This window comes from Hemitrygon akajei, unplaced genomic scaffold, assembly GCF_048418815.1.
Source record: "Hemitrygon akajei unplaced genomic scaffold, sHemAka1.3 Scf000059, whole genome shotgun sequence".
Classification (NCBI taxonomy): Eukaryota; Metazoa; Chordata; class Chondrichthyes; order Myliobatiformes; family Dasyatidae; genus Hemitrygon; species Hemitrygon akajei.
Window position 1 is genome coordinate 1,775,480 of NW_027331945.1, and position 72,089 is coordinate 1,847,568.

Sequence of the window (72,089 nt, forward strand, 5' to 3'; positions counted from 1 at the left end):
AAGAGAAACACATCAGATTCCACCTGCGTAGCTCCAACCTGAATATCGATTTCTCCGTCCAGTAAAAAAAAATCACTGCCCATCGCCTCTCCTACTCTCCACTCTGGCCATGCACCTTTAAAGTTATGTAAATGTGATGTCACCATTCAGTACGAGAGGACTATTCATAAGGATGTAGCGGTGTGCAACACGCAACGCTGAAATAACGACACGTAGTCGGTGAGCTGCAGTTGCAAAAGAGATTTATTCGAACTTCGCGGCCTCGCTTTAAAGCCTTCCTGATCCCGCCCTCCCCGGGCGGGAATGCTGTAGGGGGCGCGCATTCACAGTCCCGTCCCGCGCGCGGGCTTTTCCCCTTTCTGCTGAAGCAGGCTTGGCACCCTCTTTGGGACCAGACTCGAGAGGGGAAAGTACAACAAGATCCATCATTAGGGTTCATTACCAGAGGACTATTCATAAGGAAACAATGTTGAGACGTTATCAGGCATTGGGTAAACCACACAGACTATCATGAGCAGTGCAGGGGCTCATCTCAGGAAAAATGTGCTGGAATTGGACCGAGCCCACAAGACGCTCATCAAAATGATTCCGAGACTGACAGGGTTAACGCATGAGGAGCATTCGATGTCTCTGGGCCTGTATCCGATAGCGTTTAGAAAAAAAATGAGGGAGGCTCTCGAATACTGAAAGGCCGAGAAAGAGTGCATGTCGAGAGTATTTGGGGACCAGGGGAACACGCACACAGATTAGCGGGACCTCCATTTAGAACAGAGAACAGGAAAAATTCTCCTGCTGCGTTTTATGATCTCAGGATTATTCATCGCAACCGTGTATGATCAAAGCTCCTGTGACCATTCCCCTCGTTCCCCTTAATTAATTATCTATCTCCATCTCAAAAATACCCAGCCAACCGGCCTTCACACTCTCAAGGCAGTGAATTGTACGCTCAAATAGACAGATACCTCATTGATCACAAAGCGAAATTAAAGAGAAAATGTAAAATTCCAGGAATTTTCACACATCTCCATTTAAAATGATCCCTCTCTGTGCCTCTCTAACTGACGAGGAGCGATACTCTATCAGGATGCTCCACAAATACCCTATTGTTTGCGAAAGTGTTCTAAATTTAGGGTCAAATTAGCTCACCTCTGCTGACAAATCATCCCATGTATTACCCTGGTAAAACCGCTCTGACTGGCTCCATAGCTACTCTTAAGATTTATTTCTGCTTGGGGATTAAAACCGTGCATAGAATTCGAGGTGTAGCCTCATTAGTACCCTGTACGATGGTAGCTACACTGACCCAGTACATAATCTCTACTCTTTGTGCGGGGATTAGAGATTAAGGCATTTGAACTACTTGATGCAGAATCACAACGTCGTCATTACATTTTCTTCCTCTGTTTCTGTGTTCTCAGCAGATTGGACATCTCACATCCTGTCCCTCCTCCAGGCGATTAAGCAGTGAACAAATTTAGTGAGCATATAAACATGGACGATAGCATGTCTCTAGGGTTAGTACTTCGCTGTGGGTGTAAGATATGGGACACCCGGGAATCTTCCAGTCTCCCAGATGGCCATATCTGCGCCTGGTGCACCGAGGTGCAGCTTCTGAGAGAACGTGTTAGGGATCTGCAGCTGCGGCTTGATGACCTACAGCTTGTAATGGAACGTGAGCAGGAGATAGATAGGAGATACAAGGAGTTAGTCACCCCGAGGCTGCAGGAGTTATATAAGTGGGTGAATGTCATCGAAAGAATGAGAAGAGCTCAGATACCAGAGAGCCCCCCCCCCCACTGTGGTCATCCCCTCAACAGCATCCAACACGAGATAACGATTACTGAGGGGGATGGCCACAGGGGTGCTCCCTAGTATCTCAGCTGTTCCCATTCTTTCCATGACAATCGCCCACTCATCTAACTCCCGCAGGTCCTGCAGGTCTCTGGCACTCAGCCAGGTTCCGTGAAGCAGAAGATAGAGCGTAAGATGAGGAATACGGTAGTCATTGAGCATCGCATAGTGAGGGGAACAGACAGGAGGTTCTGTCAGCCTGATAGAGATAGCGTTGCATCCGGGGGTACGGGATGTCTCGGATCGGATGCAGAGAATTCTGAAGGGAGAGGGTGAACAGCCAGAAGTCTTGATACACGTCGGTACCAATGACAAATTTACTGAGTATCAACATGGACGATAGCATGTCTCTAGGGTTAGTACTTCGCTGTGGGTGTAAGATATGGGACACCCGGGAATCTTCCAGTCTCCCAGATGGCCATACCTGCGCCAGGTGCACCGAGGTGCAGCTTCTGAGAGAACGTGTTAGGGATCTGGAGCTGCGGCTTGATGACCTACAGATTGTAATGGAACGTGAGCAGGAGATCGATAGGAGATACAAGGAGTTAGTCTCCCCGAGGCTGCAAGAGTTATATAAGTGGGTGACTGTCATGGAAAGAATGGGAAGAGCTCAGATACTAGAGAGCCCCCCCTGTGGCCATCCCCTCAACAGCATCCAACACGAGATTACGATTAGAAAAAAGAAGGGAGGGCCTGAAGAGAGAATTCAGGAGTTACGTAGGAATCTGGAAAGCAGGACCTCCAGGGTAGTAATCTCAGGATTGCTGCCCGTGCCACATGCTAACGAGCGCAAGAATAGCATGATCAGACATTTCATTGCGTGATTGATAGACTAGTGTAGGGGACAGTGTTTTGGTTTCCTGGATCCTTGGGGCATCTTCGGGGAGGTGCGGCCTGTTCAGACACGACGGATTACAGCCGAACCCAAAGCGGTGCAAAATCCTAGCGGGGAGCTCTAATAGAGCTGTTAGGGAGAGTTTCAAATAATTTGAATTTAGTTTGGGATCTGAAGTGATAGGACTGAGGAAGTGGAAAACAGAAATAAATCAGAGATAGCGTGCAACAGAGATGATAGAAAGCAAAGGCAGGAGATGAGGCTTAATCACAGCCAGTGGGGTGAGTTACAGGGTAATAGAGGCGTGGTGCAGTAAAAACAGTAAATCCTGGACTGGAAGTGTTGCATTTGAATACAGCAGCATGAGAAATAAAATGGACGATCTTGAAATCAAGATACACATTGGCAAGTATGACGTTGTGGCCATCTGCGAAACATGGCTAAAGGATGGCTGACATTGGGAGCTGAATGTCCAAGGATATACGGTGTATCGGAAAGATAGGTTAGTAGACAGGGGAGGGTGTGCAACCCTGTGTATAAGAAATGATATTAAATCATTAGAAAGGGATGACATAGGATCGGAAGCTGTAGAGTCTCTAGGGTTTGAGTTAAGAAATGGCAAGGGTAAACGTACCCTAATGGCAGCTGAATACTGGCTTCCAAACGGCAGCCGGGATGTGGAAAAGGCGTGTCAGAAGGGCAATGTCATGATAATCATTACAAATGTTAACATGATGGTAGATTTTGAAAAACAAGCCACTACTGGACCTCAAAAGAGAGAATTTGTAGAATGTCTAAGGGACTAAATTCCAAAGTGTCGTTATTTATCTTATAAGAATTACTATAGTTATAATTAAAACTATTATCATAGCTGCATGCAGAAGCATACCCAAGTAGTCTCAAGAACTGTTAAAAGGCCATGGCCAGGTTCTCTTACTATCGGTGAACCCATGCATCTTTTCTCTAATTCCCTTAATTTTCTGGATTTCGTGAGTGATATGCTGATGTAGATCTGTGACATTAGATGCCTTATCTGGAATATTCCTTTCCTATGACAGCAAATGTCACCCCTTTCTCTGCTGGCAATAAATCCAATGCCATCCTATTCTGTAAAACTGCCATCCTCAGAGCTGCTATTTCAGTCGTTAAACCCTTAATCTGGGTCTGGATATCAGTTACAACATTCGCAGTGTTATTCGCCAATTGTTCTAGTGCAGCTGCCAACTTGTATACTTCTCACGAATTTCGGTCTAGCCCATAGAAAGGAAAAGATATCGTCCAAAATTTCTCACTTTCTGTAATTTCTCTCTTATTTCGTTCCAGCTGAGTACGATGAGAAATGTTGGCTAATGAATATATAGAGGGTGCTACATAAGCTAAGTAGCAACATCCCGTCCAATTTCTCACCGTGATAGTTCCCTTGTCATCATAAGGCCCTGAGAACCACGGATGTGCCTTCTTACCACATACACAATAAGTTCCATTAACAGCGTACGGAGGGGGATCAGTCCTCATTTCTGTACAAGAGCTATTTCCCAAAAACGTTTCCTCTATTCTTCCAGTACGACAATAACAGGTCCCATTTACCTTACTCAGAGTATGGGCAGGTTGTACAGAAGTTCTCTCAGGTCACTTCTGTAGATATTCGTAAATGGCATTCCTTAAAACAGAGATACCCTGAATTCTGGTTTGTTCTACATCCTGATATCCACCATCGATCCAATAATAAGTCTCAGGATTTACTCAAAGAATTCATAATTCTCACAGATAACATCTCACTACTATTCAAAGGTACTTCTTCCAAGGGCATTCCTGGTTCCGCATGCTGGGATAACCTGGCACATTCCCAAAAGTCCGACAGCCTTTTTGGTTCTGCATATGTGTGGCATAGAGAAAGGGAAGTATTTGTTTGGAGACTTGTGCACATAGTACAAAAATAAACATTAGTACAGCCATCATGATATTATTCCCCCTTTGTTTATTCTACTTCATTAAAGACGGGTTTACAGTCCGATCGATGAATCCACCTTGGGTGCCCCTCCACCCTCACGGCCGTGGGTGTGGTCAGTAGCACCTGATAGGGTCCTCTCCACCGAGTGTCCAATTTATTTCTGTCCCAATTCTTTATCAAGGCAAAGTCTGAAGGATTAACAGTGGGACAATCCCCTTTAGCTTAATGTTCGTATGCTTGGTGGGCCCGGCGAACCTGCAAGTGCAAACTTTGGAAAATATTTGGTTAGTTTACACAAATATTTTCCCATTTCCTCCCCTATAGTATGCATCTCTATTTTATCAGGGAGGGGACGAGTTAACCCCGGTGTCCATGGGGTACACATCGGCTTTCAATGGATGATTTCTGCTGGGGATAATCCAGTTTTAGTCTAGGGTTCAACTCTCATATGGAACAATTCCAAAGGTAAAACCTTAAGCCAGGTTAGTCCAGTTTCTTGCATAAGTTTCGTTAGCTTATTCTTTAAGATTCCATTTGCTCGTTCCACTACACCGGCTGCTCTTGGGTGGTGAGCACAGTAAAATTGCTGTTTTATTGCCAGTTCTTTACAGATGTTTTTCATTTATATTAGCAATAAAATGAGGCCCATTGTCTGAGCTTATTGATTCAGGTAATCCCAAACAGCGAATCACTTCACTTAGTAATATTTTTACAACGGTATTATTACTGGTGGGTATAGCGTCTATCTATCTGCTAAATACATCTACTATTACCAAGCAATGTTTACAATAATGTGCTCTAGGTAGTTCTATAAAATCACGTTGTAAAGAAGGAAAAGGTCCCCCCGTTCCGGAAACACAAGGCATTCCCTTTCCAGCATTCGCGTTTTTTTCAATATGCTGTGGCTCGCTTTTCAGCTGCTTCCTGGAAATCAGGGTGCCACCAAGATATTAACCATTCCCTCCTTGCCCAAGTGTGTAGAATTATTTACATAATCTATTAAGATAGATAAGAACACAGAAGGAACACAAACCTGTCCTACAGGTGTCACCCATAAATTTGTCTGAGATTGAAGGTGGTAACCCATTTGGGATGGTAGTTTGCGTTCTCCTTCAACGGCGTCCCCGTGGAACTTATATATTCCCCCGATGTTAGTTACGTTTTCCTCCATGTCCGCCATACCCGTCCTTAGATTTTGTCTAATAAGAGCTTGCTGGTCTCCCGAAGGGACTAAAAATGTGGGGTACGGGAGTCTATGTAAAAGTTCGCCGTTTAATCTGTTTGAGATTTCTTCTCCACAGGCTTTTTCATGTTAGCATTCGAAACGTTAATCAACGAGGAATTCAGTTTTGGCTTGAATTTTTAGCTCCTCCACTGAAGCCCTCACTCAGGCCCTGTTTATTTTGTTCCAAATAGTTGTGGACTCCCTCTTCTGTGCCTTCTTCATTTATGACTTTCCATTGTTTGTTTAAGGTCTTCTACAAAGAATTGGTTCTGTGGTGGATTCTCAAAGTCAGAACTGAGTACGCTGTCAGACTGCACTTTAGTCTGTTGCTAGGATACAGGCAGGAGTCAGAGCAAGTAGCTCAGCTTTCTGGGCGGAGACAGCTGCTGCAAAGGAGACTTGCTCAATTACTTCACTGTCGTCACTTATCGTTTTCCTGCTGGATCCACAAAATAGCTTACAGCCTCATGAAACGTTGCCTCGGGCTGGAAGTGGTATTGCTGCAGGGATGGGACAGTCTGTCCTTCTCTCACGGTGATCCGGACGAGGGTGGGGGGATGGGCTGTTGGTGCGGTCGACTCCATGGCCTGAAATTTCACAGAGATGTATTACAAAGTCTTGGGTGCGGTCAATATTAATAGAGTGTCTTGCCAGATGACCCGTCTTCACCTTTGACTCCTTCCTTCCAGTATCGGAGTTGGCCCCCGGCCAAGTCTGGCCAGTCTCCCTTGGTGCTGGAGGCTTGTTTCGTCCGGGTGTAGGCAAGGAACCGGAGCCTCTTTGGCTTTAACCCAGAGTAAAGCCTCCTGGTGGTATGGGAAACCAACAGTCCTGACTGTCACCAAAGGAAATTCGGAAATTCGGTGAGTAATGCACTGCCCTCTCTTCCTTTAACCTCGCCAGTCACCGGGACTGGGACCCTCTGTCCCTCGAGGGGTGCATAATATTGGCTTTCCGCAGCTGAGCACCCCGGAGGGTCATAGCACAGAGTCACATGAGGGTCCAGCATATCCTGTTTCTTGATATCCTTAATATCCATACGCTCAGGCTTTTCAGTCCGCTTTTTGTCATCCCTACAGTCGCCAAGATCCTTTTCTGTAGTCAGGTGGGTTTCATCAACAGTATATTTGTTAGAAATTTTTCATGAATACAGTTAGGTTTTTATTCAATAATTATGTGATTACGTGAAATAACATTGCCCAGTTGCACCAATAGAACAATGCTCCAGGCCTTTGGACACTGGTCGTATAATTTAACTCTTAAAACAATACGGCTGCAAATGACTTTCATTCCAAGATTCGTCCCATTTCAGAACTGAGTTGACGATAAATGTAATGTTGCTCCTCCGGCAGGTCAGTAAGTTCTCCTCAATAACTATTCAGAAACTCAAACTAAACATTCGCACACCGATGACTTGGTTAAAGAGTCTGGAACAAAAAGTAGGCCCATAAACATTTGTCAGAATGAAATCACAAAATAAATGTAGAAACCGCAGATCAGTGTTTCAGAGGAGAAGATGTATTAGAGATATGTGCAACAACAGGTGTTTCCTGTGAGTTTAACAGAAAAAGTTTTTAGAGACATTGCTGTAGAATGTGACAAGACAGTTTATATATACAGAGAATGAATGAATGAATGAATATTAGGCACTATATTCAATTATTACTGTGCAAATATTCTTTCTGGAGATTCCTAGGGGCAAGAAGTGCAAGACACATTTTGAAATGCTATTGTAAAGTAGGAGTGACTACATTACCTTAAAGTCGTGGCATGATGCCACAAAAACTAAAAGAAAAAACAGATGTCCTTAGTGTCAACAGTGTTACGGGGAGGGAGAGGAGAAATCGATTCCATTGGCAAATTTTGGAATCAATGCAATCTCTGCTAACAGCCAGAGCAGAAAATAACTCGAGTGCAGGATCTGATAATAAATAACTAGCTCAACCTGAATGGACAAATGCAGCAGAATTTTTTCAAATTGCTATTGTAAATTAACAGAACAAGCAATTTAACATTATTGATATGATTGAAGACATAAACAGCTGCTGCATTATTTTAATTTTTATTTAGCTTGTTGCCGTCTCAAAGCTATAGTCAGGAATGATTGCTGCGAGAAATACCAAGAGTTTGGTTAAGCATATAATACCAATAATGTTTTGAAATTGGGGAAAAAGCATTTACTGATCTGGGTTTGGAGTAGCAAAACAATATTCATTGGAATCAGTGGTGACCTGTTACAGATAGATAATACATGCGGAAATTTAGTTTTCGAAATGAGTCGAAGACGAGGCCATTGTCTTACGTTGTGTGACCTTATTTCTCAGGGTTATGTTATGATACAGTATCATCGTGTTTATCGGTCTGTCAATAGGCTTCATTGTATTAGCGCTGTTCTGTATATCGATGCACTGCATACAATCCAGAAGTAAATATGATCAAATCATTATCAAAGGAACTTTGGCTTTGGTAAAACACAGCTTGAGGCAGCGTCTAATCCAGCTAGACCTTCATCTTCTATTCTGCACAAAATAGTTCCAATTTCCCCGGACTTCCCTGCGGTCTTAGCTTCTAAAAATAGAATGCTAAACTTTGTAATAATAATTTTTAAAAATTCTGTTTTTCATCTCCACTCTTCACTGCCAGCTCTGCTGAATAGACAGTAAATACAGAAATCTTCATCGATTCCACAACATTCTTCCCACGTGCATCTCCATAAGGTAGGATACGTCCTATTAGGCCATGGGAATGTGTCCATCTTAATGTCCTTCAATACTCTTAATAACATCTACCTCTTTGTTTCTCAATTAAGTAGCTTGTTCTAATAGCACACTCCGATCTCACTTTCCCTGTATCCTTTCCCTTCGTGAATATAAATGCAAAAAATTGATTTAGTACTTTGCCGACACCCTCTGACTCCTAGCACAAATTACCTCCATGCTCCTTCAGCAGGAATACCCTCCCTATAGCCAGTCTCTTGTTCTCGAACTGCAACATATATAGTTAGTATTCTTCTTGAGCAAGATGCTAAGATCGTTCTGAAACCCTTGGTGGTTCTCTTACTTGATTAAGTTCTCTATATATCTCTGAATACCTTTCCCGAATTCATGAGCTACCTTTTTCTTTTTATCCCCCTTAGTGCCAAAAACCACAACTTATTTTGTCACCTAAGGCCTTTTACTTTACCATCTGTGTCATTCAATCTCACTGAACGTGCCTTACCTGACTGCCGGTCATATAGTCTTCAATGGTTTCCCATAAGTCAAATGTTGACTTTCCAGTGTCAACTGCTCGCAATTTACATTTCCGAAATCTTCAGTCAATGGGCTGCAATTTACCTAGAGCCCAGTCGGTTCTTCTGGTTAGTACCAAATTCGTCCTTATTTCTTACTGCATTGAAATATAATGTATTATTACCGCCGATTCTAATGTGTTCTTCCAGAGAAATATTAGTCACCCTTACACATTCATTTCCCAATTGGAAACTCCAGTAGTGTCACACGCTTTAAAAAAGAACACTCCTGGATGCAGCTGAAAAAGTCTGCCTCAAAAAAAGTTTGATTCTTGATTTGTTTGTTTGTTTGGTTTTGCAGCAATGCTGTACCCACCAATATTGGTAAGGTCAAATTAAACACGACAACGCATTTCACTCAGTTACATCAGTCATACTCTGTCTGCATACTTGCTCCTATGATTCTACAGGATATTGGGAATTAATAAAATAATCACACCAATGTGACTCATTTCAGATTTCCCCACTTTTCCTCAGGGGATGAATGTCTTCTCTGCATAGAGCAGTAACATTTTCTCTAATTACCCGCAAAACTTTTCTAATATTTTTACTTCCCATCCTATCACTTCTAACATATTGACATTATGGGACGTTGAGTTGGCAGACAAGACCCAGTATCAACCATGGCTCTATTATGGAAAGAACACTATATTTTAAAGCATTAATCTAGGTTCTGAATCATCAGCCGTACCTATGATACTCGTTGATTTGAGATAAACTTACTTCAATCTATAATACCCACTATATTCATTAAGCGCCCCTTGCCTGCCTTTTATTTCAGATTTACTTGTCAGGCTGACTGCACTTACGAATACAATCTGTGAAGCTTAGTACCTTTCCTGTTCAACTGCAGTCCATTTTCCCTGCACGATTCCCTGCTGCTTCATGAAACGCCTATTAGCAAAAATTTCTGAAGCCCCCGTTGCGCTCTCTGTTCCAATTATTTACATTGTTAGTACATGGTACAGAAAGTAATACTCTGAATACAACTCTTGATTTCCTGCTTTTTAACTCCAGGCTAACCCCCGCAATTAAGTTTGCAGATCTAGAGCTTCCTTCATGGCTATGACTTTGCTTTTCAAAATGAAAGACGAATAAACGCAGCGCACTATCTTCATCGGAATATTCTGTGCGTCCTCTGAGACATCGTATATTCTGGAACAAGTGAGGCAACTATCAGTCTGAATTTTGGTTTGCGATCACAGAAATCTCTTCCTGTACCACTGAATTTAGAATTCCCTCTCGCATTTGCTCGACTGGACCTTGTCTGCCTTGCAATTCAACAATGGCTGACCTGGTTCCTCTGTGTGACTGTTGCTGCTAGTTTTCCTGAGGTGACCTGTAACTCAACAACATATAAATGGTATATTTGTTTGATCTGCATATCCCCAGGGCACCCCATCAATGCATGCAAGACGCACACATCCCCCGGCAGACACAAATCTATAATGGCCTGATACATACCTGAACCGACTAACTACAATTGTCTCTGCTTCTAGCTGGTCAATGGCTCCAGCTTTCATTCTAAACACCGCATCATGCCTCCGAAGAGCTGCATCTGAAGATACATCTTCAGACATAATCTTCAGGGACGCTTAAATGCTCCGTCTTCTCCCAAACCTGACAGAAGGATCACATCACTATACAGAGTGCCATTATTGTTCATCCAACAAAATAAAATCCAACGAACCGAACAAATAAATAGAAAAAAAACAACTTATTTTGCTGTTTCGTTGTTGCACCTTGCCCATTACAATGAAGTCCAGTATCTGATAACAGATATCTGGTTTTCTGGTGTCCCTGAAGATGATGCCTGATGAAATATGTCCAGTTGCAGCTCTTCAGAGGCAGCACGATGTAGTTGGAGTGAAAACAGTTGAAACCTTGATGTCATTAGTGACGCCTGGTATTGATCAGCGCCAGCCGTTTAGCCTACTAGCCGCATATCTATCGGAACTTCATCAAAATAGCTGCCACTATACCGCGGACCTTCCCTTTTGTTTTGATTACCAGCAGGTTTTACTTACATTATAATTATATTATGTCAATTATACCTGTTGCATTCATCATTTTCAATCACATTGGTGCCTCTTTGTCTCCTCGCATTCTGATTTCTCTCACTGAAAAAAATGCCTGTCGTCAGCCTGTTTCCAAATTCTTCTGTGCATCAGCTTGCCGCTCACGGTAAACTATGGCGAAGGACTAAGTCAGTGAACTGGGGGATTTGAGAAACTTGATTCGGATGAGAGCCTGATTGAGAGAGAGAATCTCCATGGAATAAACTGCCGGGAAATAAAGCATCGAGCAAAAAAAAAAGAGGGAAACAGTGAACTCAGTGTCATAGACTCACAATCATTTTGAGACGTGAAAGGAACATACTAAGTTCTGGAATGCGTTCTAATATTCCTAGAGATTTATGAATTGCTGCGAAAGAATCTTCGTTTTGGAGACATCTGTTTCAGATAATTCCATGTATCATCAGAGAATGTTATACAATACTCCTTTATTATTTCTTTGGGATTTTGCATGGAGATAACATAAAATATTCCACCTGAAATCGAGAGACACAGATGGACAAGTTGACAACAGAATGAATTATTTTTATATTGCAACCTCCACCCCCATCTAGGCACCGGAAGCTGATCAGCAAGGAACATGAATTAAACAAGTATTCAAAAAGGTGTGATATTGTCATGCAAATAATAATAGTGTGAGTCGGGACAGGATCGCTGAGCAAATTGTCAATGTCCCCAACAGCATGTTGGGAAATGGGAGTTGAGTAATCTGGTCTCAGAGAAAGCTCACCAGATCTCAAACAAAGTTACAGGACAGGATATGGTTCAATGCACACATCTGATCGGTGATTCATGGCCTTTTCAGTTTCTCACAGCCAATGAAAGACGATGGCCCCATCATGTCCATTAAAGGGCAAGAGTTATCTCATTGGTGCGTTTCAGCAAATTACAGTTCACAACTCAGTATGTGAAATTTGACAGTACAGAGAGAAATACTGAGTACTCAGGGGAAACTAAAAGTTCTGATCAAGTGGAGCGTGAGAAGGTTTTGGAGAGATTCTTAGCTGTCTGCAATACCGGCTCCTTTAACATTCTGTAGAAACCTTTCTAAATGACCACCGCTATAAGGCTGCACACTGTAGTGGCACTGACGATGATGCATATCTGGACTAGTGAGTATATTAAGAATATGGAAATTATTGGGCAATGTAGAGATATATTATTATTAATAAACTGTCCACATGTGCACGTTTATAGCAATCCGACTGAATATTGAGTGGAATGGAGAGAAAAACACAGAATTAACGTTATGATTACTCAATGTTGATATATTGAAACATATACTTCCGCTACAAATTTCTCGTGTAAAGGAAAGCTTAAGTTGTTTGTATGATTAGAGTATAATGGCTGAATGGATCAGGACTCAGGCAGATTTCTTCCCAATTCATGACGATGAGGATAGAACACTGAGATTTGTTTACTTTACAGCTTCAATGAAAATGTTTTATTTTATTCCATTGTTTGAGCAAGTTTAAACCTCCGAATGAGGATATTGTGAAACGGTCACTCTGAAATTGCACCTACACTAAGGGAGCTGTCTCAACTCCGAAATTATCCCTCAGCAAACTAGCGGCTGTTTTCAAATGATATTCCAAATAGATTATAAATCGGAAATGATTAGAACTGGAGATAAATTGTTGTAAGGAATCTATGCATCGGCGTCCGGAATGAATAACTCAGTGACTGCGCATAGAAAACAAAGTTGCCGTTGTTCCTGGCTGAAGACTTGTGGAAAAACCCTGTTACTGTTATTTATTCGCTACAGCTATTTCTGCCACCATCAGTCATATTCAAGTGAAGGAATTTGAAAAATGTAGTTAGACTTAGATTTTGGAAAAGTTTTACATCCTTGAAATCATTCTGCAATACAGTGAACATGTACTAATAATTTTGGTTTTATTCTTCAATCATTCGAAAACTTGTAGTTTTAATCCACTATACAGTGTTGGAATGTGATTCGCTATCTATGATCTTATATTATAACATGTATCACATTTTATATTTATTTTTCCCTTTTATTGCGCGTCAGGAGAAATGCAACTAAACATTTCGTTTTGCAGTTCATATTCCTGTGTTCAGTGCATGGATGCGACGAAGCACAGTTAATGACATGTTGAAATTTATATTCTTAGTCCCTGACTTGGTTTAAATCATGATTTAGATTCTCGTGGAAAATGTGACGATTTTTTTCTTACCTCTTTTCAAGTACTTTGTATAAAATGTTTAATACTTGACCGCCGTATCAAATGGAAACACCCAGGTAAACAGGGGCACCAAATAATTGGGAAATCCACTTAGCATTAAGGCAGAATGCACAATATCTATGAAAAGAAAAGAAGAAATACAAATAACTCTTGTCCTCAGCTTAATCTGTCTTGTATTTTTGTCTTTATTTCTCTTCTGCTGAATACCCCGCCTAACATCCTACGACCACACAACCTAATCCCACTACTTCACAAACAAATCTAATTCTGTATTTCTCATTTCAGGCCGCTTCGGGGATTGTCAGCCAGATCCGTCAGGTAAATTTGCTAACTTTTCACTGAGGGGAGGGCTGGGTAATTACAACTATTGCTATTGAAACTACATCTGATAGGTGACTGCACCATTAGACTTAAGAGCAGAATTAGTTCATTCAACCCATCGAGTCTGCTCTGCTGTAGTAACCACCCTCTCCTCGTCCACCTTCGTCCATTCAACATTCGGTAAGAGTCAAAAAGATTCTGCCCCTCCGTATTCCTTTCAGTTCCAGTCAGTACAGACGGAAACCTACCAAACGCTCCTCATATGTTAACCCCATTTTTCGTGGGTAATCACCCTCGTGAACCTCATCTGAACTCCCCCTAATGACAACACATATTTTCTGAGATATGCGGCCCGAACAGTTGACAATACCCCAACTGCGACCTCAGTAGTATCTTGTAAAAACTCGGTATTATTTCATTGTTTTTTTTTTTTTAATTCTAATATCGTCGAAATAAAGGCCTATTTGCATTTTATACCGCAGACTGAATCTGTAAATTAACCTTCTGGGAATCTTGCACGAGTCTTGCAAAAAACACAAGGTTTTGAGTTATTTCACCATTTTAGACAATAATTCGCACCATTGTTCATTTTACCAAAATGCATTTTCATACAATTCCCGACATAATGTCTCATCAGCCACTTTTTTTGCCCGATTTTCCAGTTTGTCTGCGTTCCTCTGCAATCGCATTGCTTTCTCTGCAGTAACTGTTCCTCATACTATCTTCGTACCATCGTCAGACTTTGCCGTAAAGTCATAAGTTCTATTATCTAATTCATTGTCAAACAATGTGAAAAGTAGCGTCCCCAATACTGACCCACGAGGATCACCACTGGTCACTGGCAGCCAAAATAAAAACACCCTTTATTCCAAGACGCTGCCTCCTGCCTGTCAGTCATTCCTCTGCCCATGCCAGTGTCTTTCCGGTAAGGAAATAGGATTTTATTTTACTTGGAACGATAATCAGTCATCTCCAGACAGTGGAGATAACAGAGAAAGTACTTTCCCTGACCTTATTTTTCCCCAGGTTTAAACAAGCTTTCATTGTTAAATTCATCCTCTTACCTCTGATGCTGACGACACGCGAAGTCTCAGTTCGACTCTTTCCAACAAATTTTGGTTCCTATTACCCAATAAATGTTGACTGTGTGCAGTAGGACAGTGACAGATTAGCAGATCTGCCGCTCTCCGAAGGATGCATATGACCTTGTCTTTTGGGGAGTGACCCGATTCTTCTCCTGGGACGACAGACTGCCTCTAGCTCTCTGTCGTCAACTAGTTTCTTGTCTTTCTGTCACGTTAAGCAGCTCAAAGGGGTTTCCCTATCCTGACCTCCCGCTTGATCATACGTTTTGCATGCAGAATTTGTAACTTTCAGGCTTCGTTTAGTAGCGTACGCGACGCGCCGAGCGTCAGTTGCCCTCAGCTTAAACCGCTGTTTGCCGTGGATCGTTCTTTTCTGATATTTTCCAGAAAGCGTGACGCTGAGGCTGGCGAATGGCGGCAGTCGATGCGATGGGAGATTGGAGATTCACTACAAGGGAAACTGGGGGACAGTGAATGGTAATTCCTGGGATATGCCGGACGCGAATGTGGTGTGTCGGCAGCTTGGCTGCGGCACTGCACTGAAAGCTTATGATTATGGTGACTATGGGAAAGGATCCGGACCTATTTTCACGACGAACGTTCAGTGCGGTGGGAGCGAGGCCGCTCTTCAGGAGTGTAAATCAGATCCATGGGGTGACACTGGCTATTCACACAGTCAGGATGCTGGTGTTGTTTGTAAAGGTAAAAGGCAGGTTTTTATATCTGCGGTCCCGCGATTTTGATGTCCTGTGGCATATCACTAACTGGAGCAGAACGTCCTCGGCGTCACACTAAATCCAGTTCGTGTCAGGATTATTTTCGTCATGTTGCAATTACTATTCGTGTTATCGTATCCTGTACTGATGATAACCAGCGTAACAATACTTGTCAGTCTGCACAATTACACGATCATCTGACCAGGTCGAACAGCATCTGTGGTGGGAGAGAAATTCTCCGTAAGACCCTGAGACACAGGGGCAGAATTAGACTATTTTATCCAATGAGTCTGCTGTGCATTCAGTCACGGCTAATCATTTCCCCCCTCCTCAGCTCCACTCCCCGGTCTTCTCTCTGTAAATTCTCTTGCCGTGTCCATCGAGAGATTATTAAGTTCTGTGTTAAATATCCCCAACGACCTGGCTTTCAGTGCAGTCTTCCGTAATAAATTCAAAAATTTACCTCTCTCTTGCAAAATAAATATCTCAGCATCTCTGTTCTATCAGGACGTCCCTCTGACGTGAGGCTGTTCCCTCCTGTCCAAGAATCCTCCGACACGAGAAACGCCCTTTTCACATGTTTTCCGACTAGGCTTTCAATATCAGGAATTTTCACTGAGATCCCCTCCCCATCCTTCTAAATTAGAGAGTGTACAGATCCGTGAGATTAAACCTTCTTCTGTGAGAATCCTTTCATTCGTGGACTCATCGTCGCAGCTTCTTCTGAGCCTTTTTCAATACCAGCGTATCTTTTTCTCAGAACGGGAGCACAAAACTGTAAACAGTGCTCAAGGTGAATCCTCACCAGTGGCGTATAAAGGCTCAGCATCACATCCCTGCGCTTTTATTTTCTAGTCGTTTGGATTGAAGGCGCGAGAGCAAAATAATGCATTTGCCCTACTCGTCACCGACTCAGCCTGCACCAGGTCCCTTGACAGTTCAGATTTTGTTGTCAATTTCTCTCCGTTTAGATAATAGTCTGAACCTTTATTTCTGTTACCAAAGATTATGAAAATATATTTTCCATCATTGTATTTCATTTGCCACTTTCTTCCCTGTTCTCCTTCTGCAGCTTGCAAGTTTCCTTAACACTGCCTGTCCTTCCACCAATCTTCATGTCATCTGCAAACCTGACAACAAAACCATCTATTTCATCATCTAAATCATTGACATACAGCGTAAAAAGAAGCAATCCAGAAACCCAACCCTGCGAAACACCACTGGACAATGGCAGCCAACTGAAATGGCTTTTCCCACTCGCTGCCTCCTAGCAGTCAGCCAATGATTTCACCGCGAGATTATCGGCACCCTTCGGGTTCAGGCGCAGCCCAGCACTTTGGTACAAGTCATCTTTCCCCCAGCAGTGATCTCAATTACCCAGAATCTAAATAAAACATATCTGGAAATCAACAAACAATCAATGCTTCGGGCCTAGGCCATTCCTCAGCGTGAATAATCAATTTTCGTATTCTGTGTGCTTTGCTCCTCTCGGTGGATGCTGACTGATGTGGAAAGATACGTCAGCATTTTGTGTCTGTTGCTCAACATTTCTAGCCTATTCAAAAACTCTTGCATTAACGTTTATTTTTTTTAAATTCCAGAAAGTAGGAAGTTGAGACTGGAAAAAGGTGACAGTCCATGCACCGGGAGACTAGAAGTGAACCATGAGGGATACTGGAGACCTGTCGGTGCTGACGGCTGGGACCTGCTGGATGCAACTGTGGTGTGCAGAGAGTTGAGCTGCGGCGCCGCGCTGAAAGCCCCACACGAATATCACTTTGGAAAGTTTTTTGAATTCATTATAACCTATAATGTTACCTGCGACGGGACTGAGCCTGCTCTGCGGGAATGTAAATCAGCAGAATGGAATTACTACAACCATCCTCGACCCGACTATGCCGGCGTTATCTGCGCAGGTAAACTGAGACCCTTTTCTCTGGGTACACCCTGTTTTTATTGATCCGGGCTGTCCGAGAATCAAAATAACACAAGCTTACCGCTCGCAGCGATAGATCGGGTACTAAATCTATCTGTTTAGGGATTATTACTGTCATATTGAGATAGCATTCTGATTTCAAACACCTACATAAAAACGTAAATACATGACAGTCGGCACAGCCACCAGAACGATTGAACGGATCAAGCAACATCTGTGGCTAAGAAAATATAAAACGTTGTCGTCGGGACTAATATAGACCAAACTCGATATTTTGGCAATTTCTCTTGCACCACAGCTGTTGTTAGTCCCCGCTGGATTCCGTCTTATTTTGAAGCTGTCAGCAAACTTCAGCTAATTGCGAAGTATGAATAAAATGTGATCGGTCCTGCAGGAAGTAAGGGATTAGGAAACTGCCCTTACATCTCTCAAGGATCTATGGTGTAGAGGAAAGATTGGATAGTGGACAGAGCAGGTGGTGTTGTCCTGTGTTTGTGAAATAGTAAAAAATCATTAGAAAGGGATGATATAGCATCGGAAGGTGCATCGTCTCTCTGGGGTGAGTTAGAAAATGGTAAGGATAAAAGGAACCTGTCATGGTCCGTTCCGTGAAGTCCGCATTCCGGGCCACGGTCAGGTCCGTGGACTCCGGACTCCCGGTCTTCTAACTGTCCGTTGTTTCAGAGGTACTTAATCAGGCACCTGTTTCTCATATTATGGCTGGAATACAAGTGATCCTGTGATCCAGTGTGGTTGCTGGTTCGACTCGTCGTTATCCCGTCCTTGTCTTTGTGGGGTAAGGACGTTCTTGACGTTACCCTACGGTGGGATGTGACCCTTCCTGTCCTTGCCTCCGTGGGGTAAGTCAGGCCGTCTTTGCCGTTACACTGAGGCTGAACAGTTCCCTTCATTCTCTCTGAAACCTTCCCTGCAACCCACGCCTGAAGCCTTGCCGGCAACTCACGCCTGAAGCCTTGCCGGCAACTCACGCCTGAAGCCTTGCCGACAACCCACGCCTGAAAGTTTGCCGGCAAACCCGTCTGCATCCTCGCCTGCGTCGCCGTCGTTCAGTCGTCGGAGTGAGACTGGAGCCTTACTACACCAACAGAAGGAACTATCTCTCTTTGGGCTTGCAATTGTCTCTTTGTGTCCCTGTGTTTAGTGTCCGTGTATGAGTCCCGGCCGTAAGTCCTGTCCCCATGAAAGGGTCCTCGCTGAGTGTTCTGTATTCCTGTGCTCCAGTCCAAGGCTCAGTGTTCTTGTGCTCCAGTCCAAGGCTCGGTTTTACTGTGCTCCCTGTCCAAGGCTCCGTGGAGATTCCAGTCCGTATCCAAGGCTTAAATAGTTTCCCGTCCGTGTCTCAGACTCCGAGGAGGCTCCGGTCCGTGTCCAAGTCCAAGTCGTAGCCTAGGCCCTGAGTCCTGGTCTCGTCCAGGGCCAGTGTCCGTATCCAGCTACGCCGCTCCCAGCTTCTGCTTTGCTCTCCCTCCACCAAGACCTAGTCTGAGCTTCATGTCCTCGTCCAGCCCTGGAGTACCGCGTCCTGCCCCCTCGTCCAGTCCTGGAGTCCCGCGTCCTGCCCCCAAGTCCAGGCCTGGAGTCCCGCGTCCTGCCCCCACGTCCAGTCCTGCTGCCTTTTCACGTCCAGTCCTCGCCTGGATCCGGAGTCCCAGCCCGAGTCAAGACCCAGGTTCCAGGTCCTTGTCCGGTCTCTAGTTCGGAGTCTTTGTCCAGGTTTCTAGTTCCTCGTCCAGATTCCACTTTCCTAGTCTAGTTTTAGCCCAGGCCCTGTATCCTAGTCTCGTCCAGAGCCTGTGTCTTGTCCAGCGTCGTTTCTACCCCACTTCCCTTGTTTTCTTGATACACCTAGTCCTCCCCCTAGTACTTCAGTGTCTGTGTCTTGCATTTGTGTCCGTTCCAATGCCTCCCATATGAGGAAACCTCTTGGCAGTTTTACACAGGCTTCCAAACAACACCCGGAATGTGGACTACAAATTACAGCAGCAGATTTGTGATGGCAGTGGCAGAAGAGTAATGTCATGATATTGTTTGGGGACTTTAACATGAACGTGGATTGAGAAAACCAGGTCAGTACTGGATCTCAAGAGAGGGAATTTGTGGAATGTCTAAAGGATAGAACAGCTTGTTGATGAGCGCACAATGATCTGGCTCTGATAAGAGAGCTGATAAGAGAGCATAGGGAAAAGTGATCAGAATATGAAAGTTCACTTTGCAATATGCTAAGGAGACCTAAATCCCAATGTGTTGATATTTGAGTTGAGTAAATGAAATTACAATGGTGACAGGAAATGGGCACCAGCAGGAAGGACAGCAGAACAGCAATGGCTGGAGTTTCTGCGAAAAATGAGAGAAGGACAAGACAGATATATGGCAAACAAGAAAAAAAACGAATGGAGGAAGGACACTACCCTGGCTGACAAGTGAAGTTGGAGCCGAAGTAAAAACAAAGAAGAGGGCGTACAAAGAGGTCAAAGCTGCAGCGAAGATCAAGATTGCAGAAGGAAACAAGGAAGGTCATTAGGAACGGAAAGATGAAGTCTGGAAGGACGCTGGCGACAAATATCAAAAAAATATACTAAAAGTATTATTAAGTATTGAAAAGTGTAGAGAGTTGAGGGTAGATATTAAACCAATAGAAAATTATGCTGGAGATATTGTACTGAGAGACACACAGTTGGCAGAGGAACTAAATGCGTATTTTGCATTATTCTTCACAGTGGAAGACATGTGCAATATATCGAACATTCAAGAGTGTCATGGAAGTGAAGCATGTGCAGTGAAAATTACAACTGAGAAGGTGCTCAGGAAGCTTAATGGCCGAGGCTAAAACTTCTGGACCTGATATAATGCACCTTCGGGTTCTGAAGGATTTAGTTGGAGAGATTGTAAAGCATTTAACAATGATCTTTCAAGAGTTGAAAGATTCTGGCATTGTACAGCATGACTAGAAAATTGCAAATTTTACGTTACAATTTAAGAATGGTGGGTGTCAGCAGACAGAAAACCAGAGACCAGGTAGCTGATATCAATAGTTGGGAAGTTGTTGGAATCGATTGATAGGGATGAGATTACGGAATACCTGGAGGCACATGACAAGATAGGTTAAAGCCAGCATTGTTTCTTGAAAGAAAAAATCCTGCATGATTGAACTACTGCAATTATTTGAGGAGCTTAGAAGCAGGGTAACAAAGGAGATGTAGCAGAAATGGTGTACTTGAATTTTCAGAAGGCCTTTGACAAGGTGCCGCACATGCGGGTGCTTAGCATGTTAAGAGCCATAGAATCACAGGGGAGTTACTAGCATGGGTGGAGCATTGGCTGTTCGGCAGAAAACAGATCTTATTCTGGCCTGCTGCCGATTAGCAGTGCAGTTCCACAGCGGTCAGTGTTGGAATAGCTGCATTTTAGGATGCATGTCAATGATTTGGGCTTTGGAATTACTGAACTTGTGGCTAATTTTGCCGATGATACAAATATAGGTGGAAGAGCGTATAGTGCTTAGAGACTTGGGGCAAATGCGTGATAAATGAAATACAATGTTGGGAAGTGCATGGGGAAGAAATAAACGGGCAGACTATTATTTAGATGGGGAGAGTATTCAAAATGCATAAATGCAAAGGGCCTCGGGAGGCTTTGTGCTGGATACCATAAGGTTAACCTTCAGGCTGAGATGGTGCTGAGGACGGCAAATGCAATTTTGCAATTCGTTTCTAGAGGTACTGAAGTTAAGAGCTGGGATGTGATGTTGAGGATCTGTAAGTTAATTGCAGGCCACACAGTGTATTGCGCGCAGTTTTGGCCTCCGTATTTTAGAAACGATATACTAACATTGGAGAGGGTTCAGAGAAGATTCGCGAGAATGATTCCAGGAAGTGAAGGGCAGCCCTTGGGCTGTGCTCCCTGGAGTTCCAGAGAATGAGGGAGGTTCTTATAGAAACATTCGGAATGTTAAAAGTCCTGAACAGATTGAAGGGCGATTTCAAACGGAGATACGGATACACTACTTTCGTCAGAGGATGGTAAATCTGTGGAATTTGTTGCTCCGAGCGGCTGTGGACACCAAGTCATTGAGTGCATTTAAGGCAGAGGTAGGTAGGTTCTTGATTAATCAGGACATCAGAGGGTTTGGGGGAAAGGCAGGGGAGTGGGGATGACTGGAAACATTAGATCAGCCATGACTGATGGACCGAATGGCCTACTTCTGCTCCTATATCTCATGGTCTTATGATCACACTCACGGCATTGTAAATGCCAACGTCCTTCCGGATTAGATTCTACATTCATTCTGTGAGAAAATATGAACATGAATTCAGACCATCGCTATTGCTTGGTATCATTACAAAGAACCGTTTGCTTTTTTAGTTATAACGAAGTATCTCCGACCTCAGAACGTGCGTGTACTCCCCTTTGCGTTGATGATGCCGTCTGTGTGCTTCTGTATTCTTTTCTATTTGGTTCAGATTTGTATTAACTGCAGTGTCGCATTTTAAGTTTCAAATGAAGTAAGTTTTGCCGTTGTGTAACTGCCATTGTCTGGCAAAACCAGTAATTGAAACTAGAGTGTATGAAAACAATGTGAAAAAAATTAGGGTTAATGCAATTCCGAAATTACTTTTTCATAGTAGATTAATCCCAGATATTTTCAAACTTGAGAGGATCAAAAGCTATCGCGACTGCAGGAAACTTGAACCAAATTAAACCACTGGATGAACTGAATTAATCACCTGTCCTGAATAGAGAAAAAATATGAACAACACCGTTCCATCTCGGGACAATGCTGTAGATTGCCTGAACAGGAACAGGAAACAGAGAGCAAGAGATTCAGAGGGAGTTCTTGACCTCATAAAACTGGAGATACGTCTGAAAGGGGTTTCTATGAACAGTGGAAAAGAAAATGGCACCGTAGTACATGCTGCCGTTTCTAGAGAGATACTGCTTCGACTATCGGGTATCAGGAATCAGAATCAGAATTAATATTACCGGCATTTGTCATGAAATATGTTAACATTATAGCAGCAGTAGAATACAATACCTGAAAATATAGGAAAAAAATGTGAATTGCATTAGGTATATAATATCAGAGCAACATTCTGCCATTCGGCACATCAAGCTCACTCCGTCACTTCATCATGGCTGATCCAGTTGTTCCACCTCTGTCAGGCCATGTGTATGTATGTGTGAGGTCGTGATCATGGGTTGAGTGGCCATTCAGAAATCAGATAGCAGACGGAAAGCAGCTGCTCTTGAATCGCTGAGTGACGGCCTTCATGCTTCTGTACCCGCTTCTTGATGTTACCAATGGGAATTGTCATGTCCTTGGTGCAGGGAGTCTCTTTAATAACACCGCCTCATTGAAGCACCGCTCCTTGACGATGTCTTGCGCATTACAGAGACCAGTTCTCATGATGGGACTGACAAAATTTACAACATTTTGCAGCTTAAGAGATCCTTTCTGTAGGAGACGGTGAGACTTAATGGATTGAAAGTTATTCAAATCAATTCTTCATGACTGCGGTTAAGCAATTGTCCCTCCATCAAATCCCGTGAAGCAAACTCGGTTTACACAGTAGCCATTTGTACAACTGAGCCTGCTATGCTTTAAATACTCAGGTTCAGCTGTGATTTCTGCACCTTTGACAAGGGAATCTGTCCTCATAAAATCCGGACAGCATACCTAATATATATTAATATACCGCCTAACGATATTTTTTTAAAATATGATTCTTCGATATTAATAACCTCTATTTGGGTAATTTTAACAGTCCTTAATCATTAAGTAAATTTTACTAAAACTGGTAATTGCATTGGCTTGCTGCGCTTCCATCGTCTGGAACCGTTTCTGCTTTCTCTTAACGTCGTCAACTGACAGGAACTCCGCAGGATGATATTTGTATTCACTGGGGAAAACAGATTGTTGGAAAGACAGGGTCTGATTCAGCATATTCTGCATAACGCTGTGATGGGGTAACCCCGTGTTTCTAATATACCTGATTAATTGTTCAAGTAATTGGGAATATTCTTCATGGCACAGCAGTACACATTAAAGATAATTTGCACAGGGATTTTTATAACAGGACGTTCGTAAAGGTGAGGCACACGGGTTGCAAGGCAAGCTGAATCATTTTGATATTGCGCTGCGATGCAGGAGACAGAATCCAATGATAGAACAATGTTTTTCTTATTGTTAATATGTGACTAATGTTGCATTTAAAGGGTGGTGCTTGTACTTCCGTGTGTACGATGTGCATCAATAACTAGGAAATAAATGTCTGTCGTAAGTATATCAACTGTATAGAGGAAATGAAATTGATAGATATCTAATATATAATACAACAGGATATGGATAAAAAGAGAATATTGTCACTAATCAGAACTTTATACAGCTGTAGTTAATCCACATTTGGGATACAGAAATGTTGCTGGGATTTGAGTAACTTAATGAAGGAGCCAGATTGGATAACCTGGGAAAACGTTATATTCAGTAAATTAAGTATTTTTTTAGAAGAGTTTCTCTGTTGATCATCTGTACACTGAATCATAGAAACATCCAGTGAAATGCGTCTTATAAGTTGGAGATGAACATCGGCCATGATACAACACAGCATGTTCACCACTCAACAACCCTGAATAACTTGAACATATTTTGAATGTGAGTAAGCCGGAACATCCCGAAGAAGCCTTTGCGGACTTTGGCAGGACGGAGAATCAACTTACAGACCGTGGAGGGAATTGGATCTTGATCACTGGTGCTGTAGAATGTTACAGTAAATGCTACGCCAACGTGTGACCCAAGATGAAGCGTGGTTTGATTAATGCATATATATTATAAGAGGGCAAGATGGTTGGACTTAACAATGCTATAAAATACACATCGACAAATATTTAATCTTATGTGAATATGGGGACATGTTTGGCCTGACAGACTCTGAATGACGTCTTGAATGTACTGCCAAAAAAAAATATGCAAACCCGTGAAAGCTTCTCCCAGTTAACCTCTATTTTCTGCAAAAAAAAAACACAGAACAAAAACAAAAATCTACCTCTTCTGATCTGGTTACATCTTGCAAACCATTTTTTTTTGTTGTTGTCAATTTCGGAAAGCTATCCCTGAACGCATGGTGAACAAATGCAAAGATATCAAACCCTGGCAAAGATGAATGCATTTTCGTTAGTTACAGGAGATGCAGCTGAAGATGCGGGGAGTTTAATGTAAAGCCTTTATTTATGTTGGCTGCAATGACAATCGAGTATTGAGAACAGTAAACTGTATGAAAGGTGTGTAACACTGGCTTCGCCGAGCGGCTTGATCTCGGGGGTGCAAACCCCCGGTCCGGCCAAACTTAGGAAATCTCATTTGGGTGGATGCTGCGCGATGTGTCCCCTGTTACAAATCAGTAACCCGAAAAAACAAACAATGCACAATATGCGATTAAATGATTAAGTTTATAACTTTTACTTTGACTGTGTCGTTAGTAGAGTGACAATCTATAGAAGAAAAAGGGTGCCAATTTATTAAACAGTCTGTGCACAATCGTTGGAGCTCAGTCAGTAGTCTTTCTTCCACCATCCGATCTTTTCCGAGCGTCGCCCACCTACGGACGCCCGCTCGGAGTCCACTCCGTCTGGCGGCCAACCGAATCTTCCCAATCGCGTCTTCTCTCTTCATCCCTTTCTCGCCCTCTGGCAAAAGCCCGCGCAAACAATTGCTTCCAGAATCACAAGACACAGCAACAATCTCTTATTGGCTAGCCACTGAATTCCAACGTCCCGTTATCTCTAGTCATCTCTAGGTAATTGCTGCTACAGACAAGCCATTACCTTAACAGTAGAATATTACACTGAAGCCATTACATTAGCCTTAGTAGTGAAGCCGTACAGCGTGTTACACGTGCAATATTAGAAGTGGATTCTATGTGAGTGTTTGTATGAATTTCGTATTATGCGCTTTGACGTTTTTCCGCGAGGTCTCTGTCATGAAACTGAGGTTTTCGGAAAGCTAAACAAGAGAATCGACGAGTCACGGTGGTAAATGCTTCCTCCATGAAAATTATGGAAGTTTGATCCATAAAGTTGACACAGGTGGTATCGTTGCTCGGGCAGCTATTTCAATACCAAGCTTTATTGTTGATAGGACACAGAGAGACACACTGAGGTATTGTTTTTATCTTTCAGTTTTGCGACCGAGGAAAATCATTTTCCTTGCGTCTGTCGTACCGCTTAACGAATTGCGTTGCTATCCAGATATAATGATTGATAGCTCTGTTGCTGACATCCAATTACTGATACATTGGTTTGTTAAGAATATCGCCTGCATTTACAGCTGGCATTAGATCAAGTAGTAAAATGCGGAAATGATGCATATTGTTCTATTTTACGAAATTAGAAGAGATGCGATAATATAGAATTATTGAGGTCTTTTGCTGAACATAGAGAACTCGGGGTGAGTACTTTGCTTACCGGCAGTGATATGCCAATTAGAAATTGGTATAATTTATTTGCATCATTTTCCGATGATTCGAGCGTGATTCTGCTGAGGTAAGGCTGTACGCTATCTTCATGCCAATGCACTTTTAAATTTTTAAGATAATTATAATCGACGTGATATGTGAATGCTACTATTAATCTTGACAGGATGTAGAAAAGCATAGAATGATATTGCACGGACAGCCTGAGATTTTTTAACAATAGATAAAGCTATTTTTCACTAAAGCAGACTGAGATGTTACTTTATAGCACATATGTATAGATAAATAATACTCGTTGCATAGTCAGCAAGTTCGGCAGAGGGTTAATTGCCGTGGATTGTCTGTCCGGAAAGCAACACCTTTCTGCTGCCAACTCAGTGGCCGGAGTGCTCGGGAAAAGCGACAGAACAAACTTCTAAAATCGTCAGTCAACGATTTGTTTGTTATGCCGCCCTCTCACTGTGAAACGGGGACACCTCTTGTTCCCTAATTAGGGAGTGAGCGAGCCTGTGATATGACACATTATCGGGTGCACGTCGTTTTTGGGATACCGCAAGTCTGGGTCTTTATTGATAGTTTGCTGATCGCTTGAGAGTTCGATAGAGGTTGCTGATTTTTTTGTTGGTGGGTGGGGTTATCGCTGTGTTGCAGCTGCTTGTGCGGGGGAGGGGGAGTTGGATGTGTTCCGGGGTTCCAACGTTTTAACTGTTATTCATACTTTGAGACACTCCTCTGTTTTCGTCGATGTTTGCGAAGAACAATAATTTCAAGATGTATATTGTCGACATTTCTGTCGCATTAAATGTACCTACTAAGATACCGGAGATCTACAATAGCCAACAGAAACGCTGCTGGAACACAGCACATGGTCTCAGCATCCATGCAAATAAGTAAACGATTCGGCGAATACTTCTTAGAACAGTTTGGAAAGGGGCAATCGCCTGAATGAAAAGATGGGAGGTGGTGAGGAAATATAGCTAGAGGTTGGTAGGTGAAAGCAAGTGGGTGGGAAAACTATAGAGATGCGTAGAAGGAAATACGTAGATGTGCAGAAGTGTCACTTCAGAGAAATGGAAAGAGGAGGGATAGCAAGGGATGTGCTAGGTAGGTGAGACGTCATAAGAGGCTAGAGTGGGGAATTGAAGACGAGGGGAGGGGAAGTGACTGTTTTTTTAACTCCAAGGATAAAACCATATTTATGCCATCGGCATAAAATCTACAAGAACGGTAAATGAGGTTTTGTTACTTCAACCCGAGTGTGTCCACATCGTGGCACAAGTGGAGCTATGGACCGTCATGTTGCAAGAGGAGTCGAAATTAAATTGTTGGCCTATGGGGAAGTTCCGCTTGTGAAAGAAAAATGAGCTGCAGATTGATGAGGTTTCACTGATGTAGTGGAGGCGGCACAGAAACAATAGTTACATTAGACGAACTTAGCATTTCGTAGTGGAAATGTTACCTTACCTGGAAGGACTTGATGCAGCCTGTTATGGAGGAGAGGAAGGAGGTAAATGAACAAGTGTAGAATTTTGGTGGCTTGTAGGGATAAATGCTCAGAGAGCGAGAGAGAGAGAGAGAGAGAGAGAGAGAGAGAGAGAGAGAGAGAGAGAGAGAGAGAGAGAGAGAGAGAGAGAGAGAGAGAGAGAGAGAGAGAGAGAGAGAGAGAGAGAGAGAGAGAGAGAGAGAGAGAGGAGAGAGAGAGAGAGAGAGAGAGATTAGAGGGGAGGCGTAATTGGAGAAGGGAACTACGGAAGGAGTGATGCCTGTGGAAAGCGTCGTGTGCATACTTAGGACGGGAGGCATAAAAATGAATTTAGTGGTAGGGTCCATTTAAAGGTGGTAGAAGTTACGAAAATCATAAATTGGATGTGAAGCCTCTGCGCTACCTACTTTCATCTGTAGGGAACAATATCACTGCATTTTCTTTCCAAGGTAGGGGGCCACCGTAAATATGGAACCCATGTGTAAGATGACAGAGGGACTAGCAAAAATGTACAGATTGAAGAAGTTCGAGAATCTTTTGGAATGATGTTTTTGTAGAAAAGGTTGTGGAACATAGAATTAATGTAAACAAACTGACAAAATTCCCCAACCATTATTTCTTTGAATGAAAGTGCAGTCGGATAAACAGGGGATTCTTCTTCCCATCAAATCCAGAACACTATGCCGTCAGTCTTGACAATTTAATCTCCGTGTGTGCATTCCTCACCTTTATAGAATTCTGAATGAGAAATATTGAATGGGGACTGCTATTTGTAGCCATGGTTTCTTAGTCAAAAATCCTGACTAAATTTCATCAGATTTCATGTTTGAAAGTATTTGTCTCCTATATATAATGCTTACTTCATTTTTTTTTTATTATACACATGTTTTTCAGTGAATAATTGGCTCCAACACAGGGTGACGATGGGGAAGTTGCAGCTTTTTTTTAAAATTCAATTTCCGTGTATTCCCTTTGTGGAAAATGAATGATGCTTTTGGAATTCCGATACAAACGGATGAAGATGATGTTGCTGCTGCTGCTGCTGCTGTTGATGATGATGATGATGATGATGATGATGAATAAATAATAATAATAACAACAATAATAACGTTTTTACTTTTTTTCTTAATTATAATGATATTTTCACGCCTGTGTTATCATACCATAAGAGTGGTAATATAATTTTCTCTAGTAAAAAGAGGATATAAAAAAACAAATAATCGTGTTTAGAATCTGTTATCTGGCCTTAATTATCGACCAAAAAGAGAGAGAGTAATTTTGATACTCAGATCCGATATCCCATGATGAAACTTGGCCGTGGAAAACCTTGTCATCTGTTTGAGAACCAATTGAAACTTTATATGCAATGAACGCATATTGTTGAAATGTTCATTTTCCTGACTGTGCTTCATATTGTTCTCAGATCACCGAGCTCCAAGATTGGTGTCTGGAAATGATGAATGCTCGGGAAGACTGGAAGTGCAATTCGGAGACACCTGGAAAACGGTGTGTGATCTGCACTGGGATATGAAAGATGCCAACGTGGTGTGCAGTCAGCTTCAATGCGGAGTCGTTGTTGCTGTGCGGGGAGGAGCTTATTTTGGGGAAGGAACAGGACAAGTTTCGACTCATGCCTTTGAATGTCAGGGTAATGAGTCGAGGCTATGGGACTGTCCATTTTCCTCAGGAACTCATCGCTGCACCCATGAGAATGATGTCGGTGTGATCTGCTCTGGTGAGTACCTAGGATCCAGATATCTGTTATCGACAATTCTCCCATTAGCGAATTGCAAATTGCATCAGCAGATTTTCATCTGACATTAACGGGCAGATTACCAGGGTGAAAGTGCCGGAAAAATAAAATAATGATTGGCTTCAATTTGGTTTCGGCGAAAGAAATTAGGATATTTGTTATCTGTTAATAAGTTGAAAACAAAAATCACCAACAATAGCGCAGCAATTTCGCTGATAAAACCACAAAGCCGAGAGCAAAGGAAGTTTGTAGATTCGCCCATTTACTTCTGCATCAAGACACTGAGTGTCCTTAATACCGTGGAATTTGTTTCAGCGGGGAACTTAATGGCAGGCGTTATGCACGATGATACTACTCTCAGAAAAACGTGCAGGTTAAGATTCGTTAAGTTCACAAAGATAAGCATGCAGAGAAATACGCATTTATATGTTTTGTAGGAAAATAGTTGGTCATGCAGCGTTATTATAAATTAAACAATACATTATCGCAGTGCAAAATATATTAAAAATGTGAACTGGTGTTTTCCTTTAGAAATTGAGTGTGAAGTACATGGCCGCAGGTTTTTTCGGCACACCTTTCAAATTATACCGTACACCTGAACATAAAAATTAATAATTCGAATAAATTTAATGATACTGGATTTCGTCACGTCTGAATACAGACACAAAACTGATTAAACGTTAAAATGCGCAGTTGGTTTTGCAGCTCTATAACGGCTATATCTAATAACACAAGTCAATTAAATATAATCTATTTCAGTACTGATACATTGACGGGTAATTGAATATTGCCCGAAACAATTCTCCTTTCTTCTGAACGGAACCACACAGATGAATTGGTGTGGAACTGCAGGTTAATACAAACCATTGATTTTGCCGCAGAACTTCGAAGCGTGCATCTGCACCAGTAGAGAAAATACATAATTATAGCGAGATAACTTGTTCCAACAGCCTCGGATTTTACTGCTAGAAATTTAGACATATCGACTGTAAAATGATAAAAAAGCAGAAGAATAAATACAATATGAACTATATAACTGTTAGTTGAACGAAAGATAGTTTGTGAATTCACATAGTTTATAATCATCAGCGGATACTTGTTGGGACCAAACGTGATTAACAGTTCGAAAGTTGCTTATGAACCTAAGAAATGAGTCATCAGTGAAATAAAGAAACATGGAAATAGATAATGGAAAAGTGCAAAGAAAATATACATCACAAGTAAAGACAAACATCAATTTAATTGCCAATAACGAAAAAGAAATTCGAAAATGTCCCATGTGAGTGCACAATATTTGAATGCATGAAGCATCCTCAAATATTACATATAAATTAGAAAACAAATAAATATAATACATATGCATAACGACCATTGAGTGGGAAAGAACTACATGGGTCAAATATGGTGCTGAATAATGGTATTTTCAACTTGGACAGAATATAACATTTGGAGTGATGGGCATGAAACTGAACGATCAACAGAATCAGGAGTACTGTATAGAAATCAGACAAGGAAGCCCTTCTTCACCTGCATAGCCCAATGTTTGAAACTATGTTATTCATTCTGTTAAATATCCTTCAATAACGCGAGATTCCTGTCGTGGTATATGCAGATTATTCACAACACTTTGAAAATACTTTGGAAAAATGATTGCAGGTCAATCAGATTAAATAAAAACATGTCTGCATTGTGCTATACGGTGTTATTTTCGCGACGCTCTGCCGAGCGTCCTATCCTGTGCAAGTTCTTTCAATTAGTTTATGTTGCGGTTAATTAACTGACTTCTTTTATGAATAAAACAGGGAATCATGAAGCACAACTCGTTGATGGGAACAACAGATGTTCCGGCCGGGTGGAAGTTCGGCACGGGGACCAGTGGGGAACACTTTGTGATGAGTACTTAAGCTTGGAAGATGCTGCCGTGGTCTGTGAACAGCTACAGTGTGGTGCAGTAAATGCAACTCCCAGAGATGCATACTTTGGCACAGGAAACGGGTCAATGTGGAAGGATGACTACATTTGTTTGGGAAATGAGTCCCGATTAGCTGATTGTCAAGTCTCAGCGTGGAGTCAGATCAGCTGTTCGCATGGAGATGACGCCAGCCTGATCTGCACCGGTGAGTTGTTGAAGCGTTAGTCTGAATGAAACCATTCTTTGGTCATAGAGATATCCATAACAGAGACAAAAATAAGAAAAAATAACAATTGAATGTATCCAAAATTTTCCGACAAAACTATGTCACGAAACTAAATTTTTGAGGCAACAATCTGTGTTTGCAATTTGAACTGTTTTATTGTCATTATCCAGACCTTGGGTACACAGTGAATAAATCTAAAATATGGGGAGAAAATATTTCAAAGTGCAGAGAATTGTGTCAATTGGTGTCAAGATAGTAATTTTTAGTAACATTTTAAAATCTGTAAAATTAAAGATGTAATATTTTCAGGTGAGTTAACTCATATTATAAACCGTTGAATAAAAACGATGACTGATATTAAAAAATAAATAAATAGCTTCCTTTATGTTCGGCGAGTAAGAATAATACCTGGGACCGCTATGTGTGTGTCTTTTTTTATCCTGCGGATTGAGAAGAGTGGTTAAATGGCTTCTTGAGTGATTGCCGTGTAGGAAATCGGTGTATAAACTAATTTTTGCCGCTAATAGCTGAACATATCTGGGATACATTGGCTAATTATTAACTGTTTTACACAATCCTATCCATATTGTAGATGACATTTGGTCTCTGCGACTGACCGACGGGGGAAGCCGCTGCGACGGCCAGGTGGAGGTTTATGATAACGGCAGATGGAGCAGAATTCAGGATAACTTCTGGAATATTAATGAAACCAACGTTGTCTGTAATCAATTGCGTTGCGGTGTGGCCACATCCTCCTACATCGCCTCCGGGTACAGAGGGAAAGAAGGGCCCGTGTGGGTGACCGACCTTCAGTGTGAAGGAAGCGAATCGCATCTTCAAAATTGCAGGACATCCATATTGAATCGGTCTTCCTCCGACATCATCGGCGTTGGCGTCCTGTGTTCAGGTGAATAGCATGGAAAAGTGGAAATTTTAATTTGTAATATCATGTTGCTATTAATTATATTTAGATAAATCTAGAAACACTGAGACTTGCCGATATTTATATCTCCACTTGTTTACTCAAATCGGCGTTGATAATCATATCCCCTCTTGCAGGGTTTCCAATTTATATACCCACCAAAAGCTCCTACCGCAGCCCCGCTCCTAAAACATACGAAAGAATTTATTGCACTCAATTAACCTAGTAGCTAGTACAAGTTGAGAAGGTGCATAGAAAACTGTGCACGAATGAATAAAAATGTATTTATTTGGACTAAATGTGCAAACCTCGCATAGAAGTTGAGCATTAATTCTGCTTCGCTAGAACTACGAAATTGCTACAGATATTTTCAACGATTTATCCATAATTTGGGATATGTACTGAACGGGATCGTCCTGGCAGTTCGACAATTTTGCTATTGATTACAATTAAATACCAAGGGTTCTACCTGCATTCTCTCTCTCTCTCTCTCTCTCTCTCTCTCTCTCTCTCTCTCTCTCTCTCTCTCTCTCTCTCTCTCTCTCTCTCTCTCTCTCTCTCCCTCTCTCTCTCTCTCTCTCTCTCTCTCTCTCTCTCTCTCTCTCTCTCTCTCTCTCTCTCTCTCTCTCTCAGTCTCTCTCTCAGTCAGTCTCTCTCTCTCTCTCTCTCAGTCTCAGTCTCTCTCTCAGTCAGTCTCTCTCTCTCTCTCTCTCTCTCTCTTTCTTTCTCTCTCTCTTTCTCTCTATCTCTATCTCTCTCTATCTCTCTATCTCGCTCTCTCTCTCTTCCCCTCACCCCCCCCCCACCCACATACCTCACTTATTCCCTCTATATTATTGCTAGTCTCCTTGTTTATCCTTTCCAAATTCAGACTTCCATTCAGGTCAAAATATATGATGATTTAAGTTATAGCACTGGCACAAATCAAGAGCCGTGAGGTAATGTTACAGCTTGGTCAGACCCCACTTGGACAGCTTACTACAGAGAAAATACGGGTACTGTAGGCAGGGTGCAAAGGGGATTTACGAGGATTTTGCCTTGATTGCAGAGCGTGTCTTATGAGAGTGGGTTGAGTGAACTCGGATTTTTTTCTTCTTGGAGTGACGGAGGATAAGAGGTTACCGTATAGTAAACATGGCTTTCTGAAGGGAAGATCGTGCCTCACGAGCCTGATTGAGTTTTCTGAAGAGGTAACAGAAGAAATTGATGAGGGTAGGGCAGTGGGTGGGGTCTACATGGACTACAGCAAAGCATTTGACAGGGTCCCTCATGAGAGACTCATCCAGAAAGTCATGAGGCACAGGATAAGTGGAACCTTGGTTGTTTGGATTAAAAAAATGGCTTAAAGGAAGAAAACAGAGGGTAGCTGGGGATGGAAAGTATTCTGCCTGGAGGTCGGTGACTAATGGAGTGCCGCAGGGATCTGTCCTGGGACTCCTGCTATTTGTGATTTTTATAAATGACCTGGATGTAGAAGCAGAAGGATGGATGAGTAATTTTCCAGCTGACACGAAGATGGGAGGAGTTGTAGATAGCGCTGTAGGTGGTCGAATGTTACAAGATGATATAGATAGGCTGCAGAGTTGTGCATAAAAATGGCAGATGGATTTCAATCCGGACAATTGTGAGGTGAAGCATTTTAGAACGACAAATGAGAAAACTGAGTACAGGATTAATGGTCAATTACTAAAGAGTGTGGATCAACAAAGGGACCATGGGGTTCTAATTCGTTCATCCCTCAAGGACGCTGCACAGTTTGATAGGGCAGTTAAGAATGCCTATGGGTTGCTAGGCTTCATTAACAGGGGGACTGAGTTCAAGAGCAGAGAGGTCATGTTGCAATTCTACAAATCTCTGGTGAGACCGCACTTAGAGTATTGTGTTCAATTCTGGTCACCTCATTATAGGAAGGATGTCGAAGCTGTGTGGATGTGGAGTGTGCAGAGGAGATTTACCAGGATGTTCCCTGGAATGGAGAACAAGTCATATGAAGCAAGGTTAGCAGAGCTAGGACTTTTGTCTTTGGAGCGTAGAAGAATGAGAGGGGACTTGATAGAGGTCTACAAGATTATGAGAGGCATAGATAGGGTTGATAGTCAGCACCTGTTTCCCAGGGCAGAAATAGTAAATACCAGTGGGCATAGGTACAAAATTAACGGAGGGAAGTTTGGGGGGGACATCAGGGGTAAGTTTTTTTTACACAGAGGGTTGTGAGTGCCTGCAATGACTTGCCAGGGATGGTGGTGGAGGCTGAAACATTAGCGGTATTTAAGAGCCTCTTGGACAGGCAAATGGATGAAAGAAAAATTGTGGGTTATGGGTTAGTGTGGGTTTAGTACTTGTTTTATAGATTATATGGGTCAGCACAACATGGAAGGCTGAAGGGCCTGTACTGTACCGTACTGTTCTATGGCCCTATGGTTCCATGGCTCTACCTGATAGAGGTACATACAAAGTTTATATGAATTATATTTTGGTCATTTCATAGGAGTGAAATGTTACTACAACGGGGCATTGTTTTAAGGTTCTTGGAAGTAGATATAGAGGGGTTGTAAGGAGTATGTTATTACAAAGTGTGATGGGTGCATGAAGTGCACTGTCAGTGATGGATGCGGATAGAATAGGGTCTTTTAAGAGACTCTTAAATAGATACCTTGAGTGCAGAAAAGTAGAGTGCTATGTGTTAGGGCATTTATATGCAGTTTATAGAGTGGGTTACAGGCTGGGCACATCTATGTTCTTTGTTTATTGTTCCAAAAGATGGAAATTGAGCATTCAGTTGCGCAAGGAAGAGATTCTGGAGGGGGAATTTGAAAAAAGAAATTTGCAAGAAAGTGCAAAACAATGCGATGGTACTGACGCCTGACATTTTTTTCTGATCGGAACCATTAGGGATAAAGACTCAAATAAACATTCAAGTACGACGGAAGTAATTGTCTTTTACTTCTAATATTTTTCGCTACAACTTTTAATGAAGTAATTTGGTGATATTTTTCTCCGTGCACTAATAACAATTTTCATGGAATTATTATTTTATTTTTGTGCATCTGATTGTCTAGTCACCAGGAGTGTCTGAAAGAGATCAATTTTGTGATATTAATTTTGAACCAACATTAATTGTTTGCCATATTCCGTAGATTTTCTCTGAAACTCTAGTCTTGATGTGTCAATGTATGGGATGAAATAGTTTGTTTGTATACTTGTGCATTCAGTGCTATTCTTTTATATAAAAGTGATACTTGCCCTGGACATAAATGTGATGAATATCAATCGGTATACAAAGGGAAAATGAAATACGAACGAGTGACACGTTGACAGGAAAATCCGTTGTAAATATCATGAATAATGCACATATCGTCTTTTTTACGCACGCAGCTACCTAAACTGAAACGTCCTTGCAAAATCAATGATATTCCATTGCGGTAGACAGGTCGTGGGAGTGACAGAAAGAGGAAACGAAATATATCACTACAAAGCATAGACTTTTAACTGGCTTGTAGCTCAGTGCAGCCTTTGAGACAAATGCAGTTCTATTACTGATATTCTCCATGCCCAGATGCATGCTAGTCATCGACAATGCAGGACGCAATCTGCCAATTGTACAATTAAATTGAGAACCCTTTTTACGATCAACCTAACTGTAGATGTGACATATTTCAATCACAAGCGATGTCACACAGTATGCGAATCGCATCAGACTTACCAAGGTCCGCACACCAAGTGGTAGCAATACCCAGGTCAGCTGACGTTTGGCGATTGCATTTCATCGTTCAACACCATTGTAACAGAAATGCTGTCCTTTTACGTCTTCATGAGTTGAATCTAGCGAAAGTGAGTCTTACCTTCTAGCTGATTTTCATGTAGTGATCGATAGATTTCTTCCTGTTTGACTTACTTAGTACTTGCCGCCGTCACTACGCTGACTTTTGAATGTAATATTTGTTCCATCAGTGATATTTTGCTGCACTTTGAGTTTTGATAGGTTCATCCTGAAAGCTGCAGCAGGTTGTGAGCAAATTTGATGCTATCACATAAAAAAGACATAGAACCAGAATTAGGCCATTCAGCCCATCGAATCTGCGACGCATCTATCAAGGTTGATCTCGGATTCCAATCTACACCAAACACCTGCCTTCTGGCCATATCTTTTGATATTCTGTCTGATCAAGTAACGATGAGCTTCCGCCCTAACTCTCCGTACCGACCTGGCCTCCACCGCCGTCTGTGGCATATCATTACAAATATTTACTTCTAGATGGCTGAACATACTCCTCTGTACCCTTCTTTTAAACGGGCGCCCCTCAAAACTGAGGCTCTGCATCTACTTCTGGATACCCACACCATAGGAAACATCCTCTCCACACCCACCCTATCTTGTCCCGTCAACACTCAGTAGATATCAATGAGATACCTGTGAGTATAGATCCACCTGCCGGACAAACCTCAAGTGTTAACACCTTCCTTCCCGGAATCATCATCGACAATCTCCTCTGCACTCTTTGCAATATCAGCACACCCTTTCAGAGAGACAGGGCTAAAACTGCTGAGAACACTCCAAGTGCCGTTTGTCTAGTGTACTATATTATTTCCTTGCTTTTATATTCTATTCCACTTGACAGAAATGTCAACTTTACATTCGTCTTTTGCTCCCACAGACTGAAACTCTAAATTAACTTCTGGTAGTCTTTCACGTGTACTCTTAATTCCCTTGCACCTCTGATGTTTGAAACTTCTCCCCAGTTAGATAATAGTCCGCATATTGCTCCTTTTTTATCGAAATGCGTTATCATACATTTCTCTACACTGTAATCCATCTGCTAATTTTTCTGCCCATTCTTCCAATTTGCTTAAATCCTGCTGCCAGCACTTTGCACTCTCAGCACTACCTACCACTGCACATTTCTGCGTAATATCAGCAAGCTTTGACCATCAAACCCATCATCTGAATCAGTGAAGCAATGTGAAATGCAGCAGTCCCAATACTGACCCCTGAGGAGCACCGTGCGTCACTGGCAACTAATCAGAAAGGGCCGCTTCCATTCCCACTCCCTGCTTCTTGCCTATCAGCCATTCCATTATCCGTCTCCGTTCCTTTCCTAAACGCCATAGGATTTAATCTTGTTAAGCAACCTTATGCGTGGCACCTTATTAAACGACGTGGAAAGTCCAGGTAAATGATATCCACTGCCTCACCTTTGTCCACTCTGCTTATTACTTCTTCGAAGAACTCTAACATGTATATCAGACAAGATTTACTTCAGCACAAAACATGCTGACATTGACTTATGTTATCATTATTCTCCAAGTACCTTGGGACACCATCATATATAATAGAATCCAACACTTTCCAAACCACTGTGGATCGGTAAACGGGACATTAATTCTCTCTCCTTTTCCTTCCTCCTTTCTTACAATGATATTTACAATCATCCCGTCCTCCAGGACCATACCAGAATGAAATGATTCTTGTAAGGTCACGACCAATACATCTGTTTTCTCTTCAGCATACTCACTCAGAATTCCGGGATTTAGTCAATTTCGTCCAGTTGCTTCAGCTACCTTCAGACCTTTGTGTTTGCCAAGCATTTTTCGTTTGAAATAGCACTCTCTCCTGCCAACGGACGCTCACTGGTTGCTGGTACACTGCTGGTGGCATCACATTACACCCCAGATGCAAAATAAATATTAAGCTCATCTGCTATTTTTGTCTCAAATTCCCACCTCACAGCGTCATTTTCCCGTGGTCCAATATGAGCGTTCATCTCCCTTTCCCACTTCAGACAACTGAAAGGAAACAACTTTCGCTATCCTTTTTTATATTATTGGCTGTTCTGCTCTCATATTTCATGTTTCCATTAGAGTTTTTTTTTGGATGCCTATTTTTGGAAATTACGATCTTCCCAATCATCCAATTTCTGACTCAATTTTGCTACTTCATATATCACTTCCTTGGATTTTACATATTCCATAAGTTCCTTTGTAAGACACAGTTGCCTACTCCTGCCATTTGAGTATTTCTTCCTTTGCGGGACATATCTGTCCTGCCTATCCTGACCAGAAATTTCAGCCTTTTCTCATCTGTTGTCATCGCTGCCAGAATCTTCCCGCCATCTACCTGAGCAATTCTTAATTTGTCGTTCGTGTAGTTTGTATATTCGGATATATAACTGTGGAAAATGTCGTTCCATGACCAGATCGGATTTAGCAGTCACCCTTCTCGTACCTGCAGACAAGCAGATAAGCGCTATCTATTTGGACAGAAAAGGGGACGTCGCGGGAGGCAGAAGCCACAGCTACGGGATGTTTATCTTTGGAGGACTGAGCTGAGTTCAAGAACTTATCTATGGATCTGAATGAAAACACCATGGTTCTCACATACTCACATACTATAATTATTTGTAGACCAGTGTGGACGTACTAAATCACTCAGAATCTTTCGCAAAGCGAAAAATTAGATGAAACATGAGATTCGCAATCTGGCGAGGGCCGGATAAGAGGAATACAAGACCGGTGAGCAGGAAAGTTACAGGTGGCCATGGGACTATGCCCAGGAAGAAATGTAAGGGGAGAAGGACATTTCCACAATAAGCATGAATCATAGAAACATAGACGAGCTACAGCGTAATACAGCCTCTTCGGCCCACAAAGCAGTGCCGAACATATCCTTACCCTAGAAATTACCTAGGGTTAATTACCTACAGCACTCTATTTTTCTGAGGTCCATGTCCCTGTCCAGGAGTCCGTTGAAAGATGCTAACGTATCCTCCTCCACCATCATCGCCGGCAACCCATTCCACACAGTCACCACACTCTACGTTAAAAAAAACTTACCCATGTCATCTCCTCTGTACCTACTTCGAATTACCTTAAAAGTGTGCCATCCCGTGCTAGCCATTTCAGCTCTGGGAAAACAAAATCCTCTCATAATCTTATACATCTCAATCCTGTCACCACTCATCCTTCGGCGCTCCAAGGGAAAAAGGCCGAGATCACTCAATCTATTCTCATAAGGGATGCTCCCCAATCTAGGCGACATCTATGGCTTTCACATCCTTCCTGTAGTGAGGCGACCAGAGCTGAGAAAAGTACTCTAAGTGGGGTCTGACCAGGGTCCTATATAGCTGCAACATTACCTTTCGGCTCCTAAACTCAGTCCCACGATTTATGAACGCCAAATGCACCATAATCTTACTTAACCACAGAGTCAAACTGTCCAGCAGCTTGATTGTCGAATGGACACGGACCTCAAGATGCCTGTGATTCTCCGCCCTGCTAAGAGTCTTAAAATTAATACTCTGTATATTCTGCTATTGTATTTGATCTACGTACCAAAATGAACCATCTCACATTTATCGAGGTTCTACCCCATCTGCCACTTCTCAATCCAGTTTTGCATCCTATCAGTGTCCAGCTGTGCCCTCCGACAGCCCTCTACACAATCCACAACTCTCCCAAACTTTGGCTCATCGGCAAACTACTAACCCATCCTCCAGAGCATTTATAAAAATCACGTAGAGTATGTGTTCAAGAACAGATCCGTCAGCCACACCTGGTCACCGACTTCCATGCAGAATAGGAATCATCCACAACCAGTCTTTGCCTTCTGTGGGCAAGCCAGTTCTGAATCCACAAAGCAATGTCCCCTTGGATCCCCTGTCTCCTTATTTTCATAATAAGCCTTGCTTAGTGTACCTTTCTAAATGCCTTGCTGAAATCCATGAAGGAAGCTTGACAAGTTTGGCAGGGATTGAACAATGTAAAATCAAGCAACGTAATCGACAAAAAGCTTCGCTTCCAGATGGGCTTAATCCATTTTATGCCCGCTTTGACTGTCAAAATCTGGACGAGACATCAAGAATTCCCGAAGCCCCCGATAATTCTGTGATTTAAGTCTGTGAGGCTGACATGCAATTAGCGTTCATGAGGGCAAAGTCACCAAAAGCATCCGGCCTAGAAGGGATATCTGGCCAAGTAGTTCAGACCTGAGCTGATCAACTGTCTGGCGTGCTCAGGGAGATCGTCAGCATCTTGCTTCGGCAGTCTGATAGAGATACAAGTAAATTTCACATACCGATTTCTTATGAGAACCTGATGATCTGCCTGAAAAACTATCGGTCAGTTACAATGACAGCAACAATGAGGAAGTGTTTTGAGAATTTAATGGAACATATCAACTTCTGTCTCAGAGGAGCCATGTCCGTGTTACACAGCATGTCGGTGGACAAACCCAAGTGCAGAACACGAGCGCAGAGACAGATTCGGGAGGCGTTATTGACGTAGCGAGCGTGGAATCGGTATCCAGGAGAGTCTTTAGCCGGAGTCCTGGGTTTGTAGAGAATCCAGGACCAATGTTAGACTTAGGACTGACAGTCCTAAGAACAATGAAACGAGGTTACTCACACCGGAGTCGACAACGAACTGGCAGCTCCTTGTTGTCTTTATCCTGCATTTTCTGATGGTAAGCAGGAGTGTGTAGTTAGGGGAATCTCAGAATGATTGGAAGTTAAACGAGGGGACTGAGGCCCAATTCCGGAGGTAAATAGGAAAGTGGGGTTTGACAGAAAGGACCATGACATCGCAAATTTGCCTACCGGAGCAATAGGTCCACTAAAGATGTCATCTCGTTGGCTCTTCATACTATCCGGGGACATCGGGACAGCAAAGATACACACATTACAGGGTTGCTTCCTCACTGCAGCTCAGCATAAAATGCCACCATCCCCTTACAACTGATCAGAAAGTTGAAGTCGGTACCCCAATAACTACTTATACAATTGACCCAGACAATATGTACTGAATGACAACAAGGTCTAGTCTAAAATATCCATCAGCACTGGTGATCCAAAAGTTTGTGAGCACAGCTTCCTGTTTCATTCGCTTTAAACTACACCTCTGCCATAGTCAAATTTGCTGCCGACACAACTGGCGAACGCCGAAACAAAGTTGGTGACACAACAGCATTGTGAATGGATATTAAAAATCATGAGGAGTGGTGCCACAGCACCAACCTCCTCCTCAAAGTCAGCCTGACAAATAGTAGGTATTGGGATTAGGAGGAGGAAACCAGCAGTCCATGAGTCAGTCCTCAACAGAGCATCAGATGCGGAGAGGGTCATCAATTTAAAATACCCCCTGTTATAATTTCGGAGAACCTGTCCTAGACGCAACACTTAACTGAAATTACAGCGAAAGCACAGCAAAGCCCCAAGTCTCCTGGGAGATTTCGAAGTTTCGGCATGGTATTTAACAAACTTCGAAAGGTTTGTAGTAGAAAGTATATTAACAAGCTACATCAGAGCTTAGTATAGGAAAATCAATTCTACTGAAGGGAAATCCTACAAAAAGAAGTGGAAAGCAATTTACTAAATTGGCGAATTTCAGCGTCGTTTTTGCTGACATATACGTACATTGATAATAGATTTATTTTTGTACTAAATTCCCAGAACTAATAAACAAGATCAATAACCCGGGTCTCTGTTCCTCCCTCTGCAACTGGATTATTGACTTCCTCATCGGGGACAACAGGTAGGATCGAAAACAAAATCTCCTCCTCGCTGATAATCAACAATGACACAGCTGTATTGTCCTATATTCTCAAGCAGTGTCCTTTGGTCTCAGACACGAACAACATTGGAAACATGCTCTGGACATCCACTCTGTCAAAGCCTTTCATCATCCGATAGGTTTCAATGACGTCACCCCTCATTCTTCTGAATTCCAGTGAACACAACCCAGAGCCATCAAACGCCCTTCTTATGAAAAGACATTCTAGTGAACCTCCTCTGACCCACTCCATTTTCAGCAGATCCATTCTGAGATAAGTGGCCAAACCTGCACAGAATATTACTAGTGAGGTCTCACCAGAGCTTCATATAATTTCAAAATTACATCCATTGCACTTGCCTTAATATCCACAAGCTCACTATCGTTCGGAGAATCCAGCACAAGGCCTCCCAAGCCCCTTTGTGCTTCATTTATTTTTGTATATTCTCTCCAGTTAGGAAACAGTCAAACCTTTAATTTTTTTTCTACCAAAGAGCATGACCATACTCTACCCAGAACTGTATTTCATCTGTCATTTTTTGTCCACTCTCCTAAACTATATTTGTAATTCTGTGGCCTATCACCTCCTCAAATCTAACCGACCCGCCAGCAACCTTCGTATTGTCTGCAAACCTCTGAACAAAGTCATCAACAAAATCATCCAAATCATTGACACAGAACGCAAAGGAATTGGTCCAAACAGATATCACTAAAAATAGCACGTGTCACCGGCGGCAGGCAAGAAAACATTCCCTTCATTCCCAATCTTTGCATACTGCCAATCAGCGACTGTTCGATCCATCCTAGGATATTTCCTTTAATACAATGGGCTCTAACTCGTTAAGCAGCCACATGTGTGGCCAGTTGACGATGGCCGTTTCAAGATCCAAGTACCACAAAATCAACCGATTCCCCTCTGTCTATCCTGCTTATTATTTCTTCAAAATAATTACAACAGATTTGTTAGGCTAGTACATTTGTCAGACTTTTTTTTAATCATCTGCATTCTCATTGATAATAGATTTCAATATATTTCCATACACTGAGATCAGGCTAACTGGCTTGTAGTTTCCTCGTTTGTGCAAAAGGCAGGGAAATGGAAAGGCAGCAGATGTGATAAAACGTCCAAATACCAGCCGCTGAGTTCCATCCTTAATGAGAGAAGCAACTCTACGCTTCTCGATATGATTTGACGTGAATAGGCTGTTTCCATTGAGAGTAGGGGAGATTCAAACGAGAGGACATGATTTGAGAGTTAGGGGACAAAAGTTTAAGGGAAACACGAGGGGGTATTTCTTTACTCAGAGATAGATAGATAGATACTTTATTCATCCCCATGGGGAAATTCAACTTTTTTTCCAATGTCCCATACACTTGTTGTAGCAAAACTAATAACATACAATACTTAACTCAGTAAAAATATGATATGCATCTAAATCACTATCTCAAAAAGCATTAATAATAGCTTTTAAAAAGTTCTTAAGTCCTGGCGCTTGAATTGTAAAGCCTAATGGCATTGGGGAGTATTGACCTCTTCATCCTGTCTGAGGAGCATTGCATCAATAGTAAGCTGTCGCTGAAACTGCTTCTCTGTCTCTGGATGGTGCCATGTAGAGGATGTTCAGAGTTTTCCATAATTGACCGTAGCCTACTCAGCGCCCTTCGCTCAGCTACCGATGTTAAACTCTCCAGTACTTTGCCCACGACAGAGCCCGCCTTCCTTACCAGCTTATTAAGACGTGAGGCCTCCCTCTTCTTAATGCTTCCTCCCCAACGCGCCACCACAAAGAAGAGGGCGCTCTCCACAACTGACCTATAGAACATCTTCAGCATCTCACTACAGACATTGAATGACGCCAACCTTCTAAGGAAGTACAGTCGACTCTGTGCCTTCCTGCACAAGGCATCTGTGTTGGCAGAGTGATAGCTGTGTGGAATGAGCTTCCTGTAGAAGTAGTAGAGGCCAGTTCAGTTGTGTCATTTAAGGTAAAATTGGATAGGTATATGGACAGGAATGGAGTGGAGGGTTATGGGCTGAGTGCGGGTAGGTGGGACTAGGTGAGATTAAGAGTTCGGCACGGACTAGGAGGGCCGGAATGGCCTGTTTCCGTGCTGTGATTGTTATATGGTTATATGGTTATCTATTCTTCCAAACTTTTACATCTTATGCTTAGATTTCAAACATTTTCAAATTCCGGTATAATTGTTACATCACGGCATAGCTCTTTTTAACAGTAATGATAATAATTCCAGAATCATCTTTAGAAACGACAGACCGGTGATGTTTCTAATTTCCAATGTATTGATTTACGTTCCATGTTACTGCTCGATAGGCCACTTGCAGTTACGGCTCTCCGGAAGTGAAGATCCATGTGCTGGTCAACTAGAGGTTTATTACCGTGGATCTTGGGGCATGGTTTGCGATGACTCCTGGGATCTGGTTGACACTAACGTGGTCTGCAGACAACTGGGTTGTGGATATGCTTTGGAGGATAAAACTCACGTTTACTGCGGAAGACACTCTCTCCCAGTTTGGTTAGATGAAGTGAGATGCTCGGGTAACGAAACATTTCTCTGGGAATGTCCATCAGCACCATGGGGCGAACATGACTGCAGTCAAAAAGAATCTGTGACATTGACTTGCTCTGGTAAAGAAATTTTCAATTTGTTAAAATTTATTTTTCTTTGTTTTTGCAGCACGCAGTGACTACCGAGATGTAATAAATCAATAAAGCAGGAAAGGAGACCATTGGGCCAGGATGAACTGTCTAAATGTTGATAATGCGTGAGAGCACACCTACGCAGAAACAATCAACTTATTCCCTACGTATTCTTAATTCTTAAATGCACAATCTCCTGAGGAAATTCAATTACTGAGCAAAGCAGTAGTAAGTAGCTGTGAACATACAAGTAAGCAGAGCCAGCTGGTGACGAGAAGTAACACAGCAATCCAAATCAAGAGAGATGGAGTAATACAATTTATCAAACTGAAAAATCCAAATTCCACGTAATAAAATACAAAAAAAATACTAATTGGATTCAAAAACATACCATTGATTTTTTTTCCAATTTCCATTGTTTCTTTCTCCCCATGTTTCTTTACCTCTCCTTCTTACTAATTAAAGCAATCGGTGCAAAAAATCTGAAGTAAAAGAACCCTTCCGAAACAAAATCAACTGGAAGAGCCAACGTTAGAAATTTGATACTGAGACTGGAAGGTTGTAATGTGTCCAGAGAAGACAAATATTCTGTTGAGTTTTAATGCCGCAGAAAAGAATAAACGTCATATAACACAATCAGAGTACTTGTGGCATAATGAAGTAAAGTGGCAAAAAGCCGGAACCTCATGTGAGGTCAGCTTTTCCGAATTCAAAACACGCGGGTTTTGCATGTGATTAGATAGTGTAGGTGATCACATTAGAATCTCCGAAGACAATTTCTGGAATATATATAAATAATGTTTTTAAAAAATCAATCCTAAAATCTGTTTCAAATACTGTTATCGAATCGGGGGATAGAATAAATGAAAATAATATTGTAATTTCGCCTTTATTTCATCACAGTCTCCTGTTAGTCTGGATTTAGTAGGTGCGGTCTTAAGAATAAGGTACTGAGGTACAGTCAACACATTTAACCACGTACCGCTTTTGCCCCGAAGAGTAAGTGACGGTTTGTCTCGGTCCACTTATTTCCAACGACTCAATTCATACTTTTCGTTAAGGGCAGAGGATGGACAGTTTCTCCTTGCTGTTCAACTTCTTCCCTGAAGGAATTCAAATATTTACCTTTCTTAATTGTTGGTGAATCCGATGAGATTCCAGTATCAGTCCGCTATTCCTCAATTTTCCGTCACTAACCCCTTCTCTCCATTCAGTAGTTCAGCATAATATATCACTTCGTGCTTCCTGGTTTCGCTTAATTTTGCTAGTCTATCACTTCCTACTGAATGTGCTCTTTTAATTTGATTGTCCTAGCTCTACACACCACATACACACACACACACACACACACACACACACACACACACACACACACACACAAAGGGCTAATTTATTTTGCTGTAGTAGAAAAAACGCGATTACCATTGTATTCTAATTTTCGAAAACCTTTGTTTCAAATGCATCCTTATCAGAGCACAAAAAGTTGCGCCTGCAGAACGGAGGTAGTCGATGCGAAGGAAGAATTGAAGTGTGGTACAATGGGACCTGGGGAACAGTGTGCTCCACGAAACTTGATGCCAAATCTGCAGAAGTGATCTGCAAACAAATAAAATGTGGACCAATACAAAATATTTATCATGACTCAGATCAATTTGGAAAGGGACTTGGACCTATATGGTTGGATGAGATTGAATGTACTACACACGAATCGACCATTTGGCAGTGTGAGTCACAACCGTGGGGAGAGCACCAGTGTGACCATTCGAATGACGGAGGAGTTGTATGTAAGGGTAAATAAGAGAGTCTTATATCTATTTACATTTTACATCTTTATGTATAAAATCGTCAAAATATTTGTTTTGCCAACAGAAACCAACATGACGGAAGGATTCACTGAAAAAGCCTGCTTGCAAGAAAACACATTCTCCTCTTTCCCTTCAGAAGGTAACGAATTCGAAAATGCCTTTGCTGAAATCAGAAAACCTTGTATAAATGTCGCTATTAAAAAAATGAATTTCGTTCCTTTTGCCCTCAACGAAATTGTGCCCGCATTGACTAAAATCCTGGTTTCCCTTGACCCTGTTGAGCACTGCCAAATGGGAGTGTCTTGTGAAAAATTCCATGCCCAGACAGAAGTTAGAGGGAGTTAATTGGAATTAATTGGGAGCATTTGTTATCTGGCAAGATTATAAATGATATGCAGGAATTGTCTTATGACCAGCTGGACGGACTTGGGAATCGGTATTACCTAGGAAGGAGGGAAGTGAACGATGGAAGTAATGGGGATATTCGAAGGCGAGAGACATTGTTGGTTTGGTCAAAATAAATGTAGTAAATATATGTAAACCGCAGGATGCATAAAAACGGTCAGGCTGTAGGGCAATATAGAAAGAAGAATAAAGGCTGCGATCAATAGAAAAATATATCTATTTGGTTGGAAATATGAGGAAAGGAAATATCATGGCATACTGTGTTACATTACCAAAATAACACAAGTGGTTAAATGGACAGAACATAGGTCGACGTATGTTCAAAGCCCGCAATTTATGGTTGGAGTTGAAAAATATGCATGAGCTGTATTCGACTATTTTCTTCGCCGGTATGAACTAAAGATAGAAAACAAAAGTGGCTGATAGTGTCTTCATCGTGTGTTTGAGCATTTCGTGATGAGATATGAGTTGAAGAGGAAGGTCTGTGACTTGCCTACATTAATCGGACACTGATGGTAAGAATAAGATATGTTGCGTGTTCATTCAGCAAGGAATTGACTGCAAAATGTGTTTGTGGATATGCCGCATTTCAAGAAGCATGTGGGGGCTATAAAGGAGACTTACTCAGAGTCTGCCTGGGTAAGAAAGGACGGAAACACCTCAGACTCCTTCTGCGGACCTAAAATTAGTCCTAATAGATGCATAACATTAGGTGAGACAGGTCAGGTAGAGTGTCTGAAACATTGTAAAACATACCAAACATTAACGGACGCATTTATGGTGACAAACGACGGCTTAAATGAAGTGTTAGAGAAAAACCTTTATTCCCAAATTGAGAATGATTTTGCTTGGAACGGGCTTTGAGGAGTGATATAAGAAATATTTACAATTATCGTCTTTAAAAGGCTTTCCGCTGGAGTAGGCAAGTGTAAATATTTGAGCGATATCGATTATATGAGGCAGAAGAGAGGTGGTATAATTTGCATAGTGTTGGATTAACAAATGGTGGGCCGGGTTGCGTCCTTGTTAATTTAATTAGTTCTATTTTCCCTCTGATGAACTTCAGATTCCCAGACTAATTATTAAATAAATTTTCATTTTATAGTTTCATACCTAGATGTTCCATTGCGTCTTGTTGGCGGCAGTCACAACTGCTCCGGGAAGCTTGAGATACTGTTTAATAACAGCTGGGGCACGGTGTGTGACGACTCTTGGGATCTGGCCGATGCCAATGTAGTCTGCAGACAGCTAGGGTGTGGCCTTGCTCTCTGCCCTCCAGAAGATGTTAAAATGACCCAGGTAGCTGGTGCTGTCTGGCTTGATGAAGTAAAATTCACCGGAAGTGAATCGTTACTGTCCAGCTGTCGATCCTCATCATTTGGTCAACACGACTGTGATCACAAAGAAGATGTCATCGTTCTTTGTTCTGGTAGGCTTTGTGCTTTGTCTGACATTTCCAATTTTTCTTCAAATGATTTGTTAATTTCGTAATTAGAAATAACAAATTATAAACACCAATAGAGATGCTTTTGTTGAAATTTACTTTCAATATGTACACAGGTTCCAGAGTGACTCTTACTGAACGCAACAATTCAGGTATGGATTTTTGACGCTTAAATATCGCATTTATGCTGCAGATATCAAGAATTGATTATTCGTATTGTCTAAATGCTAAGTTCACCATGGATGCTTTAGAAACTGCATGGATCCCGATCCCGATCGTCTCGCCAATTATTTTAAGCAGGAATATGCAGAATTCTTAAAAACATGAACTCCACTCCCGTTCAAACATTTTTGTGACTCAATTAGTTGCACATTTGATAGTCTTGAGAAAGTTTTGATGTTTGCAGATAGTAAAGATTAAAGTTAAAAGGAAATTTGTTATCAGATATCCACATATCGTCATATACTGCCTTGAGATTCATTTTCCTACGACATTCAGTGTACATACATAGAAATATAACAGAAATTGTAAAGAAATTCACAAAAACAAGCTCGGAAAAATAACAAATAACAAAAGGCAACGAAGTACGCAAATGCAAAATCAGAAAAAATGTGAACAAATGGATCAGTAAAAGTTAATACTGAGAACAAGAGTTATGTAACCCTTGAAAGTAAATATAGGTTGTGGAATCTGTTCACCACTGGAATAATTGAAGTTACGCACCCTAGCAGGATCATAGCGGTTGATAGATAATAACTATTCCTGAGCCCAGTTGTGTGGACCCAAGGCTCCGGTACATGCTTCCTGATGACATCAGCGGTAAGAGTGCATGACCTGATGAGTATTTAGTCATCCTGTGACGGCGCAGCTTGTAATGTGTGCTCAACGGCAGTATAGTTGAATAATATTTTGGACCGGATATAATATTCAAGATTTGGTGACGTTCTGTAAGAGTGCAAGTGCTCACTTATTTTTGAACCCTCCATGCACCCGTTGAGGAAGAAATATTAAGGCTATGAGATCCCATTTCCTCTGTATTGCCCTGACTTCATAAAGACCAACATGGCTATGTGGACCTGGCCTATGAATGCAAATGTGGAATGGAAAAAAAATCCACAGCTGCTAGTTACATACAGACTGCCAGCGGTAATTATCGGCAGCTTACCAACATTTTCTGGGCCATTGCGTTTCGTCTGGGTTGAGTTAATCGTGTTAGATCACTCCCCTCCCACAACATTCCCTCCTCACCCCCTCCCACAATGTCACCCCTCACTCCCCTCCCACAGTTCCCTCCTAACCCCTATGGCCCTCCCTCCTCGCCACAGCTGAGGGGAATGTGGAGGGTAGTGGAAGAAAGGAAAGGTGTGGAGGTCCAAGAATGACTCTTTTTAAATTATTAGCTAATTATTAGCTAAATCTCTGCTCATTAGAGGCGGATAAGAAAAAAATGCAATGATAAGTACGTTGAAATATTTTTCTTCCTGGAAATGTTTTCATAAAATTAAACTCACTTTCCCTCTTGCTGTTCCAATCCAGCAATGTGCGGGAAAATGGAATTTGAACACGACGTTGCTTGGGGTGTTAATCCTGATCTGATACCAAGTGGCTGGAGAGAACGTTTATTGCTCTGGGAAATACTTCTGACATATCCGGCTTTATTGTGAAAGAGACTTTGTGTCTCCGCTCCGCTCTTTCTCTCATGAAATGTATAGAGATATAACTTACAAAAATCGTGATAACTGAATATATGATTAAATTCATTAAACATCGCTCAAAATTTCGTTGCATTGGATCTATAGTGTTTGTTTTTCGTTTATCGAAATATATGTTTTTACGTTTCGTTTTAAGATTTTGGAAGCTGGACCCCATCCATCATGGTTACTGTCTGCATAACTCTTGGAATTATATTCATCATTGAGTTATTAATACTTTTCACGATAGCATGGAGACGATCAGCAATCAGTGGTGAGGACAAATCTTTACAACGACTTTTTAATGTGACGTTTTCAGTTTGTTGGCGTATTCCGAAAAAAATATTTTTGTGCAAAAATGACTAAATTAAATATGTTTTCACCGCTTTAGTTCGAAATTAATTTGACGTCCGTGAGACATTTATAATGGTGGCTTTCACTGTCCCTTATTTTTCGTGGATCTATTATTAATTTTCATTATGTCGTAATGGAAATTCAAGGTTAAATCGGATTTGGAAATTAGCTGCTTTACTGTTTATTTCACTGTAATACATCCATGCGCTGAACATCTGGAAGTATAAATTTCAAGAATCTGTTGTGTATCCTCGAAGATTCTGATTCGGTTCTCACAATAGAAGTAAGAGAATGCATTTTCCCCATTCTTTATCTTCTTATCATTTTATCATTCTATATTCACAATGCTTTTAAATTTCGTTGACACAGCCAAACTTTCTCTGTCATGTGCTGAAGTGAGGTGTGAATTTCCATCCTGTCTCCATCCGCTACCATACTGATGGCATCTACATCTATCTAATAATAATATTAAACTTGTCATCGATTCAAATGTGACGTGTATTCATTATGAAACAATGATCGGAAATATACTCGTTCTTCTGTACCGTTCCCTTTGTCTTTCTGATCTCAAATTTATTCGGTTGATTGGCCAGGAACATAATGCACACATGAGTCCGATTCAACGATCACGTTCACTGACTCTTCACCTTGACTAAAGTCATTTTAATTAATTTTAGTTTAATCCTAATGTTCGTGAACAAATTCGTTGATGCAGATATTCATCTCAACTCCCTCTTCATTAGGTACACTAATGAGTGACCAAGGATTACCGGTTGACTTTTACCAAACAATTTATGAGGAAATTGAGAATATTCCACCATTCCAGAATTTTTCTGAGATGCAAGATTCAGGTGTGTATTATGACACAAAATCCGCGATGTACAAATTGATACCGTCTCAATTCATCCAATATTGTTAACAAAATCAAGAAATAACAAAAACTCACGGCTGTGTAGGTACTTCAGAAATAAAATTGTAACAAAAATAATAATGGGGTGTCACACAATAAACACAAGAGATTCTGCGGATGCTGAAAATCTTGAGCAGAGCACACAATATTCTACTGGAACTCAGCAGATCAAGGTGCACCTATGGTAGAGAATGAACCGTCAACGTTTCGAACCAAAACATTTTATTGGCTCTGTGAAGGAGTTATAGAAGCCAAAATAAGGAGCTGGAGCATGGGAAAGGAGGGTAGGTTGGTAGGTGATTGGCGACACCGGATGAGAGGCAAGGAAACCTTATAGCACGTGGGAAATTAAGTCATAAGCTTCGAGGGCATAAATAGATGCGGCAAATAGACGATGAAAATGCATATCCATTGTTCCATAGCACATTAGATATGAATTGTGAGGGATGCTGTGAACTAGGTTTCAGCTATCTCAGTCTGGCGTCTGGAGTGGTATGATATCTCTCACGATCATTGTCTGGAACCTCAATTAATAATACAAATCTGAAGCATACTCTGGCAGCATCTGCTGATATAGTCTCCAGTACTTCAGAGTATTAGAGGCATTCCCTTTTTTCTTTCCTGAAACAACTAGCACTTTCTTCAGCAAGATCGAAGAGCCTTCTTTCTAAACTTTTCTCTGTTCGGCAATAGAATGTAGAACAGAGAACACTGAACATGGAGCAACATGGCGCAGTACGGTTCATTACGCTCACGATGTTGTGCCGACCTGTTAATTTACAAAGGGATCAATTTTGCTCTCCCATCCTACACATTCTTTAGTAGCTTTCACATAAAGCAATTGACCACACGTGGCCACGTAAAAGGTTTCCTAAATGGCCCTAATATATCTATCTCCAATACCAGCCTCGAAAGGGCGTTCCACGCTTTCATCCCCTAGCAAAATTACCACTGACAACACTGCATTATTTCTTCGAATCAGATTAAAGGTAGCTCCCTCATATTAGCCATTTCCGATCTTGGAAAAGGCTCTGAGGAGGAGCAGTCTACATCGAGCAATCTGTAATTAAAAATTGCCCCCCCCCTACTTCGGGCATCATTCTGTTAAATCTCTTCTACACCGTCTCTGAGGATTCATGCCGTTCTAAAAATGAGCTGACCGGAAGTGAGCGTGATATTCTAAGCGTGATTTAAGCAAGTAAATTATTTCACAGACTATCCTCTCGAATAATTTACCCACCAGGAACTATAGCTCACTCTTCCAAACTTTCCAGGGACATACCTGCTCGCATTCTAGTACGAAGACATTAACTAGAAACGTGAACTCATTCTCCCTCTAAACATGTTCTGCTAACTGGATGACGACTTCAGTCACTTTAGCTTACTTTATTTCTACTTAAAATATCGACTGAACTGTAACCGGTAACATTAACTGTCCCCACTTAAAGGAAACCCGTGATAAGTACCCTTTCATCATATTACTTTATCAATCTATCTTTGTTTCCATCTATATATTTCCTCATTCTCCTCCAGCAGGATTGCCGTAGTTACCTTCATCCGTCAACGATAGCGTTTCAAAAAGCACTGCACACACGAGTTAGCTATAAAATCGACTCCATGTACACGTATCGATTGTTTTATTATCAATTCAAGGCGGAACATACAACTTCCTTTTACCTTCTATTGAACAGTATTCAACGATTATGCCATATATGGTAAAGATGATACTGTCATTGATGTGATGATTGAATGATGTGTTCATTACAAAAACAATAAAAATACCAAGTAAATGTCTTGAATATCTATTTCATTGAATTTTAGTTACTGGATCCACTCATTCCATTAATGAAGTCGAATGTCACACCGACGACTATCTATATAGTACATGTCATGCTCCACAAGACCCTGAAGGTTTGTTTTCCAGTATTCACGGTCGGTACACTTATTTTCATTTTGCTGTACTTTAGTTCAATCTGTCTGTGATCATAAACCGGCAAAGAAAATTGTCGTAACATGTGCGTACTGATGTGATTGAACAATCTCGTGGTTTTGTGAGGATCTTGCGTTACAAGAAACGTGTTATTAAAGCCTGTAGTCAATTTAATACATGACTGATTCCCCTCTTTTAAATCACTTTGAATTATAGTCCTTTAAATATGAAATAAATGAGCAAGTTTGGAGTATGTGAAAATAGTTCAACATCCCAAGTAATTTGTTGCACAACGTCAATCGGCAGAAATAATGTTTTATATATAATCGCTACCTGATCTAGTTCCTGACGATCGCAATGATGCTGTGAGTGCCATAATTTATTCCTTAGACTGTGTGAATGTGACGGACAGTGGTTGTCCTGATATTCTGCAACCCTCTATTGCCGATATTGTTCAGAACAAACAAGACGAGTTCTTTCTTTTCTTCTAGCCTATTCACAGTAACCAGACATATATATTCATTGATTGCATTGTATTTTCTGATGTATTTTTGTGTCCGCTTAACACTCTGTTTCCAAAAATACATCAAGTTTCCGTCAGAGTCTTACAAGAAGCTCTGTTTTCATGTGTGCAAAACATGACTTCCGAGCTTAAAGCGAACTATGTGAATTTGCACACTACACATGTTCTTTTAATATACTACTTTTAAAAGTTGAAGCGGACTGGTTGTACAAACCAGAAATATTGCAGACTGCCTATTGCCAACATTGGCCATTTCAAAGAAATTATTTGTTTTCACTCCACATTGAACATTCTCCCAATGTGCTCTTCGTTAAACATTAATTTGTTTGCTGAACACGAGGAAATCTGCAGATGTTGGAAATTCAAGCAACACACACAAAATGCTGGTGGAACGCAGCAGGCCAGGCAGCATCTAAAGGGAGAAGCACTGTCAACGTTTCGGGCCGAGACACTTCGTCAGGACTAACTGAAAGGAAAGGCAGTAAGAGACATGAAAGTAGGAGGGGGGAGGGTAAAATGGGAAATGATAGGAGCAGACCGGAGGGGGTGGGGTGAAGCTGAGAGCCGGAAAGGTGATTGGCAAAAGGTATACTGAGCTGGAGAAGGGAAAGGATCATGGGACGGGAGGCCTCGGGAGCAAGAAATGGGTCGGGGAGCACCAGAGGGACATGGAGAACAGGCAGAGTGATGGGCAGAAAGAGAGGAAAAAAAGGGGGCAACGAAAAACTAAATATATCAGTGATGGGGTACGAAGGGGAGGAGGGGCATTAACGGAAGTTGGAAAAGTCAATGTTCACGCCATCAGGTTGGAGAGTGGCTTCATCTTGACCGTAGAGGAGGCCATGGATAGATATATCAGATATCAGATAGACAAATCCCAATCTGATATGTCAATCCATGGCCTCCTCTACTGTCAAGATGAAGCCACTCTCAGGTTGGAGGAACAACACCTTATATAACTCTGGGTAGCCTCCAACCTGATGGCATGAACATTGACTTCTCTAACTTCAGTTAATACCCGTCCTCCCCATCGTACCCCATCCCTGATATATTTAGATCCCCCCCCCCCCGCTTTTTTTCTCTTTTTGCCCAAAATTCTGTCTGTTCTCTATCTCCCTCTGGTGCACCCCTCCCCCTTTCTTTCTCCCTAGGCCTCCCGTCCCATGATCCTTTCCCTTCTCCAGCTCAGTATACCTTTTGCCAATCACCTTTCCGGCTCTCAGCTTCACCCCACCCCCTCCGGTCTTCTCCTATCATTTCGCATTTCCCCTCCCCCTCCTACTTTCGAATCTCTTACTATCATTCATTTTAGTTAGTCCTGACGAAGGGTCTTGGCCCGAAACGTTGACAGTGCTTCTCCCTATAGATGCTGCCTGGCCTGCAGCGTTCCACCAGCAGTTTGTGTGTGTTGTTTGGTGAAACTGTGATTTTTTTGCTCAGTTTGACGCCAGTCATTTTCTCTCGAACAGAGCCCCAGTCCTAGATTCGCTTGCATCTGGCTTTCCCTGTTTTCTCTTCGACTGACAGCAACGATGAAATGAACGACAACAGTTCAGGATTTCCAAGTCACTTGCAGCTTGAATCGTCGACGGTTTATTCACATCCTTCACATCAGGCCGATGAAGACCGAAAAACAAACTGTGCCCTCTTTTGCTTGCACTTTCTATATGTTATTGTCTGTGAAGTACGCTGCTGTAGAATTGTTCAATATAGGCACAATAAAGTGTGCCATATTCAAATATTAGCGAAGGGCTATGGAACTACGATAATAAATGTGGGAAGAATTCCATATGATGGTTTTGAATTAAATTGCACATTTCTATTGAGGTAGCATACTTTGGTGATGCTTGTAATCCATTTTAAAGTTAATGTCACTGTCAGTGCGATTACATTGCACACTTAAAATCTAGCTACTTAAATATATGCACAAAATCAATATTCCTATCGGTATTGGCATTTAATTGCAATCCCTTTTATACAACAAGAAATGACTGATTTATTTGGCAGCCAAATTTATAAACAAGTGCACAACTTATTTTACTATTGGCAGTATTGATTTTACATCAAATAAAATGTATTACACTGACAGCATGTCCTTTTCTCCAATCCAGAATGATGAATATGCAGATTTTCAGATTGTTATTTTCTATTGCTCTATTGCCAGTAACGGACGTATTGATGAAAACATGGAACCTCGGAAAACTACGGCACATTATATGGTCTTTGGCACAGAGTCTATTACCCATCATATAAACTGCTCTGGAAACTGCCGAGAATTTATCTACCGCAAGGCTCTCTATTTTCCGGGCTTCATCTATTTATCTCTCTTAAAGAAACCTATTTGATCAGCATCTCCCACCTTTGCTGGCAGTGCATTCTACTCACCCGCCACTCTGTGTGTAAAATATACCTCTGAAATTTCCTGTCTACCTTCTTCTAAGCACCTTAAAACTATGCCAACTCATGGCAGCCATTTCAGCTCTGGGTGAGAAAAAAGCCTCTGGCTATCGACAAGATCAATTCCTCTCACCATCTTTTACACCTCCATCAGTTCACCTCTCCTCCTCCCTCGCTTCAAGGAGAAAAAGCCAAGTTAATTCAACCTGTTCTCATAAGGAATTCACTCGACAGCAGGCAACCTCCTTGTAAACTTCCTCTACACTCTCCCCACGGTATACACATCTTTCCTGCAGTGGGGTGATCAAAATTGAACACAGTACTCAAAGTGGGGTCTAACCATGGTCTTCCCTTGCTGTAACATTACCGCAAGTCTCTTCAATTCACTTAGTCCCACGGTTGATGAGGACCATCACGCTATGCGCCTTCTTAACAATACTGTCAGCATGCGCAGCAGCTTTGCCTGTCCTATGGGGACGGAGCCCAAGATCTCGTTGATCCGCAACTCTGCCAAGACTCTTATGATTAATAGTATGTTTTCTTCAAATTTGACCTACCGCCATGAACCGCTTCACACATCTGAGCTGAACTCCACCTTCCACTTCCCAGCCCAGTTCTGCATCCCATCAATGCCCTGCTGTAACCTCTGACAAACCTCCAGACCATCCACAACAACACCAACTTCTGTATCCTCAGAGAACTTGCTAACCCCCGATTCCCCCTTCAGCTTGCTCATCCAGGTCATTTACAATAATTACAAAGAGGAGAGGTTCCTGAACAGATCACTGCAGAACACTTCTGGTCACCGCCCTCCATGCAGAATATGAACCATGGACAATAGTCCCTTCCCTTTTTTGGCAAGCTAATTCTAGATCCACAAAGCAATGTCTCCTTGATCATACGCCTCATTACTTTCTGAATGAGCCTCGCTTGGGGGACCATAGCAAGTGCTTTACTGAAATCGTTATAATCCTTAGAGTATCCACTGCTCTACCTTTATCAATCTGCTTTGTTACATCCTCAAAATAATTCATTCAGTTTCATTAGGCACCTGCCCTTGAAAAGGCCATGCTGACTATGCATAAGCAGATTATGTCTCTCCAGATGCTCATAAATCCTGCCTTTCAGTATCTTCTTTAATAACTTGCCCACCACTGAAGTAAGACTCACTGATCTACAATTTCTGATCTCTTCTCTCTTTCTTGAACACAAGAACGTTTACGAACTTTCAATCCAATGGCTCCTCTCCCGTTCTTGCTGCCGATAAATCACCGCCCGTGTCTCAGCAATCCCCACCCCCCCCCCCTCGCTTCCCGCAGTAGTCTGGTGTACAACTCAACCGCTCCCAGCGACTCATCTAACTTAATAGCTTCAAAATCTCTAGTGCATCCTTTTTCCTAATGTTTATACACTCAAGCGTTTCAGTCCGCTGTAAGTCCTCCCCACAAATGCCAAGGTCGTTTTCACTGGTAACTACTGAAGCAAAGTATTCTTAAAGGGCCTCTGCTAGTTCCTCCAGCTCCATGAGCATGTTTCCACTTTCGCTCCTGATTGGTCCTATACTCACAAGGCTCACCGACTTGCTCCTCACATACTTGTAGAATGCCATGGGGTTTTCTTTAATCCTGCTCGCCAAGGCCTTCTCGTGGCTCCTTCTAGCTCTCCTAATTTCATTTTTGGTATCCTTCCTGGCACCCTTATAATTTTTCTAGAGTTCAAACAGTACCGAATTTCTTGAAAGTTTCAGAAGCATTTCTTCTCTTCTTAACTAGATGTTCTACAACTTTTGTATGCTATGGTTCTTTTACACTATCATCCTTTCCTGCCTCAGTGGAAGATACCAATTGCAGAACGCAATGTAAATGATCCCTCAATACTTATCACATTTCTGCCATGAATTTCCCTGAGAACATCTGCTCCCAATTTAGGTTCCCAAGATCTTGTCTAATGACATCATATTCCGCCCGCTAATCCAATCAACTGTTTTCGCACATTGTCAGCTGCTATTTCGCTCATGCACCATGGTAAAGGAGACAGAGTTGCAATCATAACCTCCAAAACGCTCTTCCACCGAGCCGAGCTAAATTTCCCAGTACCAGATCATATACAGCCCCTCCTGCAGTTGGTTTACCGACATATCGTGTCAGGAAACCTTTCGGAATACTCCTAGTAAACTCCACTACATCAAAACTCCTTGCTCTAAGCAGATGACTGTCAATATTATGAAAGTTAAGATCACCCATCACAGCAACCCTATTGTTATTGCAGCGTTTCAGAATCTGCCTCCCCATCCGTTCCTCAATGTTTCTGTTTGCGGGGTTGGGGTGTTGACGACAAAAGCAACTAGTAGAGTTATTATCCTATTCTAGTTTCTGACTTCCATTCACAGTGACTCAGTGGACAGTTCCTTCATGACTTCCACCTTTTCTGCAGCCGTGATAATAGCCCTGATTAGTAGTACCACTGTCCCGCCTCTTCTTCTCCCTCCCTGCCCCTTTTGAAACATCTGACTCCCGGAACACTCAGCAGTCATTCCTGCCCCGAGAGATCCAACATTCGGTAATGGCCAAAATATCATAGTTTAACGTATTGATCCAGGTTCATCCGCCCTGCCCTGTTTATGGTTCGACCTGCATTAAAATAGTCACATTTCCAACCATCGGGCTCAGTGCTTCATTATCTGTCATTGCTTGTGCGACAACCGCCCCATCCTCTGCCTCTTCACTTCAGCGTCAGCAAACTTCCCTTCCAGGATATTGATTCCCTTCCAGTTCACATGCCTCCCGTCTCACTTGTAAAGGCCACTCCTTTCCCAGAGAGGATTCCAATGATCTGAGAATATGAAACCCTGCACCATATCCTCAGTCACGTATTCATCTGCCTATATTCCTGTTGTGACCTTCTCCAGTTCCTGGCACCGGGAGTAATCCGGAGATTACCACCTTGGAGGTCCTGCTCTTCAGCCTCCCTCCTGACTCTCTAAACATACTGTCCAGGCCCCTAACACTCTCCTGCCTATGTCATTGGTACCAACATGTACCGCGGCCTCTGGATCATTTTCAAGAACATTCTGCAAACATCCGGAGACATCCTGGAGGCAACACACTAGTCCAGCGTCCTTTTTGGTGCCGCAGAATCTCCCATCTGCCCACCCCCCCTAATTATCTAAACACCTATGACTATTGCTCCGCTTGAATACACCTTACCGTTCTGAGAATCAGAGCCGACCACAGTGCCCAGCTATGTCATCGCCCTCAGCAGTATCCGAAGAGGTTTACATGTTGCTGAGGGAAACGGCTACAGAAAGACCCTGCACTTACTCACTTCTTCCTTTACCTCTCTCGGTGTTCATACATCGATTGCCCGAATTCTGCCCTCTGGGTGTAACGACCTGGCTAATAGTTCTATCTATTAGATGCTCTGTCTCCCGGATGGTCCTAAGCTCACCCAACACCAGCTCCAGATTCTTAATGCGGTATTTCATGAGCTGGAGTTGGCTGCTCTTCTCGCGTGTGTAGTCATCAGGGAGATCCTGAGGTTCCATGATTTTCCACATCCTACAGGAGGAGCATTCCACTACCTTCCTGCCTGCTTTGTACAATGGGCAACCAGGACTAAGTTCTCTAATGTATTTCTTTGGCTTCTGTTTCCATTCGTCCACACCTCATGAGACAAAGTATGAAGCCCCTAGTCTCACCGATGGCCTACACAAGACAATGCCGTCCCGCTTGCCCATTCCATACTTTTATTTAATTCAAACATCTCTGTTCCAACACTGACTGGGTCTCTGGAATGTCCACAAAACTCCCTTTTAATACCAGATTCGCCGCCCTGCGAATCACCTCCTCAATGTCCTCTGCTCCCAAGGCTGATCGCACCTCTGGAATCCGCTGATTGGACCTCCGTGTTTGGTCAGAAACTACTTAAGTTGATGTTTGTCCTTTTCTTATATAACTTGCAAAAGATATTCTTTATTATGCTTAATACTCACAGGTGGAATGAATAAATTATGACATTCAAACTCTGGAAATGAATTACATTCCTTGATTAATTAATTTATCTCGTTCATTTTCGTAAGCGGTTTTGCTACCATAACAGGTGCAAATAGAGCACGGGGTGTGGGCACAGTTTGGGAGGGCGTTCAATTAGACGGAGTTTGGTTTCAGAAAGTGTTACCCTTTAATAGTTACGGACGTTCAATGTTGCATCGTCCAACATAAAGATCAAGAAAACATAAAATTTAAAAAAAATCAGATGGAATTCGATATCAAAGTTGTCATTTCGGTTGAAAAACAATGAGAACTACAAGACAACAAAACCATATTCCAACAAATGCTAATCCCTTCAAAGTAAAAACAAAAGATATCAAGCAGACATTTTTAACAACTGTTCCTATTCAGATCTTTTACTGAAAAGCAAATTACAACTTTTCATTATCGTGTGGAGAGACCGATGATGCATCAATTCGCTTGTAAGAATCTCAGTTCGTAGAAGTGTTTCAACAATGTCAATGCCCATCAGATGACATAGATAAACATTGTACATGAATTTAGAAGGTGGGTGTCTCATGCCATGTTCAAATTAATGGGTAGTAGACGCAGACTATACTCTGAGATCAATGTTCTGCTTTTAAAACATAGAAAACCTACAGCACATTGCAGCCCTTTCGGCCCACAAAGTTGTGCCAAACATGTCCCTGCCTTTAGAAATTGCTCGGCTTATCCGTAGCCCTCTATTTTTCTAAGCTCCATGTACCTATCCAAAAGTCTCATAAAAGACCCTATCGTATTGCCTCCACCAACATTGCCGGCAGCCCATTCTACACACTCACCACTCTCTGAGTGAAAAACGTACCCCTGACATTTCCTCGGTACTAGCTCCCCAGCACCTTAAACCTTTGTCCTCTTGAGGCAACCATTTCGGCCCTTACCCCCATCGGTAAAGCCCGGCCATCGCCGTAAGCCCTCTGGTGGTTCTGTCCCTTCCTGTCCGTTGCTCCCGTTAGGTAAGCCAGGCCATTGCCGTTACCCTACAGGTAGTTCAGTCCCTTCCTAGCCCTCAGCTCTGATGGCTTGTGCCCCGCACCTTGCCCAGGCCTCCGTGTTTCCGCCTGGGAGGCGGCCCTACCCGGGATCTATGTGGCCTGACCTGAGATCTCTTCTGCCTGCCTTAACTCTGGGATCCTCCTGCCCCACCTGAACTCTGGGATCTTCCTGCCTGCCACAAACTCTGGGATCCTCCTGTCTGCCACAAACTCTGGGATCCTCCTGCCCCGCCTGAACTCTGGGATCTTCCTGCCCTGCCTGAACTCTGGGATCCTCCCGCCTGCCACAAACTCTGGGATCCTCCTGTCTGCCAAGAACTCTGGGATCCTCCTGTCTGCCAAGAACTCTGGGATCCTCCTGTCTGCCACAAACTCTGGGATCCTCCTGTCTGCCACAAACTCTGGGATCCTCCTGTCTGCCACGAACTATGGAATCCTCCTGCCTCGCCTGACCTCCGGGATCCAGCCCCGCCTGCATTACCCCATGCATTTCATGGCATTCCCATCCTGTCCTACCCCTAGTACTTCATAGCCTGCGTCCTGCATTTGGCTCCATTCCATGTCCGCTCCTGACATGGACAGGTTGGGTGAGTGGGCAGATGCATGGCAGATGCAGTTTAATGTGGATAAATGTGAGGTTATCCACTTTGGTGGCAAGAACAGGAAGGCAGATTACTATCTGAATGGTGTCAAATTCGTAAAAGGGGAAGTACAACGAGATCTAGGTGTCCTTGTTCATCAGTCACTGAAAGTAAGCATACAGGTACAGCAGGCAGTGAAGAAAGCTAATGGCCTGTTGGTCTTCATAACAACGGTTGTTGAGTGTAGGAGCAAAGAGGTCCTTCTACAGTTGTACAGGGCCCTGGTGAGACCACACCTGGAGTATTGTGTTCAGTTTTGGTCTCCAAATTTGAGAAAGGACATTCTTGCTATTGAGGGACTGCAGCTGCAGCGCAGGTTCACGAGGTTGATTCCCGGGATGGCATGACTGTCATACGTTGAAAGATTGGAGCGACCGGGCTTGCGTACACTGGAATTTAAAGGATGAGAGGGGATCAGATTGAAACATATAAGATTAGACAATAGACAATAGGTGCAGTAGTAGACCATTCGGCCTTTCGAGCCTGCACCACCATTTTGAGATCATGGCTGATCATCTACTTTCAATACCTGGTTCCTGCCTTGTCCCCATATCCCTTGATTCCCCTATCCATAAGATACCTATCTAGCTCCTTCTTGAAAGCATCCAGAGAATTGGCCTCCACTACCTTCCGAGGCAGTGCATTCCAGACCCCCACAACTCTCTGGGAGAAGAAGTTTTTCCTTAACTCTGTCCTAAATGACCTACCCCTTATTCTCAAACCATGCCCTCTGGTACTGGACTCTCCCAGCATCTGGAACATATTTCCTGCCTCTATCTTGTCCAATCCCTTAATAATCTTATATGTTTCAATCAGATCCCCTCTCAATCTCCTTAATTCCAGCGTGTACAAGCCCAGTCTCTAACCCCTCTGCGTAAGACAGTCCAGACATCCCAGGAATTAACCTCGTGAATCTACGCTGCACTTCCTCTACAGCCAGGATGTCCTTCCTTAATCCTGGAGACCAAAACTGTACACAATACTCCAGGTGTGGTCTCACCAGGGCCCTGTACAAATGCAAGAGGATTTCCTTGCTCTTGTACTCAATTCCCTTTGTAATAAAGACCAACATTCCATTAGCCTTCTTCACTGCCTGCTGCACTTGCTCATTCACCTTCAGTGACTGATGAACAAGGACTCCTAGATCTCTTTGTATTTCTCCCTTACCTAACTCTACACCGTTCAGATAATAATCTGCCTTCCTGATCTTACTCCCAAAGTGGATAACCTCACACTTATTCACATTAAACGCCTTCTGCTAAGTATCTGCCCACTCACCCAGCCTATCCAAGTCACCCTGAATTCTCCTAACATCCTCATCACATGTCACACTGCCACCCAGCTTAGTAACATCAGCAAATTTGCTGATGTTATTCTCAATGCCTGCATCTAAAGCGTTGACGTAAGGGATTGGACACACTGGAGGCAGGAAACATGTTCCTGATGTTGGGGGAGTCCAGAACCAGAGGACACAGTTTAAGAATAAGGGCTAGGCAATTTAGAATGGAGTTCAGGAAAAAGTTTTTCACTCGGGGAGTTGCGGTTCTATGGAATGCTCTGCCTCAGAAGGCAGTGGAGGCCAATTCTCTGGATGCTTTCAAGAAAGAGTTAGATAGAGCACTTAAAGATAGCGGAGTCAAGGGATATGAGGAGAAGGCAGGAACGGGGTACTGATTGTGGATGATCACAATGGCATTGAATGGCAGTGCTGGCTCAAAGGGCCAAATGGCTTACTCCTGCATCTATTGTCTATTGTCTAAAATGTTGGTGGAACCTTGGAGGCCAAGCAGCATATATGGGAAATAGTAAACAGACGACGTTTCGGGCCAAGACCCTTAATCAGGTCTGAGGGAAAAAAGTCAAAGGAAGAAGTGTTGGGGTGAAAGGGGTGGAAGAAGTGGTAGGTGATAGGTGAACCCGGGAGAGGGGGAGTAGTGAAGGGAAAAAAAAACTACTTAGGATATAATTTCTTTCACGATTCTCAAAAGATCATTGCTACTGCCTCCACATCTCTTCAGCCACCTCTTTCAGATCTCTGGGGTGTACACCATCTGGTTCAGGTGACCTACTTACCTTCAGACTATCTGTTTCCCAAGAACCTTCTCCCGAGTAACGTAACTTTACACATTCTGACCACTTACATCTGTGTATTCCATATTCCTGCCAGTTTTTTGACAGCTAAGAGTGATGTACAAGACTTATTCAGTTCATCACCTTGCACCCTCACCCCATTACTACCTCTCCAGCATCATTTCTCAGTGGTCCGATATCCACTTCCACCTGAAGAAAAATCTTGTATCCTCTTTAATATTACTGGCCAGCTCAACTATGTATTCCATCTTTTCCTTCTTAATTATTTTAGTTGCATGCTATTTGTTTTTAAAAGCTTCCCAATCCTCTAACTTCCCAGTCATTTTAGCTCCATGCCCTGCCTGTGGTTTTCATGTTGTGTTTGGTTTCTCTCATCAGCCACGGTTCTGTCACCTTACCTTTAGAATACTAACTCCTCTTTGTGATGTATATATCCTGTGCCTTCCAAATTGCTTCCAGAAATTCCAGCCATTGTTGCTCTGTTTTCACCGTGTTCCTTTCAAATCAATTTTGACCAATTTTTCTCTCATGCCTCTCTAATTCTCTGTATTCCACATCCAACTTTAGTTTCTCCTTCTCTAATGTCGGGTGAATTTGATCATATTAAAATTACTTGCCCCTCAGGGTTCTTTGAACATAAGTGACCTACCGGTAATTAATTCCAGTTCATTACAATACCCAATCCAGAATAGTTGATCCCCAAGTTGTGTCAAACATGAACTGCTTTATAAAAGCATCTTGTAGGCATCTAGGAATTACTCCTCTTCAGACCAAAATACCATCCTAATTTTCCCAATCACCTGCATGACAACCCCCCATGACTACTGCAACATTGCCCTTTTGACAAGCATTTTCTATCTCCCATTGTAACTTGTGGACCACATACTTACTACTGTTAGTAGGTCTCTGTACAATTTCCATCAGGGATTTTTTTTTACATTTGCTGTTTCTTAATTCTACCCACAGAGATTCTACACATTCCAACCCTAGGCCACCTCTTTCTAATGATTTTACTTATTTTACCAACAGAGCCACTGAATCTCACTACCTGCCAAGCAGAGCTCAATAGTTAATAAAAACAATAAAGGCAATAAACTCTTTCATCAATACTGACAGTGACTTTTTTTAATGAAGATACCTTGGTCCCATTTCAATCATTAAAATTTACAAAGATATATAAGAACTGAAATGACAACTTTAGTAAAGACTATTTACACTCAAACCCACTTAGACTGACACTACCTTGGACAGGAGGAGGAAGAGGAATAACACATGAAAAAAAATCACACAACAGTGAGATACAACTTCTAAGTATATATTTTTTTTATCAAAAATAAACATTATTGAATGCTCCATGTGTGTAAATGCAATTGTGATAAGAAATACAGACCAGAAAACTTAAATGAGAGGCGAACTCAGAAAAATAAATCATTTATAGGGAAGAAAGCATTAACCAGTGCAATGTGTATGACCCTCCATGGGAGGCATCCCAACGATCTGAGCAGACTAGATGTTGACAAGGAAGCATTGAGCACCTGACTGAGATTTGGAGACCTCTTCCTAAAAACAGAGGGGTTCCTTGCAGAAATACAGAACAAGATGATGAACAAAAAAGAAAAAAAAAGAAAAAATACATACAATACAAACAAACAAGGCAACACAAGCAGAAAATGCAGAGAAACCAGACACAATCCAACACATTCTGGGATTCTGCAGCAGTTTAACTGAATCTGATTACTTATGCAGGTACAATCAAGTGGCAAATATCATTCACCAAAATCTTGCTTTAAAATACAAACTCATGAATGACCACAGTAACTTTATTAAGGCACCATAAATTCAAGCCTGATCCAGTTAGGGACAGAATCTCACAATTAATATGATAATCAATACATCATTGCAGATAGGATAATCTAAAATAAACATCCAGATATAACATAACAGGATAAACAAGCAGGAACAACTCCCTCAATGGAAATAACCATTCTCAACACACACATGTGCCTCGACCAATGGGGCACCTCACTACAGGCATTGTTTGTGTCATCAGTCAGACAAGCGAATTATTTTCTCTGCCAATTATCATCCAAATGTTGCTAGTCTGTCATTTGTTGTCACGCCCTGCTGCTGATTGCCTTCTCCTCATCATACGTTCTTACCCAGACCAACGACCAGAGCCCCAAACTCTGCCCTGTGCTGACCCGCCTCTGGTATCTGACCCTGCTCCGTTGAACATCCAAGTAATGGTTTCCCATTCTGCTTTCAGTGTTTAGAGGACAGTGGTGCTTTCTAACAACCCTTTAGAAGCAGCGAAAATGACTCATAATGTGGAAATGATCCCTGAATAAGGGGATTAGCTCCCAATGTCATTCTTCCTCAGCCCAGAGATTTGACGGTTAAAGAACATCTCAGACAGAACTGCAGTCAGTTTGACTTCTTCAGTCTACAGAAAATTTAAGGGAAACCTCTTCACCCACAGAGTGGTGACTGGAACCTATCCCACAGGGGGAGCGGGAAGTGAAAAAAAGGGGAGGATTCAAAAGGCCTATCATGGAACAGAATAACTGGCAGGGTCCAACTGGCCTGAGCTGACTCTCTACTGTACACTAGTTGTGTTATGAACTCACTAAGTACCAAAGACAAAGTTCAAAATAGAATTGATTTATTTGTCACTTCTGCAGAATATCAAACTCCAGTACCATTAAAGGTGAATGTGCAGCAGAAGAAATTCTTCCCATGCCCAGTGACCAGGGTGAAGAACTGGGTGTGGTGAGCAGCAGCAATAATTGCAGAGTTCAGCACTGACAGTCACTCTCGAAATTGCATTCAGCAACGGTGATGGACAAATATCCAGCATGCAGCTTATTGAAACTTTCTGCCCAGTGTGAACCTGGGAGAATGTCATATGTGTAACATGCTGTAAGGTTTCACTGCTGAGGTAATGGTTTCTCTGTAACAGCAATGTTTAGGTTACAACGAGAGATAACAGGGTTTTGGAGTGCAGGTCTATCCAATGAAAGAAATGTCCTTTCTTGTGAATCTGGAAGAGAGATTTTCGTGCTCTTTTTCTTGGGAGAGATGCGAAGACGTGAATGGAGAGAGTGGGCCCTTTATCTTTCTTTATTTTCTCAACTAACCCTATAGTCAAAGTAAGCATTCTAAAGCTCAATTGTTTAATCATATATTGTGTATTGTTTGTTATTTCGGGGTACTGATCTGTAACAGGGGATACATCACACAACATCCACCCAAACGAGATTTCTTTTTGGCCGGCCTGTAGGGCTATCACCCCCTATAATAAGCTGCTAGCCGAAGCGAGAGTTACACAAGGTTAGTTGACTCAGTGATTCGGTTCCCACAATCACAGCAGGTGAACGGCCTCTACCCGGTGTGAACTCGCTGGTGTCTCTGTAGGTCGGTGGACCGAGTGAATCCCTTCCCACACACTGAGCAGGTGAACGGCCTCTCCCCGGTGTGAACTGACTGGTGTGTCAGTAGACGAGATGACAGAGAGAATCCCTTCCCACAGTCTGAGCAAGTGAATGGCCTCTCTCCGGTGTGAACTCTCTGATGTACCTTCAGTTGAGATGATTCAGTGAATCCCTTTCCACAGTCTGAACAGGTGAATGGCCTCTCTCCGGTGTGAACTCTCTGATGTACCTTCAGTTGAAATGACAAAGTGAATCCCTTCCCACAGTCTGAACAGGTGAACGGCCTCACTCCAGTGTGAATTCTCTGATGTACCTTCAGTTGACATGACTGAGGGAATCCCTTCCCGCAGTCGGAGCAGGTGAATGGCCACTCTCCGGTGTGAACTCGCTGATGTACCTTCAGTTGAGATGACAGAGTGAATCCCTTCCCACACTCTGAGCAGGTGAACGGCCTCTCTCCAGTGTGAACTGACTGGTGTACTTGTAGGCTAGCTAACTGTGTGAATCCCTTCCCGCAGTTTGAGCAGGTGAATGGCCTCTCCCCTGTGTGAACTCTCTGATGTACCTTCAGTTTAGATGACGAAGTGAATCCTTTCCCACAGTCTGAGCAGGTGAATGCCCGCTCTCCAGTGTGAACAGACCAGTGTGCTTGTAGGTTGGAATACTGACTGAATCCTTTCCCACACTCTGAGCAGGTGAACGGCCTCTCCCCACTGTGAACAGACTGGTGTCGCAGTAGGTGAGATAACCGATTGAATCCCTTCCCACAGTCTGAGCAGGTGAACCGCCACTTCCCAGTGTGAAATGACTGGTGTCCCTGTAGGGAGGATGATTCAATGAATCCCTTCCCACAGACTGAGCAGATGAATGGCCACTCCCCAGTGTGAACTGACTGGTGTCTCAGTAGCTGAGATGACAAAGTGAATCCCTTCCCACAGTCTGAGCAGGCAAACGGCCTCTCCCGGGTGTGAACTCGCTGATGTACCTTCAGTTCAGATGACCGAGTGAATCTCTTCCCACAGTCTGAGCAGGCAAATGGCCTCTCTCCGGAATGAACTGACTGGTGTTTCTGTAGGTGACATGACGAAGTGAATCCTTTCCCACAGACCGAGCAGGTGAATGGCCACACTCCAGTGTGAACTGACTGGTGTCTCAGTAGGTGAGATGACAAAATGAATCCCTTATCACAAACTGAGCAGATGAATGGCCTCTCTCCAGTGTGAACTCTCTGATGTACCTTCAGTTGGGATGACCAAATGAATCCCTTTCCACAGTCTGAGCAGGTGAACGGCCTCTCTCCAGTGTGAATTCGTTGATGTCCCTTCAGTTGAGATGAGGAAATGAATCCCTTCCCACAGCCTGAGCAGGTGAACGGCCGCTCCCCAGTGTGAACTCGCTGGTGTGTCATTAGGTCACATGACCGAGTGAATCCTTCCCCACAAATTCAGCAGATGATCAGCCTCTGCCCAGTGTGAACTGACTGGTGTGCCCACGGGTGGGATGACTGACTGAATCCCTTCAGTCTGAAAAGGTGAGCAGCCTCTCCCATGTATAAAATGACAGGTGTGCCAGTCGGTCAGATGATTGAGGGAATCCCTCCCCACAGTCTGAGCAGGAAGGATGATTGAGTGAATCCCTCACTCCACTTCTTAAATACATGGACAATGACAGCAAAACAGTGTTCAAGATTCCCACAGATAAATTCCTTGTTGTTGTTAACCTGAAAAAAGATTTATAAAATCCATCAATGGGTGTAGGACAACATTTCAGATGAGATTACTTGAGTTGTCAAGGTGTGATCCGGTATCACACTGTTACAGTGAAGTTTCACCCAAGTTGGAGTGAGAAATCATCTTCCAACTGGGCACAGTGCTGGGATCTGGAATGACCATCTATCTCTCTGATGCTCTTCCTGTCTCTACAAGAATCGGGCATTTCTGCCATCTCCAATCTGTGACCTGGCTCAGTTTGACTCTTTCCATTGGTATTATTCCCTGTTCCCACTGAGCTGCATGGGTGCCTGGCCCCACAGTAACTGAAACACTCTCACAGAAATAGCCTTTGTTGACGTTCAGCTGAGAATGTCTTTCATGTTCTGTTAATGTAAAGTGCCAGTTTTAAATCAATGTTAACATGCCCTGCCCAGATGAATGGTTGGTCTCCACAGCAGTTAAGAGGAATTGAATGAATATCAGTATTATTTCATGTTCTTGTCACAGTCATGGAAAAGTACAACAGAAACAGGCCCTTTGGCCCATCTAGTCTGTGTTGAACTATTTAATCTGGCTACTCCCATACCCTTAACATCCAGGTACCTATACAAAACTCTTAAATGCTGAAATTGAGCTCGCATGCACCACTTGTGCTGGCTGCTCATCCCACACCCAGATGACCATCTGTGTGAAGAAGTTTCCCCTCATGTTCCCCTTAACATTTCACCTTTCACCCTTAACCCATGGTCTCTGGTTGTAGTCCCACACCATCTCAGTAGTAAAAGCCAGCCTGCATTTACCTTATCTAGATCCTTCATAATGTTGGTACACCTCCATCAAATCTCCCCTTAATCTTCTCCATTCCAAGAAATAAAGTCCTGCCCTGTTCAATCTTTCCTTCTAACCCATCTCCTCCAGACCTGGCAACATCTTTACGAATTTTCTCTGAACTTTTTCAACCACTTTTACATCTTTCATGTAGATTGGAGACCAAAACTGCACACAATACTCCAAACTAGGTCTCACCAATGTCTTGTACAATGTCAGCATAACATCCATCTCCTGTACTCAGTACTTTGGTTTACGAAGGTCAATGTGCCAAAATCTTTCCTTCCGTCCCTGTCGAACTGTGACACCACTTTCAGTGAAATATAGACCTGTATTCCCAGATCCCTTTCCTCTACACCACTCCTCCATGCCCAACCAGTCACTGTGTAAGAAGGTCCTACCAAAGTAAAACACCTCACACGTCTGCATTAAATTCCATTTTCCATTTCTCAACCCATTTTTCCAGCTGGTCCAGATCAGCAAGCCATGGTAGCCTTCCTCATTGTCCACTACACCCCAATCTTGGTTTCATCCACAAATTTGCTGATCCAGCTGACCATGTTAACATCCAGATTACTGATATAGATGACAAACAACACTAGATCCAGTACTGATCCCTGTGGCACACCAGTCAGAGAGGCAATCATCTGCTACCACACTCTAGCTTCTCCCAAAGACAGTGTCAGATCCAATTTACTATCTCATCTTGAACGTTGAGTGACTTAACCTTCTTGACCCACCTCCCATATGAAGCTTTGTCAAATGCTTTGCTAAAGTCGATGTAGACAACATCCACCGCCTTTTCTTCATAAACTTTCCTGATAACTTCCTCGAGAGACTCTGTAAGATTGGTTAGACATGACCTACCTTGCACAAAGCAATGCTGGCTGTCCTTAATCAGTCCACATCTATCTAAATACTTGCATACCCAGTTCCTGCACACACATTCCAATAACTTTCCCCCCTACTGATGTCAATCTCACCAAAGTACAATTTCTTAGTTTATTTTTAGAGCTTTTCTTGAACAGCGGATCATCATTGGTTGTCCTCCAATCCTCCAGTACCTCACCTGTCACTAAGGATGATTTAAATATCTGTGTTTGGGCCCTGACAATTTCTGCACTTGACTTCCACAGGGTCCCAGGTAACAACTTGTCAGGCCCTGGGGATTTATCCATGGCAATTTACCTTCAGACGGCAAACACCTCCACCTCTGTAAACTGTACAAGGTCCATGAAGTTGATGCTGCTTTGCCTCACTTCTATAGACTCTGTGACCAACTCCTGAGTAAATACAGATGCAAAGATAATATTTAAAATATCCCCTATATATTTTGTCTCTTCATATGGATTACCATTCTGATCTTCCAGAGTATTTATTTTTTCCCTTGCAATTTTTTTGCTCTGAACATATCTGCAGAATCCCTGAGGATTCTCCTTCATCTTCTCTGCTGGGGCAAACTCTTTTTTCTTTGCCTTCTTTTATTTCTTCATAAGTGTTCACTTGAATTCACTGTACTTCATAAGTAGCCCATTTGTTCCTATCTGCCTGTATGCACCTCCTTTTTATTGATCTGGGAGATGAAACCCAAAGGGGTGATAGAGCTGCATGGTGGGGGGTGGGGGTAAGGGGGGTTAAACTAAAGTCTCAGGGGGAATGGATGCCTGAATAACAGAACAGATAGTGGAGGTGTTGTGGAGACAGGTGTTGTTCAGACCTCAGACAAGGTCAGGAATGGAAAACGTTGAGCATGGTGCAGTGAATGTGCTGAGCCCTGTATATCTCAATGCAAGGAGCATGATAGGAAAGGTGGATGTGTTCAGGGAATGGATCAACACCTGGAATTAAGATACTAGGATCTGGCAACTGTGGATTGGGACAGGCTGCTTTATGGCAAAGGTGTGCTTGGTAAGTGGGAGGCCTTCAAAGTGAAATTCTGAAAGTACAAAGTGGGTATGTGCTTGTCAGAATAAAAGATACAGATAGAAACTGTAGGGAACCTTGGATTTCAAGAGATTTTGAGACCCTGGTGAAGGACAAAATGGGGTTGCACAACAGGGATAGGCAGACAGGTTCTTACGGAGTATAAGAAATGCAAGAGAACACATAAGAAATAAATCAGGATGGCTAAAAGAAGGCATGAGATACCCCTCGCAGAAAAGATGGAGGATAATCCTCAGGGATTCCAGATATAGAGTAAGAGCAGAAGGATTGCAAGGCAATCTGGAAGACCGGAATGGCAACCCACGTGTGGAACCAAAGCAGATGGAGAAGATCTTTATTTTTTTTACCTCTATTTACTCAGGAGATGGACACAGGGTCTATGGGTATGTTTGGAAAAGCAGCATTAAAATCCTGGTCCCTGTACAAATTAAAGAACAGGAGATGTTTACTGTCCTGAGGCAGATGA

The 72,089-nt window shown here is 42.4% G+C and overlaps 2 protein-coding genes and 1 long non-coding RNA gene across 3 annotated transcripts; 2 read left to right on the top strand and 1 right to left on the bottom strand.

Annotated features, from left to right (window-relative positions):
• Window positions 1–11,280: 11,280 nt before the first annotated feature.
• LOC140721649 (scavenger receptor cysteine-rich type 1 protein M130-like) lies at window positions 11,281–32,263 on the top strand. The gene is made up of 8 exons (XM_073036454.1): window positions 11,281–11,335; window positions 13,716–13,748; window positions 15,224–15,538; window positions 17,154–17,468; window positions 19,015–19,185; window positions 28,881–29,105; window positions 31,013–31,327; window positions 31,941–32,263. Exons 1-8 carry the CDS (start codon window positions 11,281–11,283, stop codon window positions 32,261–32,263), a joined length of 1,752 nt encoding a protein of 583 aa, XP_072892555.1.
• Window positions 32,264–48,017: 15,754 nt separating this feature from the next.
• LOC140721674 (uncharacterized) lies at window positions 48,018–50,065 on the top strand. Its single transcript, XR_012097433.1, has 3 exons — window positions 48,018–48,112; window positions 48,244–48,279; window positions 49,976–50,065. It is a non-coding gene; the product is annotated as an uncharacterized lncRNA (long non-coding RNA).
• A 16,389-nt stretch (window positions 50,066–66,454) lies between these two features.
• On the bottom strand, window positions 66,455–68,651 carry LOC140721645 (uncharacterized). The gene has a single exon (XM_073036452.1). It carries the CDS (start codon window positions 68,545–68,547, stop codon window positions 67,090–67,092), a length of 1,458 nt encoding a protein of 485 aa, XP_072892553.1. The 5' UTR covers window positions 68,548–68,651; the 3' UTR covers window positions 66,455–67,089.
• Window positions 68,652–72,089: the final 3,438 nt, after the last annotated feature.

Excerpts from the sequence above, each read along its gene's own strand:
- LOC140721649 (XM_073036454.1), top strand. The coding sequence starts at position 11,281 with ATGCCTGTCGTCAGCCTGTTTCCAAATTCTTCTGTGCATCAGCTTGCC. Across the intron at positions 17,469-19,014 it reads TGCCGGCGTTATCTGCGCAG|CCCTGGAGTACCGCGTCCTG; the intron begins GTAAACTGAGAC and ends GTCCTCGTCCAG. Across the intron at positions 29,106-31,012 it reads TCATGCCTTTGAATGTCAGG|GGAATCATGAAGCACAACTC; the intron begins GTAATGAGTCGA and ends TGAATAAAACAG.
- LOC140721645 (XM_073036452.1), bottom strand. The coding sequence starts at position 68,547 with ATGACACACCAGCGAGTTCACACTGGGGAGCGGCCGTTCACCTGCTCA.